Source organism: Cajanus cajan, chromosome 7 (assembly GCF_000230855.2).
Source record: "Cajanus cajan strain Asha chromosome 7, NIPB_CcT2T_4, whole genome shotgun sequence".
NCBI lineage: Eukaryota > Viridiplantae > Streptophyta > Magnoliopsida > Fabales > Fabaceae > Cajanus > Cajanus cajan.
The window spans coordinates 33,425,046-33,476,764 of record NC_138523.1 but is presented as its reverse complement, the minus strand read 5'-3'; the positions used below and the strand labels follow the sequence as shown (position 1 = coordinate 33,476,764).

Sequence of the window (51,719 nt, the reverse complement as noted above, 5' to 3'; positions counted from 1 at the left end):
CCCGTTGGATGCTTTCGGCTCAATGGGTCCAATAACATCCATGCCCCACATTGAGAATGGCCAAGGCGAAGCCAATACGTTGAGTGGGGTTGGTGGGATATGAATATTGTCGGCGTATGCTTGACATTTATGGCATTTTCGCACATATTGGTAACAATCCTTTTCCATGGTCGACCAATAATATCCCGCCCTGAGGATCTTTTTAGCCATTGCGGGCCCGGGAATGTGGGTACCGAAAACCCCCTCATGAACTTCTTTGATCATGTTTTGAGCTTCGACTTGGTCTACACATCTCAACAAGACCGAGTCATAATTTTTCTTGTAGAGGGTTTCGCCGACTAGCAAAAATCCCATGGCCCTTCTTCGGATATGCTTCTTGTCATTATCACTGGCCATATCAGGATATTCCCCTTTTGTCAAATATTGCTTGATGTCATGGAACCATGGATGATCATCAACCACTTCATCTATCAGAAGGCAAAACGCTTGCTTATCATGCCTCCGGATATTGATGATGGGCATTTCATGCTCAGTATCCAAGGCGAACATTGATGATAGTGTAGCAAGAGCGTCAGCAAACTGATTTTCCTCCCTTGGAATGTATTCAAAGATGACACTTTGGAAGAGTTGTGTCAAATCTTTGATGTGCTCAACATATGGTATCAATTTGGGATTTCGGACTTCCCATTCACCTCGTAATTGGTAGATGACTAGGGCCGAATCACCAAACACTTTGAGCTTTAGGATACCATTGTTGATGGCTGCTTGGATTCCCAACGCGCAAGCCTCGTATTCTGCCATATTGTTTGTACAATCGAAGTTGAGTCTTGCCGTTATGGGAATGTGTTTTCCTTGTGGAGAGATTAGCACTGTGCCAATCCCTCGTCCAAGCATGTTGGAGGCTCCATCAAAATACATGGTCCATGCATCATCTTTAAGCTCTTCATGTTGTAGATGCATTATATGCTCATCGGGGAAATCATCCTGAAGGGATTGGTAGTCGTTGGTCGGCCCGTGTGCTAGGTAATCAGCTAGGGTACTACCCTTGATGGCCTTTTGAGTGACATGTATGATGTCAAATTCTGATAATTGTACTTGCCATCGGGCGATCTTCCCAGTGATTATGGGTTTGTCGAACACGTACTTAATTGGATCCATTTTGGAAACCAACCAAGTAGTATGCCTAATCATGTACTGCCTGAGCCTTTGCGTTGCCCATGCTAACGCGCAGCACGTTTTTTCTAGCGGCGTATAGCGGGTTTCATAATCAAGAAATTTCTTGCTCAGGTAGTAGATGGCTTGTTCTTTCTTTCCTGTTTCATCTTGTTGTCCCAGCACAGCCCCCATAGACTCATCAAGCACCGTCAAGTAGAGGATTAATGGTCTTCCCTCACAGGTGGCACCAATACCGGTGGATTGGCCAAGCACTGTTTGATCTTATCAAAAGCTTGTTGACAATTTTCATCCCAAACTTCGGAATGATTCTTGCGCAACAGCTTGAATATTGGCTTGCACGTGTCAGTCAACTGTGCGATGAACCTTGCGACGTAGTTCACCCTGCCGAGGAATCCTCTAATTTCTTTCTCAGTTTTAGGAGTAGGCATTTCCATTATTGCCTTTACTTTATCGGGGTCCACCTCTATGCCTTTTTCACTGATGATGAACCCGAGAAGCTTACCCGACCGGACTCCGAAAGTACACTTAGCCGGATTTAGCTTAAGCTGATACTTGCGAAGCCGATTGAATAATTTTCTCAAATATTGGACATGGTCCATCTCATCTTTTGACTTTGCGATCATGTCATCCACATATACTTCAATTTCTTTGTGGATCATATCGTGGAATAACGTCACCATCGCTCGTTGATAGGTGGCACCCGCATTCTTGAGTCCAAAAGGCATTACCCTGTAGCAAAAAGTACCCCAGGGTGTAATGAAGGAAGTCTTCTCGCGGTCTTCCACATTCATCTTGATTTGGTTGTACCCAGAGTACCCATCCATGAAGGAATAGAGTGTGTTTGTGGCTGTATGATCCACCAATGTATCGATGTGTGGTAAGGGAAAATCGTCCTTTGGACTAGCACGATTAAGATCCCTATAGTCAACACAAACTCTAACCTTTCCATTCTTTTTAATGACCGGCACTATGTTAGCCAGCCATTCGGGATACTGGGATACAATCAGGAACCCCGCGTCTAATTGTTTTTCTACCTCCTCCTTGATCTTTAAAGACCATTCGGGCTTGACTCGTCGGAGCTTTTGTTTGACGGGTCGAAACCCTTCTTTCAGTGGTAATTTGTGCTCGACGATATTAGAGTCCAAACCGGGCATATCATGGTACGACCATGCAAATACATCTTTGTATTCCTTTAACAACTGGATCAATTGCTCCCTTATTTCATCACTGATATGGGTTCCAATATTGACCTCTTTTATTTCTTAGCCTTGCCCCAAATTCACGGTCTCCAATTTTTCTTGATGCGGTTGGAGTAGACGAGCCTCTTGATCTAGCAGTCTTTGCAAGTCCGGAGAAATGGTCTCCTCATCACTGTCCGACTCAACCCATTCATCCTCAACTTTCGGATCCCGGTCGGAGCGAACAATCACAGACATAATTGTTTTATTGGTTCTGTTTAGGTTTAGAATTTATTAATATTAATGAGAGAAAGAGAGAAAAGAACAAATGAGAGAATAATGTGTGGAAAATGCCTCTTTATTGATATGTATTAAAATTGTACAAAAACCCTTATTTACATGAAAAGGTTCTCATGATCTCGGGTACTGATCATGAGTCCCAAAAAGAAAAAGAAAATTAAGGAGGGGCCCTATCGTGGCTTGCCCTTCTTTCTACTCCTGCTTTGGCAGAGGGTTCTTGCTCACGTCGGGCGCTGTCGAATCGAAGGTGACCCACCCGGCATCAATAAGGTCTTGGACCTTGTATTTGAGAGCCTTACAGTTCTCCGTTGAATGTCCTGGTGCCCCCGAGTGGTATAGGCATTTATCTTGTGGTTTGTACCACTCGGGATAAGGTGGATCCATCTTCCTTGGTGGAATGTAAGCTAGAAGATGAGCTTCCACTAACTTCGGCAGGAGGTCGCTATATGTGGTCGGAAGTTTATCAAACTTCCTCACAGGCTTGTATTGCGACTTTCCCGACTTCGAAGTGGAAGAAGATGGAGAAATGGTTACAGCGTTGACTCCTCCTTCTTTCTTCTTCCCGAAGGCCTTCTTAGCTTCATATGATTGGGAAGGCTTAGCCAGCTTCCCACTTTTAAGTCCTTGTTCCACTCTCTCCCCAATGGTGATGATGTCCGAGAAGAGTGTTGTTGTGTTCCCTATCATCTTGTCATAATAGGGACCAGTCAACGAATTGATGAACAAGGACACCGTCTCCTTATCCGACAGCGGGGGCTCTATCTGTGCCGCCAACTCCCTCCAACGTTGGGCGTACGCCTTGAAGGATTCATCGTTCTTTTTACTCAAGGCTTGAAGATCTGACCTATCGGGTGTTAGGTCGATGTTGTATTTGTAGCGCTTGAGAAAGGCGTCGGCCAACTGCCTCCATGTGTGTACTAGATTTCCATCTAGCTGCATATACCAGTTGAGCGCGGTATCAGCCAAGCTCTCTTGGAAGCAGTGGATCAAGAGCTTTTCGTTTGTGGCATATGCAGCCATCTTTCGGCAGTACATGGTGAGATGACTCTTGGGGCAAGTCGATCCCACGTATTTCGGGAAATCTGGCACTTTAAATTTAGGAGGGAATTGAATGTCCCTCACTAAGCACATGCCGGTGGCATCTTTGATGTCAAAATCATGCCCCTCCATAGCCCTCAACCGATCCTCTAGGGCGTGGAATTGTTCTTTTGAAACCTCGGGCTCTTTGATTACAATTCCAGCCCCTATAGGTATAGCGTGTGGAGGCTCTTCCTCGTGCTCTTCCTCCTCTCCATGATGGGACTCATGGTCACTGTGGTGTGATCCATGCATATTGTGGTGACGCATGAGCTCCATCATTTGCGCCATCTGTTCTTTGAGCTGAGAGAGCTCGATTGTGAGCTTCTTATTTTGCTCTTCTAGCGCATCCATCTTCTTGATTTTCTGCGCGCGTGTGAGGACAGAGAGATGACCAACCACTTTCTAAAATGAATGCTTAATTAGTTTATTTTATGGAATGAATACGCTCTTGACATGAGCTTGATAACCCTCCATTTTTAAGGCGCTACCTTTTTAAAACAGAGTGTTACTACCCTCCTTGACTTATGATCTCTCCTCAACGGAGAAACTCGATAATTATGGGTCTCTTTTACTCATGTCAAGAGGTATTGGTGAACCTAAAATGCATGGTTTGTGAGGATGCATGATGTCTTATTGGTAATGATGCACATGCTCCTCACTTTTATTATATTTTCGCACATGGTCTTTCCTCTCATATCATGGTTTTTTTTTCATGCATGGGGATTTATTCTTAGACCTTATCACGAGGTTATTTATTAATGCACAAACAATTGCACATAAGCATTTACACAAACAATTCACTCATCCACGAACAGTCACGAGCGAATCACGAGGTAGGGGTTTCCTGCAGAAAGGTGCATATTCAAGGTGGTTCTAACTGTTCTCACCGGTCTGAGGCCCCCAAGGTGCCCCCATTATAGGGACCCAATTCCTCTCGTCGTAAGTCGATGGAAAGCTCCAACGCACTGTCGGACTCGAGTTCATGGTTATCACCTTGAGTGATGCTTTCCGACAACGGTCTACGGGCACCTATAGACCCATTCGACAACCAGCCGTACTAACATCCACTCCCTATGGCTTACCACTCATGCCCCCGGGTATAGAGGGAACTGTTGTGTGCAAAGGTTTGTGTGCAATTTATATTTCAAACAATTGCGAGAATTTAAACATACAACAGTTATTAAAGCCAAATAGATAAACATGTTATCATACAAGCAAGGGGTAATGAAGTAATTTTAACTATTATTTGTTAAAAATAATCTGTCACTAAATGGGACTGACTCTCGAAGCTTCCCCAGTGAAGTCGCCATCTGTCGCCACCAGCCCGAAACGGGCTTTCGGCATTCGCGAAGGATGGTTGGACTCTTTTATTTGTTTAAAAATATGGATTGCTAGAATGACTTATTCTCAAACTGAGACCTTGTCAAACGAGCAATTTTATTAAAAGGCTCACCAATCCATGTTAATCCCAAGCGGGACCCTCCATGGATTAGCGGTTTTCATGAAAAGGAAGGGTTCATGGAGTCGCCACCAATGTTTTACTCAAAACATTGGAAAAAGAAGTTTAAGGCAATCGATTCAAGAATCGACTTCGGCCATGACAACCAGAGTCGGGTAAAGGAGTCGGTTACGCGTGGGGAAGGTGTTAGCACCCCACAGCGCCCCTTTCGGGTTCCCTATGACAGATTATTTCTAAAAATAATAGTGCAAAATTACTAAATTACCCCTATTTATTCTAAGCAATTATAAATTAACTATCTACATGATGACAGTTTAAATATGTACACACAGAAAGCGATAAAAGAAGGGACTTTAAAGAGATAAACCTTTGAAGCGTGCTTTCTTATATATCTTGACAGAAATTGGGAAGCGTTTTGGCGTTCCCTCCCTCTACAAGACTGCTCGCTCCCTCCTATAAAATTTTAACTATGGAAATCCGGAGGATTTCCCTTCGACTAGTTTCGAGACTCAAGCAAATGGCTCGTGACTCAAGAACTTCGTCGGATCAACTCTCCGAGTGATTTCTAGGCAGAGCACTGCTCAAAAAAAACCCAGAATACTCAAGAAGAGGGTTAAAACTCAGTGTGAAAGTGTCGAATGACGTCCAATTGACGTCATATTTATAGGGATGAGGCGCAATACGGCCTCTGGGGGTCAATACGGTCCGTATTGAAGTTTTGAACTACAATACGGCCGTATTGAATTCAATACGGCCGTATTGAAGTTCAAAAAACCTCAATACGGACGTATTGAAGTTCAGTGCAGCCGTATTGAAGTTCAGTGCAGCCGTATTGAATTCAATGCAGCCGTATTGAAGTTCAGAAACTTCAATACGGCCGTATTGAGTTCAGTGCGGCCGTATTGTAGTTTAAAATGTTCAATACGGCCGTACTGAACTTTTGGGAGGCCGTATTGGGCTTCATTCCCTCCACTTTCTTATTTTTTGCTACTCTAAGACCTCTAAACCTACAGATTGTCGTCCCACGGTCTTCTAAGAGTCCCTTTGGCTGACTTTCCTTTGATCTTCGAGAGTCTTCGAGTCTTATTTCCGACCCGGACAATTTTAGGGGTCTACAATGAGAAGATAGAGAGTTTGTTTTGCTCCCAAATTTATGCCTTTTATCATTAACAAATTGGCATCAGAACTTGTGTGCGTGAGGTGAGAGTGAGCCGACCTGAGCTGACCTGAGCCGACTTGAGCCGACCTGGTGTACCCAGCCCGAGAGAAGAGAAAAAATTCTTGTGAGGTGTGTGAGTGGAGCGTATACACTCAAGAGAGATGGCAGGTTTAACTAATGGCATTCCATTACCCAAATTGACTAAAGATGTCAATTACGACAACTGGAAGTTGCAGATGAAGGCCCTTCTCGGCTCCCAAGACAACTGGGATGTGGTTGAGAATGGGTACGAGGAACCGGTGACCACTGAGGGGTATACAAATGTCCAGATGAATGCATTGAAGGTTGTTCGAGCAAAGGACAAGGCAGCACTGTATTTATTGTACCGAGCTGTTGACGAGTCGGGCTTTGAGAAGATAGCTAATGCTAAATCTTCAAAAGAAGCATGGGACATACTCGAGAAAGCAAAAAAGGGAGATGAACGCGTGAAGCAAGTTTGGCTTCAAACCCTTAGGGGCGAACTGGAAAACATGAGGATGAAGGAGTCAGAAGGTGTATCTGAGTTCATTACTCGGGTGGAGACTGTGGCGAACAAACTAAACAGGAATGGAGAGAATCTTCCCTCAAGCCGAGTTGTGGAGAAGATCTTAAGGTCATTGACAGATGACTTTGAGAATATAGTGTGTGCAATAGAAGAGTCCAAGGATTTGTCAACGCTTACTGTTGAAGAGCTTACTGGGTCCCTGGAGGCGTACCAGCAGAGGAAAAAGAATAAAAAGGAGAAGGGGGAGTCCCTTGAACAAGCTCTCCAGGCAAAGGCGACAATAAAGGAGGAGAAGGTGCTCTATGCTCAGAATAATAGAGGACGAGGAAGAGGTAGAGGCCTAGGTGGTCGAGGAAGAGGAGGACGAGGTAATGAGTATGTCGGCCAACAGAACTGGCGTGGCCGAGGTCAAACTCAGGGTGGCCGAGGTCAAACTCAGGGTGGCCGAGGTCAAGCGCGGGGAGGCCGAGGTCAGACCTGGGGTGGCCGATCAAACACAAATAACATTATTGAATGTTATAACTGTTGGAAGTATGGACATGTGGCCAAGGAGTGTTACTCGATAAAATGCTACAATTGTGGAAATCTGGGTCATATTTCCAAAGATTGTAGGTCCGAGAAGAAAAAGGAGGAACCAACCAACTTCCTTGTCGAGGAAGAAGATGAAGGATTGTTGCTGGTGACAACTATTCCAGAAACCGAGATCAAACCGAGCTGTTCTTCCGAGATCAAACCGAGTTGTACTAATAACTCTGTTTGGTACTTGGACACCGGCACAAGCAATCACATGTGTGGTGACGAGCACTTGTTCAAAATGCTTTCAAAGGAGGAGTTCGGATCTGTTTCTTTCGGAGATGCTTCAAAAGTAGCCGTCAAAGGCCGAGGAACGATCCGATATCAACAGAGAAATGGGAAAATCGGAGAGATCAGAGATGTATACTACGTACCTGATCTCAAAAGCAACATATTGAGCATGGGACAGTTAATGGAGAAAGGGTACTCGGTTCTGATGAAGGACCGAGAACTACAACTGAAGGATAAACTCGGGAGACTAGTTGCCCAAGTAGAAATGAAGAAAAATCGCATGTACAAACTTGAGCTGAAAATAGTTCGAGATGAATGCATGCAACTTGATTTGAAGGATGAGGCCATGAAGTGGCATCTGAGGTTAATTTGGTCATCTTCACTTTAGGGGTTTGACCGAGCTGGTGAAAAAGGAGATGGTATTTGGACTTCCCAAAATGGAATTTGAAAAGAAATTTTGTGAAGAATGTGTGATCGGGAAGCACGCGAGGACTTTTTTCCCAAGGAGTTCTGAGTACCGAGCAAAGGAGCAACTCGGACTGATCCATACCGATCTATGTGGGCCGATAACTCCAGAATCATTCAGTGGTAAGAAATATTTCGTCTCTTTCATTGATGATTTCTCAAGAAAGACATGGGTTTATTTTTTGAAGGAAAAGTTAGAAGTATTTGAAACCTTCAAGAAATTCAAAGTGATGGTGGAGAAAGAGATGAGTACATTTGTCAAAGTAGTCCGATCTGACCGAGGAGGCGAGTTCACTTCTGTTGAGTTCAACAAATACTGCGAGGAACATGGGATTAAGCATTTCTTGACTGCCCCATATTCTCCGCAGCAAAATGGTGTAGTAGAACGGAAGAACCGAACTATTCTTCATATGGTTCGATCTATGTTAAAAGGGAAGAATATGCCGAAGAAGTTTTGGGCAGAGGCAGTGCAGTGCGCAGTCTATGTGCAAAATAGATGTCCACATGCAAAGCTAGGAGAGAAGACGCCTCAGGAGATCTGGAGTGGCATGAAGCCAAGTGTTTCTCATCTTAGGGTGTTCGGTAGCTTGGCCTATGGGCAAGTACCAAGACAGCAGAGGACAAAGTTAGAAGATCGAAGCAAGAAGTATATATTTATTGGATATCATGAAAAATCCAAAGCATACAAGTTATTTGATCCTGATAACAAAAAGGTGGTGGTGAGCCGAGATGTTCACGTGGAGGAAACAAAGCAATGGTGTTGGAGTAACTCGGCCGAAGAAGAAACCAGCTCGGACATTGTTGTACCTTCAACAATAACTACGACCGAGCTCTCAGATGAAGAATCCGAGCTACAACAGCCAAGTATGAGAAGCCTGAGGGAAATTTACGACACTACAAGTGAAGTCCATGCTGTATTTCTTCTTGCCGACTCTGAAGACTTGAGTTTTGAGAAAGCTGTCCAAGATGAGAAGTGGAGAACAGCTATGGATGAGGAGTTTGAGGCGATTGAGCATAATAAAACTTGGGAATTGACCAACCTTCCTGAAGGAGCTCGGCCCATTGGAGTAAAATGGGTGTACAAAAAGAAGTTGAATGCTGAGGGAGAGGTTGAGCGTTATAAAGCTCGACTTGTTGTGAAGGGCTATAAACAAAAGGAAAGAGTTGACTATGATGAGGTTTTTGCTCCTGTCACGAGAATGGAGTCAATCCGACTTCTGATCTCGTTAGCTGCTCAGAGACAATGGAAAATTCTACAGATGGATGTGAAGTCAGCCTTTCTAAATGGAGTGCTGAAGGAGGAGGTGTATGATGGAATCATGCTTTGGAGTGCAAGAGGTGACATACTCAAAGAACCAAGAGGAGTTGGCTAGACATGAAGGTTTGGGCCAGTCAGGGCCCAATGGGCCTGATGGGCCTGGGAAGGCCCAAGTTGAACTTTTCATGGGCCATATTTTGTTATAGCTATTTTCATATGTTTTGTATACATCATGTTAGTATAGGTATCATATATTTTGGTCTTGTATTTTGGACCACATAGAGTAGCATTTTAGGTTTTAGGCTAGTTGGGCCTAGTTTTGGGCTTCATGAGCCTTTGGGCTTTTGGTACCCAATATTGGGCTCATTTTCATTCTTGTAATTTTTCCTTTCCATTGTAATTGTTGGACCAATGTAATTAGGTCATTAGAATAGGAAAATACAAGGAATACTAAAGTATGCTAATTAGGTTAAATTAGGTTTAATGTGGAAGTCATTTAAGTTACATTTGAGTCACATGTTTAGCACCTTGGGTGGCTGAACATGTGCCACTCCAATTAATCCTAAATGACTCTTAAATCACACCTAAATGCACCTTGGTACCTAAATTTTCGGACTTACACATGTGCACCAAAGTTTGAATTCAAATTTCAAATTTCAATTCAAACTTTAGGCGCCATTTTGTGAACCTTAAGCTTAGGCGCCTAAGTGTCATAATTTCGGTGCATACTTAAGCCAATTCCTTCTCACTTTGTATTCACTTTTGATCATAATAGAAATTTGTGAGTCATTGGCCGAGTTTCCTCTCTCAAAAGTCCCTTAGAGTTCATCTTCAAAACCTTAGGATTTCACCTTAGAATCCTTCTCTTTGAAGTGTGCTCTCCATTGATGCTTGAGCTTGGATGCTTCCATCCAAGTCTAGACCACATTCCACTCGTGTTCCTTCATCATTCCAGAGTTCTCCATCTTCGGATACAAGCTCCTTGAAGAAGATCCAAGCCTAGGTGAAGAATAGGAGAAGAACAACATTCACTCCTCCTATCTTCTCCATCATTTTTGGTATCAAGAGCAAGGTTCTTCAAGGAGATAAGTTTTCTTGTTTTTGTGTCCGTTTGTTTTGTTGTTTGTGTACTCTTGTTTGTCCTCTTGAGTTTTCAATTCGGATCTATTTGTTTTGAAGAAAATTGTTCCATAGATCCATTGTTTGATTGTTCTTGATTTCTTCCACAATCAACATGTTTAGGACCTATTAGCTTGTGCTTGTTTTGAGTTAATTTGAGTCTCTTCATTCCTTGTATGTGTCCGTGATTGGACCTCATGCATTTGCATTAGATTTTGGTTTCTAATCCATGTTTTGTCTTAGAAGTTTGTGTTTAGTCTTTATATGTTGCAAATTCCTTGAATAACATGTTTAACCTAGTTTTATTTTGAACTTTGTGTCTACATATTGCTCTCGGTTTTGCTTCTCTTTTGCCTACCTATATGTGCTTTTTCTTTTACCTTATTGTGTTCATAATTTGCTATTAGTCCTAGCAAGTTTCTTTAGAGTTAGGTTTCCATTGTGTTCTTAAGTTTTCAAATCACTTTCCATTGAAAATCTTATAAAAAAAATTTTGACTCAAAATTTCAAGTGCTTAATTCTACTTCTAGTGCACTCTTTCTTGTGGATTCAATTTTAAAAAAATTAAAGGCTGAAAACAGAGATAAAACAGAGCCTAAAACAAAAGAAAAGACCTAAAGTTCAAAAGAAAAAGAGTTCAAAAGGAATTCAAACCAAAACCTAAAGACTAGTGCACTAGTTTCTCAAATTTACTTGAATTTTGACCTAATTTTTGGCTAACTTGTAGTCTCGGTTTCTATAGCTTGGAATCATAGAAAATTTTGAAACAAAAGGCAAACACCTTCTCTGGAGTCTTAATTTGAGACTAGAAAAAGAAAGAATTAAAAAAAATTTTATAAGACATTTTAAATTGAAAAAGCCGTGAGGTGTCTATTGATAGAAAATCATTTGATTCCTTGTTATTGTTTTGACTACTACTTTTGCTATACTTATCCAATTGCTTTCAAATTTTTTTTGTTTTGTTCATCTACTCTAGTACCTATCTAGGAACATTCTTAACTGAGTGCTAGCTTTATTTGGAGTCTTATTTTCCAGTTTTACTTGTTGAACCTCTTTGAGTCTTGTCATATACACCTATTACTATCAATTTTGGTATAAGCTTTCCAAATTGTGCTTTATTGCTTGTCTAGTTTTCTTTCAATAATTTTCCTGTGCTGGAAGTGGCCTCAAATCCTTGCTCAAGGATCAAGCATTGCTCAACAAAGAGTAGGAAAAGTTTGGACACTAAGACCTAAAAAAAAATTTGACCTAAATTAGTGACCAAAACTTCTCCTAAACTTCCTTCACTTGAGTGACCATTCCTTTCACCTTGTGAGGCAGCCACCATTAACCTCTTTTGTTGTGATTCTTTGCAGGTCCAGGAGCATCAAATTTGAAGGATTAGTGGCGGATTAAGACACTTAAACAAGTGTTAGAAAAGTTGAACACAAAAACCGTCACTAATTGGTCACCAAAACCGCCATTTATTGCTTTCTAGGCTAGTTTAAATTTTGCAATCTCTCTTGTATTTTAAAATCAATTTGTAAAGCTTGGAGGGAGTATTAAGAAGCTGGTCAGGTATATCTAACTCCTTGTTAGCATCCTCACGTGTAGTGCTAGTGGAAGTGGCTTGGAAATTTCATATGTTTCAAGCTTCCACTTAGGATATCCGACTAGTTGCTTACATTGTTTCCTTTAAGTTCTTTGTCTTTTAATTGCTTTTTTTTGCTGCCTTGAAACGTCTAGACTTGTGTAGATTTACTTGCTCACGTTTAGTTTAGTCTCAAAAACAAACAAATTGTGAAAAAGCATTCAAAATTTTTGTGAAAAGTTTTGGGGAATTGGAAGTACCACAAAGGAGTTTAGTGATTTCCACTTGAAAAGGCTTGGTTATTAAGTGGCTCTTTGTAGCTCACCTCCCTTGATAGTGCAACTTGTACACTTAGACTTCCAAGTGTTATTTTCATTCCTAGAAAATACCAAAAATATTTTATAACTTTTTGCATAGCATATAAAATCTTATTGCTTAATCATGAGTCAACATTCTCAAAGTAGTAGTGACTTTGAATCTCCTAAAAGTTTTAAAAGAATTGTCAAGGAGGTTGAGGCACTAAAACTTTGGAAGCATGATGAAATACTTCAAAAACAAAAAGAAAAACTTGAAAAGGAAGTACAAATCATGGCTTTAGAACAAGAGATTCAAAAGATTAAGCAACGGGAAGAAAAACTTTTGAAAAGATTAAATAAAAATAAAAGTTCAAAAGGTTCTTCTAGGAGCTCAACCAAGAGCTCCAATGATTCTCAAAGTCAAAATAATGATGGTAGTATACAAATGGATGCTTACTATCAACCCCCACCTAGGAGAGTCATTAGAGAACACAAAGTGAGGGAATCAAGGGTTGATCTCCCTTACTTTCATGGAAAAGAAGATGTGGATGCCTACTTGGATTGGGAAATGAAAGTGGAGCAAATCTTCACTTGTCACCAAGTAGGTGAAGAAAGAAAAGTTCCCTTGGCCACCTTAGCTTTCCAAGGACAAGCTATGTATTGGTGGACATCCTTAGAGAGAGAGAGAAGACTTCACAATGACCCTCCAATCACTTATTGGAATGAGTTGAGGAGTGCTATGAGAAGAAGGCACATACCTTCTTATTATAGTAGGGAGCTTATGGATAAGCTCCAAAGACTCCAACAAAACAAGATGAGTGTTGAGGAGTATAGACAAAATATGGAGTTGTATCTCATGAGGGCTGGCATAAGGGAAGAGGAAAGATTGACCATTGCTAGGTTTTTGAATGGTCTAAATTTTGACATAAGAGATAGAGTTGAGTTACTCCCTTATAGGGACCTTGATGATTTGGTCCAACTTTGTATAAGGGTGGAACAACAAAATTTAAGGAAAAATTATTTAAAAGGAAAAACTCAAGCTAACTCTTATATCAAAAATGACTACAAGAGGGAGGGTCAATATGACTCTTCTAAAAGCTCTAGTAAAAGTCAAGAAAAAGAAAAAGAAAATGATAAAAATGTTGTCACTTCTAGTAGTAAAACTAGTGACATCAAATGCTTTAAATGTCTTGGGAGAGGCCATATAGCTTCTCAATGTCCAACTAAAAAGGTCATGATTTTGAGAGGACAAGACATTTATAGTAGTCTTGATGAATCTAGTTCTACCACTTCAAGTGGTAGTGAGACTAGTGAGGAAGATCCTAAAATTGAAAAGTTATATCCTGTGGATGGTGATCTTCTTATGATCAAAAGGCTTCTTGGAAGCCAACCTTGTCCCACTTCACTATCTCAAAGAGAGAACATCTTTCATACAAGATGTTTGGTTTCTAAAAGAACTTGTTCTCTCATTGTTGATAGTGGATCATGTTCTAATTGTTGTAGTACAAGGTTGGTTAACAAGTTAGCCCTTACCACCATTCCTCACCCTCACCCTTATAAACTTCATTGGCTCAATGAAGGTGAGGAATTGGAGGTGAATCAACAAGTGAAGGTCAAGTTTTCTATAGGGGATTATAAAGACAAAGTTTTATGTGATGTGATCCCTATGGAAGCTTGTCATATTTTGCTTGGTAGGCCATGGCAATTTGATAAACAAACTATACATGATGGCCTCACTAACAAAATATCCTTCACTCATAAAAATAAGGAAATTGTTTTTAATCCTTTAACACCATCCCAAGTGTTTGAGGATCAAAAGCAAATGAAAAAGAAAAGAAACAAAGAAAAGAAAGAAGGAAAGAGTGTGGATAAAGGGGACTCCACTAAGACCTTTATGACAAAAGAGAGTTATTTTATGACCAAACAAGACTTGAAAAGAACTCTCTATATTCACAAAAGTCTTGACTCTTATCCTAATGCTGCCACTTATCTTAAAGTTGAGAATGAGGAACAAAATGAATTTCAAGTAAAGAATTCTTCTCAACTTCGAGATATAGTGAAGAAGGAGTGGACTATACCTAGTGTTACTCCTTATACTACTTCCTTGAAGGTGCACAAGGAAGGAAGTATTTCTTTAGATTTCATAAAGCACCCAATTTTCGGTTTACATTGTTTAGTAGATATAACTTGTAATAATCTATATTCTATGTTTGATCATATGGGAAGTTCTTATTTTTTTGAACTTAATATGTTTCCTTCCCTACAAGACAAAAATAGATTATATGACTATGAGTATCTAATAAACAATCAAATCCAAAATTGTTTAGGACGTTTTTTAGTAGTATTTTCTTTATATTTTAGGAAAAGCCTAGGATACCATTTAGGGTACTTTAGGCAAGATATTGTAGTGTTTAAAAATCAGTCTTTTCATTGTCTTAGTCATAGTGTTCTTACATTTTTAGGTTTTACTTCTAGGTTATGCTTAGAAGAGGAGCCTATTTCTAGAGAGTCTAATATTTTATCTTTCTTTGTTAGGTTAGATACTAGGACTCCTCTTAGGATCCATGATCTTCTATCTTATCATGTTACTTCTTATTCCTTGCATGTTTTATATGTAGGTGTTAATTTTTCTTCTTCCATTCATCCTCGAGATTTGAGGACAAATCCTTTTCAAGAGGGAGGGGATGATGGAATCATGCTTTGGAGTGCAAGAGGTGACATACTCAAAGAACCAAGAGGAGTTGGCTAGACATGACGGTTTGGGCCAGTCAGGGCCCAATGGGCCTGATGGGCTTGGGAAGGCCCAAGTTGAACTTTTCATGGCCATATTTTGTTATAGCTATTTTCATATGTTTTGTATACATCATGTTAGTATAGGTATCATATATTTTGGTCTTGTATTTTGGACCACATAGAGTAGCATTTTAGGTTTTAGGCTAGTTGGGCCTAGTTTTGGGCTTCATGGGCCTTTGGGCTTTTGGTACCCAATATTGGGCTCATTTTCATTCTTGTAATTTTTCCTTTCCATTGTAATTGTTGGACCAATGTAATTAGGTCATTAGAATAGGAAAATACAAGGAATACTAAAGTATGCTAATTAGGTTAAATTAGGTTTAATTTGGAAGTCATTTAAGTTACATTTGAGTCATATGTTTAGCACCTTGGGTGGCTGAACATGTGCCACTCAAATTAACCCTAAATGACTCTCAAATCACACCTAAATGCACCTTGGTACCTAAATTTTCGGACTTACACATGTGCACCAAAGTTTGAATTCAAATTTCAAATTTCAATTCAAACTTTAGGCGCCATTTTGTGAACCTTAAGCTTAGGCGCCTAAGTGTCATAATTTCGGTGCATACTTAAGCCAATTCCTTCTCACTTTGTATTCACTTTTGATCATAATAGAAATTTGTGAGCCATTGGCCGAGTTTCCTCTCTCAAAAGTCCCTTAGAGTTCATCTTCAAAACCTTAGGATTTCACCTTAGAATCCTTCTCTTTGAAGTGTGCTCTCCATTGATGCTTAAGCTTGGATGCTTCCATCCAAGTCTAGACCACATTCCACTCGTGTTCCTTCATCATTCCAGAGTTCTCCATCTTCGGATACAAGCTCCTTGAAGAAGATCCAAGCCTAGGTGAAGAATAGGAGAAGAACAACATTCACTCCTCCTATCTTCTCCATCAGTGTATGTTGAGCAACCACTCGGGTACATGAAGAGAGGAGAAGAAAAGAAGGTGCTGAGATTGAGAAAAGCCCTCTACGGGTTGAAGCAAGCTCCTCGTGCTTGGAATGAAAGGATTGATGGGTATTTCAAGAAAAACGGGTATGAACAATGTCCGTACGAGCATGCCTTGTACATAAAGAAATCAGGAAAAGATATGATGGTAGTTGCTCTCTATGTCGACGACCTCATATTCACTGGAAGTAATGCTAAACTGATTAAGAAGTTCAAGGAGATAATGGAAAAGGAGTTCGAGATGACAGACTTAGGCCTGATGAAATATTTTCTTGGCCTAGAAGTGAAGCAATCGGATGAAGGGATTTTTATATCCCAAGAAAGGTATGCACTTGAAATCCTAAAGAAGTTTCAAATGGAGGATTGCAATCCGGTTTCTACTCCAATGGAACCAGGCACAAAACTTTCAAAGTTTGATGGAGGAGATCGAGCTGATTCTGGGAGATATCGGAGCTTAGTCGGAAGTCTGAGGTACCTTACAAGCACGAGACCCGACTTAATGTTGAGTGTTGGGATAACGAGCAGATTCATGGAGGATCCGAGCTACACACATTGGAAGGCCTTGAAGAGAATTTTGAGATATGTACGAGGAAGCCTATCACTTGGTCTTTTCTATTCAAAATCGGACGACTACCGATTAGTAGGTTACTCGGACAGTGATTGGTGTGGAGATGTTGATGATCGGAAGAGTACCTCGGGTTATGTATTTCTACTCGGGAATACAACTTTTACTTGGATGTCAAAGAAGCAGCCTATTGTAACTCTGTCGACTTGCGAGGCCGAGTACGTGGTGGCATCTTGGAGTGTATGTCATGCAGTTTGGCTTTCAAATTTACTGAGGCATATGGGAGTGATCCGAGATGAAGCAATTGTGATCCGAGTTGATAACAAGTCGGCAATCGAGTTGGCAAAGAACCCGGTTAATCATGGAAGGAGCAAGCACATCGACGTCCGATTTCATTTCATCCGAGAGCAGATCAGACAAGGAAAAGTCGAGTTGGAGCATGTCGGAAGCCGAGTTCAAGCAGCAGACATATTTACCAAGCCACTGCCGACTACACTGCTGGAGAATTGCAAAAAGCTGATTGGAATGAGAGATGGGAAAAGCATTTAAGTTTAAGGGGGAGATTTGTTATGAAACTTAAATTAGGAGTTTTATTTTTGTTTTAATAATATTAATGGTGTGAATTATGAGAGGCATTTAAAGATGTAAACGTTGTGTTTTTCTTTCAACTACAAATAAGTGTAATTTCATTTGCAATATGAATGAGAAGATAGAGAGTTTGTTTTGCTCCAAAATTTATGCCTTTTATCATTAACAAAGATATTGCCTTTGTTCAATAGTGTAATTTATAAACTATAAACCTCTTTAATATAATGATGCTGTACTTGAAAGCGAGAATTAAAGTGTATTAAATTTATTAGTATAGAATCTATAGGTTGATTAGGCCTGTGACCAAACCTAAACCAAATTAGCTTCAATCAAAACATTGGATTGTCATGACTGATTTGATGATTGTGATACTTGCACTCTATTCACATTGCACTTTCCTCCCCTTTCCATGATTTCTGCACCTCCTTCCAGCTCCCTTTGCTTGCCATCTGTACATTCAGTTACAACTCAGTCTTTCTCTTTTCCAAATTCCACCTCAGCTACCATAGTCAAGCCCACGTTGCCTTGGGCCCATTTTCCTCTCCCATTCTCCCTTCAGTATTTTTATTTCCTCTTCTCTAATATACTTGCAAAATGGGCCTATAAAATATTTGATTTTTATTTCTTCTATAAAATGTCTTACCTATTTCAAAATGACTTCTACCAAAGGATACATGTAATATAGAAAAAGTAAAATTATATATATATATATATATATATATATATATATATTAATTTAATTATCCAAATATCTCCAGCCAGCTAGCCATACGATTCCATGAGTCTTCCACGTGATGCAAAGCTCGACAGTCAAATAGGTGGACCATTCTATGTAATGGCCTAATCAGGCTAGCTAGCATCATTCTTTAGATTAGCATCCCCTTGTATTATGATGTTTATAGTGTGAAGTATTCAAAGAATCTTGACAAAAAGCCGTATTATGCAATTTTTTTTGTTACTAATTATATTAAAAACTAATAGATTAATTTGGTGAAATTATTTTAGGAAGGAATCTGAAGTTAAAACTTTTCTTCTAACTTGTACAACTTACTTTTACCTCATAACATCAGTAAATTGGTAGATTTTTCTTTTTTACCACATTTTGAAACATTAGTTGTAATTTTAGTGTTGTTTCATAAGTGTAGGAAGCTAAACTGCTGAAACCCCTCAGCAATAGAGAAGTTTGTTGATTCATGATCAATTGTAAAACACCATATCTTTTTTATTGGTTGAAAAATTGAATAATAAAAAGGAAAAAAAATTAAAGAGTTTAACCCATATTTTGTATGGTTAATTTACAATAACTCATATATAACACACAAATTGCTATTTTATGTGACAAAATTCGTAAAACCTTTTTAAAATTTATATTTAATTTAATTTTTATTTATTATAATTATTTATAAGTTAAATTTTAATATTCTTAAACTTGATTTTGATTTGGCAGGAAGTGTGTAGAGGGTGATACTTCTCTTCTTGACATGCATTAGTCAACAGATCTAGTTTGTCATATCTTCTTAGTAAGGTACCTTAAACTGAATTATATATATCTAATTTATTTATCTAGTTGAAGAAATGAGATGAATTATATTTATGTAGTTGATGAAATAAGATGACTTATATTTGGATCTTCTACCTACTTAGATAAATGAAATAATAGCTTCAAATAACATTGATTTAGTATATGATTTGCTATTGTACTATACAGAGGCACCATAAAAATTGAATTGTGTAAATAAATTTATGCCACAGAAGAAGAAAAATGGACCATAGTTGGATGAATGCAAGAAGAATCGGTGATGAGTATCAAAATGGGGTTGAACAATTTTTGGAATTTGCTCAATGAAATGGAACAAATTTAAATGGAAAATTTTATTGTCCTTGTGTTAATTGTTTAAATAGGAGACGACATGCAATTGATGAAATACGGGACCACCTTATTTGTGATGGGTTTTTAACGAGCTATACAACATGGATATGGCATGGTGAAGATCAAGAAACTCGAACAGTGTCTCATACTGAGGAAGGTGATGTAGAAATGGAATATCAAATAGAGGACATGATTCGTGATGTGGGACAAGAGTCTTTCCAACAAGCACATTCACATGTTTATGATACTTTAAAAAGTGACTCAGAGACACCCTTGTTTCCTGATTGTACAACCTTCACACGATTATCAGCGGTCTTAAGATTGATGAATTTGAAGGCAAAATATGGGTGGAGTGATAAAAGTTTCACAAAATTGCTTGAGTTGTTGAAGTTAATGCTTCCAAAAGATAACACGTTGCCAGACCGTCATTATGAGGCGAAAAAGGTTGTGTCCGATGGGTCTACAGTATAAGAAAATAAATGCATGCCCTAATGATTGCATATTGTATAGAAAAGAGTTTGAAACATTGCACAAATGTCCTCGTTGTGGACTATCATGGTACAAAGTGAAGGATGGTGGTGGTAGTAGTGATGAAGATGTATATGAAAAGGGGGGCCTAGCAAAGGTGTTATGGTATCTTCCAATCATTCCAAGGTTTAAGCGATTGTTTGCTAATGCAACTGATGCAATGAACCTTACATGACATGCAGACAATAGAAATTGTGATGGCATGCTTCAGCATCTGGCTGATTCTCCACAATGGAAAAAAATTGATGGGTTATTTCCAGATTTTGGTAGTGAGGCAAGAAACCTTAGGCTCGGACTTGCTTCAGATGGAATGAATCTGTTTGGTAACTTAAGCACCAGCCATAGTTCATGGCCTATTCTCCTTTCAATGTACAATTTGCCTCCTTGGTTGTGCATGAAGAGAAAATATGTGATATTGTGTATGATGATTGCAGGCCCAAGACAACCAGGAAATGACATAGATGTTTACCTAAGTCCCTTGATTGAGGACTTGAGAATTTTGTGGGAAGAAGGGGTTGATGTGTTTGATGGATCTCCTCAACAAAGTTTCAAGTTGCATGCAATGATATTTTGTACTATTAATGATTTTCCAGCATATGGGAACTTGAGTGGATATAGTGTTAAAGGACATCACGCATGCCCTATCTGTCAACAACAGACAAGCTACCTACAACTAAAGCATGGAAAGAAAACTGTTTACACTAGGCATCAAAAATTTCTCATACCTAATCACCCATATCGGAGATTGAAAAAAGCTTTTAATGGATGTCAAGAACATGAAATTGCACCGATACCCTTAACTGGTGAGCAAGTTTATGATCAGGTCAAGGACATAAATATTATCTTTGGAAAGATCCAAAAGAAGTTAATTGAGAAAAAATTGTGGAAGAAGAGGTCAATATTTTTTGATCTTCCATATTGGCGCCATCTAGATGTTAGACACTGCATAGATGTTATGCATGTGGAGAAAAATGTATGTGATAGTGTAATAGGCACACTTTTAAACATTAAAGGCAAGACAAAGAACGAATTTAATGCTCGTCAAGATTTATTAGAGATTGGTATACGTTCACAATTACATCCAAGGTTAGAAGGTAAGCATACATATTTGCCTCTAGCATGTCATACTTTGTCAAGAAAAGAGAAAACAAGTTTTTGTCAATGTCTACGAGGTGTGAAAGTTCCACAAGGATACTCTTCAAATGTTAAGAGCCTTGTATCATGGAACGATCTTAAATTGGTTGGCTTAAAGTCTCATGATTGTCACGTCTTGATGCAACAACTCTTACTTGTGGCTATACGTGGCATTTTGCCTAATAATGTCAGAAGTGTGTTAACTCGTTTGTGCTTCTTTTTTAATGCTATATGTGCTAAAGTCATTGACCCTAAGAAGTTGGATGAGTTGGAAAATGAGTCTGTTATTATCCTATTCCAATTGGAGATGTATTTTCCTCCGGCTTTTTTTGACATCATGATTCACTTGATTGTTCATCTAGTTAGGGAGATTAGACTATGTGGCCCTGTTTATTTACTATGGATGTTCCCAGTTGAGTGTTACATGAAGATTTTAAAAGGGTATAGCAAGAATCCATACCGTCCAGAAGCATCTATTGTTGAAAGGTACATTGCAGAAGAAGCTATTGAATTTTGTTTATATTACATGTCCAAAGCAAAACCTGTAGGGATTCCTAAGTCTCTTCATGAGGATAGATATGAAGGTAAGGGTAAAAAGGCCAAAAAGTTAAATTCATTCTTCGAAAGGAATTACTTCAAGCACATATGTATATATTGAACAACACCGAGGAGGTTCTTCCTTACATATCTGAGCATCAAGCCCTTTTGAAGAAAAAAAACCCTAGAATGAACGAAAAATCATTGGTCAATGAGCATAACAAGACATTGTTAAAATGGTTCAAAGAAAAAGTCTTTAGTGATGATAATGTTTCTAACACATTAAAATGTCTTGCAAATGAACCTAAATATAATGTTTTTACTTATACTGGCTATGATATCAATAACTTTTCCTTTTACACAAAGTCACAAGATGACAATAGTACCATGCAGAATAGTGGGGTTACTCTTCAGGCTCAATCCATGCATTTTTCTAGTAGAAATGATAAAAATCCCGTTGTGGCATCCACAAGTTACTATGAAGTCACTGAAGACATTTGGGAGAACAGTTATGGTATCTTTAAAGTTCCTGTTTTTAAGTGCAAATGGATTGATATTAACATTGGTGTGCGAACCGATGAAATGGGATTTACAATGGTAGACCTTAGCAAGGTGGGTCATAAGGATGAAGCTTTCATCATGGCAAACCAAGCAACACAAGTATTTTATGTCAAAGATCCTATTGATGAAAGATGGTCAGTGGTTCTACAAGGTAGAAGTGTACACAATGTTGATGATTCAACACTTGAATTTTGGGAGAGTCTTTCTTTCTCAACACGTATGTCTACTAACAACGAAGAAATTGAGCAAGACGACGTTCATGCCACTCGTAATGACCATGATGAAGGCATATGGGAAAAAAAACATTACTATTTAATTACCACATTAAGTTATGTTTATCTTGATGTATAATTTAATATTCTTTTCATTCATTTTTTCATGTTTTTAATTCATTTAATTACTTTTCCAATTGACCTTGGTTATTTTTTTGTCAAAACAGACACATGGATACTCAACCGAGCACTGCTTCTCAAGGCTCCCCTGCTGCTCAAGGCTCCCCTGCTCCTATAGTCCCTACTTCACAGGCTACATCTAAGAAAAAGAGGAAGTCGACACGAATGAAAAGTTTAGCCCGTAAACGCATGAAAGGGCCCAAATTTTCACTTGATGTGGATCCCACTACTGGGATAGTTTCAGGGCCAAACAAAGCTCAATTTTCAAGTTATTTGGGAACCCTTGCTAGAGACAACATTAGTATTTTAGTCCCTTTTTGGAAAGAAGTCCCACAAACTACTAAAAACATGATTTGGCAGGATATTTTGGTATTTCCACTATATTTACATAATTTGACAAAATGATAATCATTTTTAATGTTATTATTATTAACTCTTAAATCTAAAATTGTTTTGTAGGGAGTGTATGACATCAGTGATACTAATATATTGAAGAGTAAAATGCTTTCATCTGTTGCTACAAAATTTAGGCAACATAAGTCTTATCTTACAAAGGAGTGGGTACATGGGAAATACAAGGGTAAAAGTCGTTGTGATGAGTATAATATTGACCCTGAAGAATGGGAAAAATTTAAAGAAATTCGAAATGATCCTTCTTGGAAGGTAATTAATGATTATTGTTTTTAAAATTTATATTATATTTTTATTTATTTTTCACTTTTACTTGTGGGGTTATTAAATTATTGCAGCTTGTAAGAAAAAAGCACAAGATATCCAGAAATACTTTGGATTATATAGATTTTGAGTGAGCATTTTATGCCTCAACATCTCTTCCTTAGTCACTAGGTTTGATTCGTCTAACCTCCTCCTATCTCCACCCTTGGAGAGTAGGAAACCTAGAGTGGCCTCCACCTACACTTGGAGTGAGCCAACCTTGAGCAACCCTACACCATAACCCAAACACTTCTGCCACCCTACACCCATTCACGCCTAACACCCCTTTGTCCACCATAAACTTTCCTTTGCCTAACCTTTGGTGAGCCTAGATCACGGGCAAGGTGTCTTCCTTCAACACACCATTATCAATCATGGAAGGAGGGACTCCATCACTTAAGGAGGAAGCAATACAATCCGGTGCTAGTGAGGATGTAGTGATTGATCCTCCACCTCCTCCTCCACGCCATAGGTTGTGGAACATGGCTCGCACAAAAAGTTCGGGTGAGCTGACTTCTGAGTCTGCTAACCAAGTTGCAAAAAAAATTGTATTTTTTTTATAAAAAAATCTCATTACCTATCTTAAGATTTATTGTAGAATTTTTTATTGTAGGATATATTATAAACAAAGTTTATTTATTGTAGAATGAGTTGGAGGAGCAAACATCACAAGGTTCTTTTATTCCCGAAGGTCGTCAAGATATATTGACTACTGCCCTTGGGCGACCAGAGCACCCTGGTCGTGTTCGTATAGCTGGGGCTAGTGCTACTATTAGTAATTACTTTGGACCATTGTCAAAAGGCTCATCCTTATCTAAATTGAGCCCCCAATATTTTGAAGCCCTCACACAACAAATATATGTACGGGTCACACAAAGTTTAATGTCAAAGTACCCAAATATGAGTGCTCAACAGTCACAGGATGTTCCTCCAGTTGAGGTAGATCATGCTATGCTGGCTCGTGCTAGCACTAAAGGCAGTTGTCCAACTCCTTCAAGTGCTACTATTGTTGGTAATCCCTTTGGGGGTGAGCCTCATGATGATATCTCCAATCAATGAGATTCCTCCTCGTGTAGTGGCCATTGGTAGAGTTTATGAGGGGAGTTTAGTCATATACCATGTGCCTTTGACAAATGATTTGGTGAAGGTGGTTGTTGAGCAAGTTCGAGATTCTAATGCTCTAGTTCCCGTACCTACTTCAGAGGTTCAATTGGTTGGACAGGCCCTACAGACTTTCATTTCATGGCCGAGACATCTTGTGAGAGATATTTCAACCACGGTATATATTTTTAACCTATGGTTTTCATTATTAATATTTTTATTTACCAATACATATTTTTGCTTATTAATATCAATATTTGATTTTTGATCATTGTTTAGAGAATTGATGGAGAAAACATTCGAGTACCACCTCCTGATAGGTCAAAACCTAATAGTGACTTGTGTGAGGCGTCAAAGTCCTTACTTTATGGCCAACCATTTTAGGTGACTTGTCTAACTAATATGAAGAGTATTTAACAGGATTTTATTTTAGGTTTGTTACTTACCCAATCTAATCATTTCAGGTGATATGTCCTGCAAGTCTATTTGGTGTCAACAATCATGATTTTAAGTGTATATTTCATTTCAAGATATATATGAATTAATACAACATGAAATGCTCAACATCTCAATCATACAATTATGGATGTTGTAAGTACACAATTCTTAGTATCATTATCTTTTTAACTATGATGCATTCATAATTAATTCCTTCTTTTGCGTATATTTCAGATATTTGAATCAAAAAATTGAGGAGCTTGGCCATGGACTTGTATGGATTTTTTGAGCCCCAGATAATACAAAAATTAGGGAATAAAAAAGCTGAGTCTCAAAATTATATCAATGAAAGGATAAAAACTTCACCAAAGCAAATTTACTTGGCTCCTTATGTCGATCAGTAAGTGCATGTTTGTTAATTGCATTTATTTTATGTATATGTTGTGTAACTAATTGTGGCTCAATATAGAAATCATTGGCAGCTCTTGGTTCTTTGTCCTACAAACAATGTTGCAATCTGGTTTTGTTCTTTGCATCGTAAGCCCAATGTACAATTCAAAAATTTAATAAAAAGGTAAACTTTAATTTGTAAAATGTATTAACTTTATGCTCTCTATTGTAAATTTTAATCATGTAACTTATTTGGATTTATTTTCTTTAGTGTTATGGTTGTGTATAATGTTATGAGTGGTAGATCTACAGCACAACCAAAGAACCTAGATTGGATTTACCCCATGGTAAGTGGTTTGTTACCTCAATATACCTAAAAATTTCTTTTTATTGTCGCAAACCGAAAATTTTCGATCTTGCGACCTATGGTTTAGACATCTTTTTAAAAGTCTCATTAATTAAGGAATGCCCGGACACCAGACTAATCCTTAATTAATGGTTTTGAAAATAGGTTCATGGAGTCGCCACCAATATTTTACTCAAAATATTGGAAAAAGAAAAGGTTTTTTAAAGATCCAATAATGGCCTTGATAACCAGAATTGGGTTCGGAGGTCAGTTACGTGTAAGGAAGGTATTAAGCACCCCTACAACGCCCTCAATCAGTACCCTATGATGAAGTTAACGTGATAAGAATTAATAAATTAAATATTAAATCCCTTTTATTAATATTTATTTACATATTGAAAAATTAAATTATACGACTAACCCTAAAATATCTACATGATTGCGTTTGTTATGACAAAAAAATAAGAAGTAAAAGAAAGAGAAGAAGATTAAATGAAATACCTCGTAGCAAGCTTTGTTAGATCTTCAAATATGAAAAATATAGGTGCTTTGTGGCAACCTTTCACACTACAATGCCTCACAAAATCTCAAGAAATACAAGAGAGAGAAAAAGAGAGAAATTTCGAGCTCTAAGGAGCTTTGGACGAAATTTTTGGGGTCCCTCAAAAATGTGCCCAAGCTCTCTATTTATAGGCTTCAGACAGGGTCCAGAACAGCCCGTTCCAAAATTGGAACGACCCGTTCTGGATATGGCCGTTATGTAGTATTGTCGTACCCTAGAACGGCCCGTTCTGAAATCAGAACGGCCTGTTCTGTGGAACCAAAACCGCCCGTTCTGATTTCAGAACGACCCGTTCCGGGGTACAAATTTAGGCCCCTTTGAGTGGTTTGGAACGGCCCGTTCTGGCCTAGAACGGCCCGTTTCAACCTAACATTTTTAGGCCTTTTAGGAGTCTCGGAACGGCCCGTTCCAATTCCAGAACGGCCCATTCCGGACTTGGGAACGGCCCGTTCCGAGCCACTAAAAAAATTTGATTTGGGCCTTCTGATTTCCTATTTTGCTAATTGTATGCCCCCGGACGAAATTGGGTGTCTACATTTATTAGCTTAATTAAAAAATTATTTATACAACTCAAATTGATATTCATTTTAGAGTAATATGCAACAAGGACATTATGAATGTGGATACTACGTGATGAATTGGATGTTGGACATAATTGAAGGAGAAGTAACAACTGATTGGATCGAGGTAATATAATTGTTTTATTTTTAACAATATTGATTAATTTCTTTTAATGATTATGATGTAACTAATATCATCATGTATGTTATAGCTTTTTGACGATGTTGCACCATTGCCAGAAACAAAATTGGAAGACATTCGCAGTCAATGGGCAAAGTTCTTTTTAGAAAAATTTAGAAATAGATCATGATTTTTGACGATGTTGCATTTTGGTTTATGGTTACGTGGAGGGTTAGATCACATTTTAGTTTTTATTTCTAGTTGATTTGGTGTTGTATTGCTATACTTATTCGTTATTATGTTTGTATTATATCAAATTTTAGTTTCTATTTTTGATTTGGTATTCTACTAGATGTTCAATTTTATCAAGTTGTTCTACTAACTTGGCTGATTTTCTTGGTTACAATATACCTTTTTTTTATTGGCATTCTCCTTAGCATGATTTTGCTACAAGTTTAACTGGTTGATGTTGGATGATTGGAGAAATTGGCTACATTTAGGGTTGGAATTATTTTTGCTCTTATTTTCTTTAAAATTATAGTAGTATAAAAGAATGAGGGTGGTCACATAAAAGAATGACAGTGATCATATAAATTTTAGGACTAGAATTGTTGTTAGATATATTGTTGATTTAGGTGAAGACAAATAGCTTATAATAGCTTCCTGGGAACAAATACCATGCCATAGTCGGCTGTTTCATGCTTTAATATGGTTTGTTATTGTCATTTTGGTGGAAAAGTTTTATAACCTTGATTTTCAGGATTTTTCTTCATTAGTTGTAGATGAAAATTAAAATTAATACATATGCCATATAGTGTATTTTTTGTGTAAGTCAATTTGTTCTTTTTGTCTATTTTGATTTGTTTGTGGGTTTTGTTTAATCTTTTAATTTCACATTTTCAAAAATATGGCAGAGAATTATATATGTGTTAATTACAGGTTAAATTAGAAACAACCTAAAATCAAACAATTTTTTTTTAAAAAAATTAATAATCTACATTGGTTCAGACAGGAACAGATGTAAATGAGAGTATAATTTTACAACGGTTCTTTGTATAATCAATGTAAATTTGTACCCAAATTTACATAGGTTCTGTGTATAACCGATGTAAATTTGTAAATTTGTGTACAAATTTACATCAATTATACACAGAACCGATGTAAAATTATACACAAATTTACATCAGTTTTAAAAAATCGATGTAAAATGGTATACATTTATTACGTCACTCCATTCTACATCGGTTTTAGAACCGATGTAGATGGTGTTAAAGAACCGATGTAAATAACATGTCTTGTAGTAGTGAATATTTTTATTTTATTTTTAATTTTGTTAAACTACGCAATAATGTAGGTGTGGGGTTATGGAGTATAGTATGCCGCGTGAATCAAGTATTAATTTACATTTTTGCTTTACAGCTCTGTTTACTTTGCTATAAAGTTTAATGTTATTCACAAATAGGCTATTTGATTATGTTTGGTTGTCTGTATATTTTTCAAATGACCGTTTGTGAAGTATGGATATGCACTTCTACAAATTTATAAGCAAGAAGAAAGTTATACAGGAGGAGTCCAAGTATGTATATGCACATGAATATTTCAAACAAGAAGATATTTTAGCAAAGCGAATGCTAATTTTTAATAATGCATGTAGATTTTTTAAACCTTTATCACGACCCATGCATTATTAAAAATTAGCATTCGCTTTGCTAGAATATCTTCCTGTTTGAATCATTCATGTAAGCAAAAAGCCAAATTCTCGGAGTGTTTGAAACATATACAGTAGCATGAGAGAGACAGGAACAACAAATCATAGCTAGGTCTTCCCTCAGATAAGAGGACCCATCAAATAATGGCAAATTGGAAATAAATGCAATGCATGGAAACACGTTGTCTACATTTTGCTAATAAGCACCTAAAGTCAAGATTGGGTGAGTTCTCAGCATAAATAGCCAAATTCTGCATACGAGGACTCCAAGCTCTAAAACTTCTCAGTACACTCATTGATTCACTATCAATCTAATCAGAAATAAAACATAGTTCGATCAAGATGTTATTTAGGTCTTTTGTTGGGAGGATACAAAAGGGTCTCTCATTGTTTGGACCAAGAAAGCCTGCATTCAGCTACTTCAGTGAAGATTGTGCAACATCCACTTCACCAGATGATGTTATGGAAGGATATTTTGCTGTTCTTGCGATCAAGGGTGAGGAAACCAAAAGGTTCATTGTTGGTTTGGACTACTTGAATGATCCTGCATTCTTGGAACTTTTGGACCAAGCTCGTGAAGAGTATGGTTTCATACATCAAGGAGCACTTACACTACCTTGTCGGCCTCAAGAATTATAGAAGATTCTAGATGCTCCCAAAGCACAGACCATGGAATATCATTGATGAAGGAAGGGAGTAAGCCACCCTTTCATTGTAGAGACCAACTACTGGGAAGTAGGATTAAATCACTTGTGTAACTTTTTCTAACTATGTTATTAGTGTTAAGTATTTATCAATTTTAGCAATGATTAATTTTTTTTGAAGAACTTGATTGATTATCTTTTAATAAAGTCATTCTTTTGTACCGTTAATTTACTCAGTGATGGGGCCTATGGGCCAAGGGCCTAGTTACTAGGGCTATGGCCAAGAGGTTGGAGGAGGAATGGTTAAATTCTCAAGAAAAGCCCATAGTGCTCTTCAGTCGGGCTATACATTGAAAGCCCATGTAGATTAGGGTTTGGCCAAGAAGGCTTGTTGATATTTTGGGCTTTGTATTTTGGGCCATGTAGTGTAGGATTTTGTTTGTCTATGTATTTCCAGACTTGAGATGCATAGGATAAGGTAATTACATGTGCATCTACATTTGTATGTAATTTAGTCTTACATTTAGGGTGAATTTGGACCCATATGTGTCACTCACATGGTGTGACCGAAATTCACTCCTAAATGAAAACTAAATCACATGCAAATGTCATTAGCACATGGGGTTTCCGGGTTTCTAGGAAGGTAAGCACCAAATTTGAATTTGAAAATTTAAATTTGGCGGCTAAGGTTTAAATTAAACCATATGGTTAGTTTAAACCTTAGGTTAACTTAGCTTCCCTAGCACTCTACCTTAGCCTATAAATCTCACATTGTCGTGTAAGTTGAATCACTTTGGATATTGAATGATAATTTCATCTTCACTAAGATCTAAATTCTCTCTAGCTGGAGTCACTAGGGAGAATAGCTTCTCCACCTCCCCTTGAGCTTTCCTCTTTGTAGTTCTAGGCACAAGCTTTTTGTACTTGAGATGCTTGGTTCACCTTGTTCATCATTGCATTCCTTTTTGACCGAAATAACTCCTTGAAGATCCTCAAGGAAGCACAAGAAGAAATGATTGGATTATCCATGGAGGCTCAGCTCATCAAGGCTTTATCAAGTGGTATCGTGAGCTCTCTTCAAAGATAAGTTCACCATTTCTTTTTGGTTAATCTATCTTCTTTATCTAATCAATTGCTTCACATGCCTTGAGTAATTTGCTTCCTAGATCTAATTTTTGCTTCATCAATTGATAGATCTAGTTTTTCTGGAAAATTCAATTTGATTCATATTTTGCTTCATATGAATCATGATTTGAAAGTGCCTTAGGTTTCATTTGCTTGTGTGTTTTATATTTGTTAAGTCTTCTTGATTTTGAATTTTATTTGGTCATATGCTATATTTGATTCTTTATTTTTTTGAATCCATCTGGTTTTGTTTTTAGAGTCATGTGTAGTCTTTTACATGTCAAATAATTCCTAGCTATGCTTGTTGATCCGAAAATTGCATGATAAATGATATGTACTCTATTTTTACCGATTGAGTTTGAGCTTTGGTGCTTTTGTTTTTGAACAATTTGAGTTCATGAATTACTATTAGATCATTAGTAATTCTCTTGTAGAGTTAGGTTTCCATTATATCTTTAAGTCTTCATAATTTTTCTTAAAATGCCAAAACTCTTGTTGCTTTCATGTGGTGTTGCTAGTTGCAGAAAAAATTGATTCAAATTTGAACCACAAATCTGAAAATTAATGAACTAGACCATGGAACATTGTTTGCAATTAATGAAACAAGAAAAGCATGAAAAATGTTATGTCATTTTGAGAAAATTTGCATTACATTTAGAATTCAAATTTTGAAATGCGATTCGATGTGCCTAGTCTTATTCACATGGCCGAGATGCTACTTGAAATTCAAAATAAGAGAAAAAGGCAACTCCTATTAATTTGCAAAAGTGTTTAAAAAAAAGGAGAAAACAAAAGAAAAATTCAATGAGCAATTTATATAATCATTTTATTCATTGTTTTATTCTTTTTGTTAGTACATCACGACTAGATAGTACATATACCTCTCACTCATGAACAAAAAAAATCATTTTCATAAAAATTTTTTTTGGAAAAGACTAATTGTAAAGGGGATTAATAATTTTTATCTGAAGAGACTTGGTTATTAAGTGGCTCTTAGTAGCTCACCTCCCTCTTAGGTTCAATTTGTATACTTAGTCCTCTAAGTACTTAATTATTGCTCTACAAAATTAGTTATTTTAAAAAATCTTTCATAAAACAAATTTTGCCTATAATAGATAATCTTTCACCTCCTAAAGTGATAGTGATGTAAGTGCATGTAAAGATGTTTCAAAGATTGCACTTGAACTTAAATCACTAAAATTTAGAGAGAGTAGGAAGCATTACAAAAATTTAAAGAAACAATTGAAAGAGAGGCTCAAATTGTTATTCTTGAGGAGGAGATTAGACTATTAAAGCAAAAGGAAGAAAAATTGAATAATCGAAATCAATCTAGAAGTCAAAGTTCTCACTCTCATAATTCTACCTTAGAGGTCACTATACATGAGGATAGCCTAAATTTAGGTGAACATTATCAACCCCCTCCTAGGAGAACTCATAGAGCACAAAAGCCTAGGGAATCCAAGGTGGATCACCCATACTTTCATGATAAAGATGATGTCAAAGCTTATCTTGATTGGGAGATAAAGGTAGAACAATTATTCCCTTGTCATCAAGTGAGTGAAGAAATGAGAGTTCCATTGACAACTATAAGTTTCCGAGGGTATGCCATGTATTGGTGGACCTCTCTAGAAAGAGAAAGACGTCTTCACAATGATCCTCTAATTCAATATTGGAATGAATTAATGAGTGCATTAAGAAGAAGACACATTCCCTCCTATTATGGAAGAGAGCTTATGAATAAGTTTCAAAGACTCCAACAAAGGACTATGTCTCTAAAAGAGTGCATACAACATATGGAGTTGTATATGATGAGGGCAGGTATTAGAGAGGAAAAGAACATTACCATCTCTAGGTTCCTTAGTGGTCTTAATGTTGACATAAGAGATAAAGTGGAACTTCTACCTTATAGGGACCTAAATGATTTGGTCCAACTTTGTATAAAGGTAGAACAACAAAATTTGAGAAAATCTTCTTTCAAGAAAGAAAGTTCCTACTCTAACTCTTATGCCAAGAAAGATTACAAGAGGGAGGGCAAAATTTTTGAAAAAAGAAATAATTTGAATCCTTCCAAAGGACTAAAGAAAGGTAAAGAAAAAGAAAAAGGAAAATACACCTCACACACTAGCACTAAGTCTAGTGAAATCAAATGTTTTAAATGTCTTGGGAGTGACCACATTGCTTCTCAATGCCACAACAAGAAAGTCATGACTTTGAGGGGTCAAGACATTTGTAGTAGTCAAGATAAGGCTACTACTTTTTCATCTTCAAGTGAGGATGAAGGAAAAAAAATTTAGGAAGAAAAATATGAGTATACTTGATGGAAACCTTGTGGAGAATCCAGATTGATGTGGAACTCCCTTCAATTTCCTCCCTAGATCTTCGGCTCCTTGATTCTTCTTAAGCTTTCCTAAGGTCTCCAATGGAGAAAGAGACCTTAGAACCACCACAGTTTGGTGGAGAACTCTCTCAAGAGAAGTCACTCCTTGGTGAAGAGATAAGTCTCTTCAATTCTCACCACACTCTTCTAGGGAAGGGATAAGAGAATTGGATGAATATCAAAGAGGTTTGGGGCTTTTAGAAGAGAGAAATCTGAACAATCTTCAGAAACAATTCTCAATATATGCCAAAAGTGTTTTATAATGAAGGAAAAACAAATATATAGGAGTAGGAAGCTTGGAGAGCAAGCTAGCCTTAACCATGGTTCACTAGGAACCATGGTAAGGTCTAGTTAACCGTCCATGGTCTAGAAGCTTGGCGAGCAAGCTAATCACTTAGCTTACTTGGTAAGCAAGCTAAGGGGAAGCTTGAGCTTCAAGCTTCTAAGCTTGAGAAAGAACAAGCAATCCGGCCAAGTGACACCTAGGAAAGGTGAGCAGCTCATAGACATAATTTTGCTCCAACTAGTTTTGAAAAAATGTTGATTTGGTTTAGTTATGTTCATCCAATGTGAATGAAACCTAGCTAAATCAAATCTATGAAAAATTAGGAGCAAAATGAGTTTAATATGTAAAATTTTGCCTAGACCCATCTCTTGGTCCAATTACTAGTAACACTCTCTAGCTTGCTAGTCACACTCTCTAGCTTGCTAATGCCACTCCCAATCCTACTACTAGAAAAAAAAAAAAAAAAGATTATATTTCTAGATTAGGTTAAATGGAGTTAAAGTGCCCAAGTAACCTACCCTAGAAACAATATACAATAGCTAATAAAACAAAATAAAGTGCCTCTCAAATACAAAGGAAAAAATACACCTATCAAGTATCTACTATATACAAGGTACAAGAAATCAAACTATACAATGTATATACAATGGAAACTCAAGAGAATAATAAGAGGAATCATACTCAATACTCATATTGAGAATAGTTCTAAGAAGCACCTCCTTTGTAGAAGCCTCTTCTAGCCTCCTAACCATGGACCTAGTTAAAGGCCCAATGATCTTCATGGGTGAGCCTCCTTGGATCAACCTTCACCCTTCTTGGTCTTACCTCTTCCAAAGGGATCCTTGGAGATTAGATTTCCATCAATACTTATCCTTATGATGGAGAGCTTTTTATGATAAGAAGGCTTCTCAATAACCAACCTAGTGACACTAGCTCACAAAGAGAGAACATTTTTCATACAAGATGTAATATTTCAAATAAAGCTTGTTCTCTCATTATGGATAATGGTTCTTGGTGCAACTATTGTAGCACTAGGATGGTTGATAAGTTGGGATTAACTACCATACCAAATCCCAAACCTTACCAACTTCATCAGCTTAATGATGATGATGATATGGTAGTTAATCAACAAGTGGAGGTAGAGTTTTCCATTGGTAACTCTAAGGATAAAGTTACATGTGATGTAGTACCAATGAAAGCTTTCCATATTTTATTAGGAAGGTCATGGAAATTTAACAAGAAAACTATACATGATGGTCTTACTAATAAAATAACCTTCATACATAAGGGTAAGAAATTTGTGCTTCATCCCCTTTCGCCATCACAAGTGGTTGAGGATCAAGCACAAATGAAAATTAAAAGATAACAAGAAAAAGAAAATGAAAAAAATTCAAAAAAAAAGTCCATAAAAATTAAGAATAGTGAGGACTTTAGAGAGATTAGTGTTCCTTCTTTAGAGATAGTTAGCAAGAGAGAAACCTTGAAAAACAACCCTTAAAACAATCTCTCTCAGTTGAACCATCTTTTTATGTACTCATTTGTAGAGGAACACTCACATGCACTACTACAACTTCTTTAACCACTTCTCTACCACTTGAAATTCAAAATCTTATAAAAGAATTTGATGTATTCCCTAGGGAAGGACCTCATGGTCTTCCACCTTTTAAGGGGATAAAACTTCAAATAGATCTTGTTCCAAGAGCTAGTCTACCAAATACGCTAGCTTATAGAACAAATCCTTAAGAAAAAAAAGAGATAAAAAGCAAGTCCAAGAGTTGCTAGATAAGGGATAGGTTCAAAAGAGCTTAAGCCCTTGTCCTGTGCTTGTTTTATTGGTGCCAAAAAAAGATGAAAAATGGAGGATGTGTTGTGATTGTAGAGCCATCAACAACATCACCATAAAATATAGGCACCCAATTCTTAGACTTGATGACATGCTTGATGAATTGCATGGGTCATCCATATTTTCCAAGATTTACCTTAAAAGTGGGTATCACCAAATAAGGATTAAAGAGGGCGATGAATGGAAGACTGCTTTTAAGACCAAATTTGGATTGTATGAGTGCTTAATATGTTAAGTCAGATGAAGCACGTTTGCAATTCCCACCAAGGTTTTGAATATGACAAATATAATACACATTGTTATTACTAACATGTGCATTAGTGTTTCAGTCAGATAACAATAAGTTCAAGCAAAGAAGTATGATCAAGCATAATCTAGCTAGACAAAACATCAGACGATAGAAAAGCTAGTATCAAGACTAAGGTTGATTTAGGTACAAATCAAAATACAAGACAAATCTGAAAGCTTAAGGCATCAGACGCAACTTGGTCAGACATCAACATGAAGTGACCGTCAAAAAGAAAAAATAAACTAGAAGGCGAAATGATCACTCCTATACCCAGACGAAAAGGGTAGTCGAGATCAGATGAAGTATCTTGTATCCAGACGATGTCGAAAATATTGAAGAGCATCTGAAGTCCACTAATCACATTGAAAGGAATCATACAAGAAACACAAGAGGACATCAACGTGAATACAGAAAGGAGAAAAATAGGCAAGTATGGATTTACAAGTCAAAGCTCAGCGTGTCAGAGAAAGGACGCCTACTTTTCAGAAAAAGACAGTACCGTAGCAGCTAAATTGATGAGGAAAGTACAAATATACCTAGATCATGATTGAAATCAGATATCAAAGTAATCAACTTCACAGAGAGACTCCACAAATACAAGAAAACATTTAATGCAAGATCAAATGCATTAAATGATAAGATTTGCATGAACATGAACGAAGCCTCCATCTGCAACGACACGAAACTACGCTCCAACGGGAAAATTTGAATTCAAACAACGGCCAAATTCATCAAATGGCTATAAGTATCAAGGAAAATGATGGAACCAACTTCTCCATGAGGGCTAGTGGTTGATTCCTTCTTTTCTCCAAGGATGAGATGATGCAAATGATGATCTCCTCAAGGGTAGAAAATGACACACAAGACATTTAGGAGAGGGTAAGTTGACACCCAAAAAAAAAATGGAAGGAGATGAAGGGGTGGTGTTTGGTGGTGTAGCTCCTTTAGGCTAGCTCACTTCACTTAGGATGATGAAGGCCAACCAAGGAATACCCAAGCTCACTCAAGGAAGAAAGGAGAGGATAGGGGGCCATGAAGTTCCTAGGGGACTAAGGAAAGAATGAAGAGGCACTAGGCTCACTCAATAGCCTTAATTTCCAAAATGGCTACAAGGTGGGTTACCTAGAGTACTTACAGGGAGAGAAAGGCATCTAGGGTTTCTTGGGAGCATTTGGCCAAAATTTTGGAGTACAAATGCACCCTAAATAAACCCTAAATGAATCCCAAATGAAATAGCTCTCATTCCTCCTAAAAGACTAAATTACCCTTAGGTCTAAAAAAACAAAGAAATGGACTTTTGACCTTAAAAATAAGGCTTAAGTCCTAAAATAAATCCTAAGACTAATTTTGCCCCATAATACAAAGGCTAAATATAAATACAAAATAAAATCCTAATATTTAATGTATCCCAAAATACAAGGGCAAAATAGGAAAATAAAACAACAAACTAAGGATAGGGCTCAAAATCCACACATATGATGATCATGACTTTTGGTGTGGTGCGTTCTTCATCTTCCTCTACTCTCCTAGCCATGGACCTTGTGATAGGCTCTATATGATGCTTCAAGGATGGTCCTCCATCATCCCCTCCTTCTTGAGAAGGATTTGACCTCAAATCTTTAAGCTCATCCTTGCCATTGGTCCCTTCAAAGATGTGATACCATAATTAGGGAAATAAACTACTAAAATTTTCCTACTCATTGAGGAGGCCCAAAAGGCATCACCAACCGTGCATATAAGAAAATTTTTAAAAATTGAACGACCCCATTCAAGACATCCATCAAATCTTCTAGCTTAGGGATTGGGTGCCTATATTTTATTTATTGATGGCTTTCTAAAATTTGTGCACATCCTCCATTGGCATCTTTCTTTGGCACTAAAAGGATGAGGATGGCACAAGGGTTAAGGTTCTCTTGAACCTAGCCCTTCCTTCTCTCCAAAGGAAAACCTATTTTCTTTTTCTTTTCTTTTCTTTTTGTTTTTGTTTTTGCTTTTCCCCTCTTCGTCTTTCTTGGCTTTCAATTTGAGTTGGTCCTCATTCACTTGAGAGGGTGATAGAGGAAACCACACAAATTTCTTATCTAAGTATTGGAAACTTATTTTACTTGTGAGGCCATCAGGGATTGTTTTCTTGTCAAATTGCCATGGCCTCCCAAGCAAGACATGACTAGCCTCTAATGGCACTATGTCACACAAAACTTATTCTTTATATTTTCCAATGGAGATTGATATGCTTGCATTTTGGCTAACTATAATACGTCTTTCCTCATTGATCCATTGCATTTTATAAGGTTTAGGATGAGGTTTTGTAGTTAAGGCTAGCTTATCAACCAATCTAGTATTGCAACAATTGGAAGTAGACCCACTATCTACAATGAGAGAACAAGTGTTTTCTAGAACCTTGTATCTTGTATGAAATAAGTTCTCTCTTTGAGATTGGTCTATTTCACTAGATTGATTGCTAAGAAGCCTTCTAACCAATAATAAGTCTCCTTCACAAGGTAAGATTTCTTCATTGGAATTTATGGCTTCATCTTCACTACTAGAGAAAGATAAAGTAGCTTCATCAGGGCTACTATAGTGATCTTGGGCTTTTAAAATTATGGTTTTCTTTGTAGGACATTGAGAAGCAATATGTCCTCTTCCAAGACACTTAAAGCACTTAATTTCACTTGACTTAGATTCTTTGGAAGGTACTTTGAGAGACAATTTTTCTTTTTCTTTTTCTTTTTCTTTTTCTTCCTTAGAATAAGGTTGGGAAGAGTGACCCTCCTTCTTAAAACTCTTGGAATAAGACGAAGTGGAGTCTTTTTGAAAATTTTTTCTTTTAAGTTGATGCTCCACTCTTGAACAAAGTTGAACAAGTTCATTTAAATCTCTATAAGGCAAAAGTTCAACTTTGTCTCTTATTTCAAGATTAAGACCACTTTGAAATCTAGAAATGGTGGTCCTCTCTTCTTCCCTTATTCCAGCCCTTATCATAAGTAACTCCATTTGTTTTCTATATTCCTCCACACTTGATGACCCTTGTTTCAACCTTTGAAGCTTATCCATAAGCTCACAGTCATAGTATGGGGGAATGTGCCTCCTTCTTAAGGCACTACGGAGTTCATTCCAATATTGTATTAGGGGCTCATGATGTAATCTTCTTCCTTTTTCCAAGGAGGTGCACCAATACATAGCATACCCTTGGAAGCTAAGGGTTTCCAAAGAAATCTTTTTCTCTTCACTTATTCCATGGCAAGAAAAAAGTTGTTCAACTTTCATTTCCCAATCTAAATATGTTTCAACATTGTCTTTGCCATGAAATGAGGGAAGAGTAATATTGGGTTCCTTATTGGAAGACTCCCTTTGTCTTTTTGTTCTTGGTGGCCTTTGATAGTAGTCATCACTGTGATGACTACTATAATGACTATCACTTGGGGGGTTTGTAGGGTGTTGACTACCCTTACTTTCACTTCTAGGGGGTCTCCCCCCATTGCCTCCTTGGGGCCTTGGGTTGGAGTCCCCAACTCCCCCCATGACTAGTTTTGCAAGCATCTCTTTTATTTCTTTATTGTTTTCTCATTTTCTCTCTCTTTTCTCTTATGTTCTTCCTCTCTTTTTTCATTTTCTTCTTCTTTTCTTTTTATGTATTCCCTAATTTCTCTAAGTTCATCCCTAAGACTATGTCTACTACTATGGGTGATTTATGTTACACCCTTACTACCTCAACACATATATAAATAAATCTAGTAAATAAACTAAAGAATAAAATATTCAACATTGGTAAAAGGGTTCACATAAAACCTTCATAAGTAACCAAAATAATTAAAAATAAAATTTAGAAAGTAAAACTTGAGAGTTTACAAATTGCTTTCAAAAAAGAAGGTATAACTCTAGATATATATAAAAATTTATCCTAGAATTCTCTGCCCCGATGTCACTATATCAGAGCACACCCACAACTCAACGGTTGACATTCTATATGCTACTCAAAGCCGGATCTTCCTCACCTAAAACATCCATAAATTGTACGGTGAGAAAAGAAAACATTTATATATAAAGCACACAAGGAAATCCACAACATCATCTCATCATAACTTGAAATGTTATTTACAAGCATTTCTATAGATATATCATCATTCTATCGATCATTCATCATCTTCACATCACAATTCATAATCAAACAAATCCATTTCCATCCACACAAATCTTACAATTAACACTATGCCAAGGCCACACCACATCTGACACAAGTGATACGGGTTAATTGCCTCACTCATCCCACACCATACCAGGGGCACGCTCGTCCTTGTAGCATCACTTACTCAAGGTTCGTCTCATCCCTGGTCATTAGTGTGAGGAACCAAAATCACATTACAATCCACACAATCTCTTGCAATTAACCTTATGCCAGGGCTTCCATATGTGACATAAGTGATGCATGTTAATTGCCTCACTCATCCCACACCATGCCAGGGGCACCCTCGTCCTTGAAACATCACTTACTCAAGGTTCGTCTCATCTCTGGTCATTAGTGTGAGGAACCACAATCACAATCACATTCACATCCGTACAACATCTCATCTCATAGCTCAATTTAATATCACATACACATTTCTATGTACACAACAGATAAGTCCAACAAAATAAGGGTTTACACACCCCTCAAGCAATTCACATCTAGTGATGAAGTCTTTATTAGAGAAAACTTCATAATGCTTCAAAAACTCTCCTCGGATCCTTGGATTGATGCAAGGATTGGAACTCAAGAAGGAGAAGCAAATGCAGCCAAGGTTAGCCTTCTAATTCCGGTTAGAAGGTAAGGTTCCTAACTCTACAAGGAGAAGAGCTCAAGTAGAGAGAAGGAAGAGAAACTAGGAGTGACTTTCGGTGGGAGAATTTATGTAAGAAGAAATTCTCAATTATCATCCAAAAGTGTGTACAATGGCCGACCAAAGTGAATTTATAGAGTGAGAGGTGTGATGAGCACGTTTAGCTTGACCTAAGGTTAAGTTAAACCATACTTAACCTTAGGCGCCAAAATTTGAATGTTCAAATTCAAATTTTGGTGCCAACCGGTCACCACCCATGTGCACTCTCATTTGGATGTAATTTGGTATCCATTTGACTATCATTTCGGTCACACCATGTGCATGTGTGCACATGGCCGAAATGCATACTAAATGCCATACTAATTACATGCAAATGAACATGCACATGCTAACCTAAATTAACCCTGAATTCACATTGCCATGAAATGGAAATCCTAATCTAGGTGGCCGAAATACAAGGCCCAAAATGAAATACAAGCCCAAAGGCCCAAACCTATTCTACAACCTAATCTACTTGGACGGGAGTCAAAGCCCAACTGAAGAGTACTATGGGCTTCTCTTGAGCATGGGCCCATTCTTCATGTATCCTCTTGGCCATAGCCCTAGTAGTTGGGCCCTTGGCCTATGGGCCTCCTCCATCATCCCCTCCCTCTTGAAAAGGATTTGTCCTCAAATCCAGAGAGTCCTCCTCTTGGTCGGCAAGTCCTGTAAAAAGAGATAAATTAGGTATGTTGAAACTAGGACTAACCTCATACTTAGTGTGTAGATCTAAGACATAGGCATTATTGTTTATTCTTTTGAGGACTTGAAAGGGTCCATCCCCTCTAGGACTAAGTTTAGACTTTCTTTTGGAAGGAAATCTATCCTTTCTAAGGTGGAGCCAAACCCAGTCACCTTCATTGAAGACAACTTCCTTTCTACCCTTATTATTGTATTTAGTGTATTTTTCAGTTTGGGATTGTATATGATTTCTAACCCTCTCATGAAAGTTCTTAACAAATTCAACCCTAGATGTTCCTTCTTTATGGATAAAAGAAGCAACATCCGGTAGAGGTAATAAGTCTAAAGGCTTTAGAGGATTGAAACCATAAACAATCTCAAAAGGAGACATCTTGGTGGTTTTATGAACCACCCTATTGTAGGAAAATTCCACATGAGGGAGATAGTCATCCCAAGACTTTTTATTGCCCTTGAAGATTGCCCTCAACATAGCTCCAAGAGACCTATTGACTACCTCAGTTTTCCCATCAGTTTGTGGGTGACATGTGGTAGAAAATCGAAGTTTAGTTCCTAGCCTTGCCCACAAAATTTTCCAAAAGTGGCTAAGGAACTTAACATCTCTATCCGAAACTACAGTCTTAGGTAACCCATGGAGTCTCACTACTTCTTGAAAGAATAATTTAGCAATGTTGCTTGCATCATCCACTTTGTGGCACGGAATAAAGTGTGTCATTTTACTAAAACGGTCCACTACCACAAAGATGGAATCCTTTCCTCTTTGGGTTCTAGGCAAACCAAGGATAGAATTCATGGAAATGTCTACCCAAGGAGCATTGGATATTGGCAAAGGGGTGTATAGTCCATGAGGTTTTGTGGTAGATTTAGCTTGAAGACAAGCTATACATCTACTACAAAATCTTTGAACATATATTTTCATATGAGGCCAAAAGAATTTCTCTTTTAAAAGTAAAAGAGTCTTCTCAATCCCAAAATGCCCCATGAGCCCACCCTCATGGCTCTCATTTACCAAGAGTTTCCTAATAGATCCTTGAGGAATACAAAGTTTATTTTCTTTAAAAAGAAACCCCTCAGAAATATAGTAACCTTAATAAGGCTTTTGAATACATAATGTATAAAAGTTAGCAAAATCAGGATCTTTCTCATACAATTCCTTTATGTCATCAAACCCTAGTATTTGAGAACCTAGGATGTTTAACAACACATGTCTTCTTGATAAAGCATCAGCTACTACATTTGTAGAGCCTTTCTTGTACTTGATGACATAAGGAAATTGCTCAAGGTACTCAACGCATTTTACATGCCTCTTATTTAATTTACCTTGACCCTTCAAGTATTTAAGTGATTCATGATCACTATGAATGAAAAATTCCTTGGTCACAAGATAATGTTCCCAAGTTTGAAGGGCTCGAACTGAAGCATACAACTCCTTGTCATAGGTAGGGTAGTTCAAGGCTGCCTCATGAAGTTTTTCACTAAAATAAGCTATGGGGTAGCCACCTTGTAACAACACACTCCTATGCCAAGACCTGAAGCATCACATTCTAGCTCAAAGGTTTTGCTAAAATTAGGGAGAGTTAGAACAGGTGCTTGAGTGAGTTTTTGCTTAAGTTCTTGGAATGCTAAATTATGTTTTTCTTGCCAAAGAAAGACCACATCCTTCTTCACCAACTCATTGAGAGGTGAAGCTAATGTAGAGAAGTTAGGAACAAAACGTCTATAAAAGCTTGCCAATCCATGGAAGCTCCTAACTTCACTCACATTAGTAGGAATAGGCCATTCTTGAATAGCTTTGATTTTCTCGGGGTCCACATGAACCCCTTGTTTACTCACCACAAATCCTAAAAATATAACATTATCCACACAAAAAGTTCACTTGTCTACGTTGGAAAAAAAAGTGATTGTCTCTAAGCACAAGTAAGACTTGTCTTAGGTGATCCACATGATCACTTAGACTTTTGATATAAATTAAGATGTCATCAAAATAAACAACTACAAATCTACCAATGCAATCCCTAAGGACATGATTCATCAGCCTCATGAATGTGCTAGGTGCATTAGTAAGCCCAAATGGCATTACTAACCATTCATATAATCCAAACTTAGTCTTAAAAGCAGTTTTCCACTCATCACCTTCCTTAATTCGAATTTGGTGATATCCACTTTTAAGATCTATTTTGGAGAATATGGATGACCCATGCAACTCATCGAGCATGTCATCAAGCCTAGGAATTTGGTGCCTATATTTTATGGTGATGTTGTTGATGGCCCTATGATAAATGTCTAATTAGTTTGGTGAAATTTAAATTTGAGACACTTATCTAGCACATTTTTTGTATATATTGATATAATTTTGGCAAATACATTAAGAATCAAATAGGGGCTCTTAATTTACAATATTACATGGAGTTATGAGTTTTTGATCAGATTTTTCTCTTATTTTGTAGTTTTTGAAATTTGGAGGCAAACAGCTCAGCGCCTTGAAACGGCTGAGCGCCTTGGAACGGCTGAGCGCCTTCAAGCCAGAGAGCTCAACAAATGCAGAAAAGGAGAGGCGCTCAGCCACTCTAAGGCACTGAGCAGATTTGGCCCTGAAAGAAGGAGTGCTCTCTGCCTCCTAGGCGCTCAGCAGATATTAAGCACCCAGCCCCTGGTACATGCTTAACAGTGAAGAATCTCCAAGGCGCTCAGCGGATTTGAACGGCTCAGCCCTTTAGATTACTTCATGGTGAAGAATTCTTCAAACCGCTCAGCCGTTTCAAGGCGCTGAGCGGATTCTTCTCTTTCCTGCCTACTCTGTTTTAATTCTAGCACTTATAAAAGGGTAGAGGAGAGAGAAACGGGGATCACAATCGGTACGAAGTGAAGAACAGAGAGGAACGAGGAAACAAAGCACTTTGGAGCTCGTGGGGACGCAATTCTTCAGAGGATCTCTTTCTTCTACCTTTCATCTTGTTGTTTTGTGATTCCTTGTACCATGGAGAGCTAAAGCTCTAGGTTTGGGATTAATGTAGTCATCAAACTTCTGTGTATTCCTCTTTGATTTATATATATACATCTCATTTATTACTCAATGTCAGTGATTTGTATTCTGTTCTTAATGCTTTGATAAACTGATCATTTATCTTTGATCTTGGATTTAGAATTTGGTTGGAAAACGTTTTATAAATCTAGACTTGAAACAAATCACCTCTTAGTTTTGAGAGCTAGGGATGGTCTTGAAATTAATAGTTGCAACAAGTTCTGATTCTTAATGCAGGATATTTAACTAAATGAAGTGAGGAATCATTCATTGAGTTAAATATCTCAGAATTTCTTATGCCAAGGGATTGGGTTTGAATGAAAATAGAGAACTCAATGGCAAAGAGTAATGAAATCATTTGATAGAATCATTAGGAATACATAGGAGGGAGATTGATGAATTTAATTTCAAACTGCTTCTCATATCTGTTTTATTAAATCTAATCTGACTTTTGCTTACTTAAGTTTGATTAATTATTCACAACAAATTTGACCATGTGTAATTACTCAAATTTTCAATTCACAAGTATCAATTAGTATAATAGAAATCATAGCTTACTTCACAAGTCCCTGAGGTTCGACAACCTTTTAATTATGCTACAGAGACTTGGGTGCGCTTACCTATAAAACCAACACCCTACAGTCACAACACATCCTTCATTTTCCATCTTTTTTTGGCACCAATAAAACAGGCACAGCACACGGGCTTAGACTCTTTTTAATCCAACCCTTATCCAATAAATCTTGTACTTGTTTCTCTATCCCTTTTTTTTTCTTGAGGATTTGTCCTATAGGCTGGCCTATTAGGTAGGCTAGCCCCAGGCACAAAATCTATTTGATGTTCTATTCCCCTAAAAGGTGGAAGTCCCATAGGGCCTTCACTAGGAAATACATCATCAAATTCAATCAAAAGATTTTGGATCTCAAGAGGTAGAGAATTTTCCAAAGATTTTGTGGCAGTGCATGTGAGTGTTCCTCGACACATGAGAATATAAGAAGATGGTTCAAGTAAGAGAGATGTTTTTTGTAAAGATTTTGTTTCAAGTTTCTCTCCTTGAACTATCTCTAGAGAGGGAACACTAGTCTCTCTAGAATCCTCTTGATTCCTAATTTTTAGAAGTTTTTTTTCTTTTTTTTTTATATATTTTCCTCTCCTTTTTCTTGATCACGTTTGGTCTTCATTTGAACTTGATCTTCTACCACTTGTGAAGGTGTTAGAGGATGAAGCACAAATTTCTTACCCTTATGAGTGAAAGTTATTTTGTTAGTTAGGCCATCATGATGTGTTTGTTTATCAAATTGCCATGCCCTCCCCAACAAAATATGACAAGCTTCCATGGGAACTACATCACATTTAACTTTATCTTGATAGTTCCCAATGGAAAACTCTACTTCCACTTGTTGGATAACCACCATATCCCCATCATTATTGAGCCAATGAAGTTGATAAGGTTTTGGATGGGGTGTGGTAGTTAATCCCAACTTTTCAACCATCCTAGTGCTACAATAATTGCACCAAGATCCACTATCCATAATTAGAGAACAAGCTTTATTGGAAATGTTACACCATGTGTGAAAAATGTTCTCTCTTTGGGATTGTGTATCACTAGGTTGGTTATTGAGGACCCTTCTCATCATAAGAAGTTCCCCATTGTAAGGGTAAGTGACCTCACATGATTCTTCCTCACTTGCTTCTTCTTCATCTTCACTTGAAGATGAGGAAGTAGTAGCTTCATCTTGACTACTATAAATGTCTTGGCCCCTCAATATCATGACCTTCTTGTTAGGGCATTGAGAAGCAATGTGGCCTCTCCCAAGACATTTAAAGCACTTTATCTCACTAGACTTGGTGTTAGTGTGTGAGGTGTTTTTCTTGTCTTTTTCTTTTTCTTTTTCTTTATCCTTGTCTAGATTTTTGGAGGATTCAAAAGTATTTTTCTTTTCAAAAGTTTTACCCTCCCTCTTGTAGTCTTTCTTGGAATAAGAAGATGAGTATGAGCTTGTTTTGAAATTTTTCCTCAAAACTTGTTGTTCAACCTTGATGCAAAGTTGAACCAAATCATTCAAATCTCTGTAAGGTAAAAGCTCAACCTTATCTCTTATTTCAAAAGTAAGACCACTCAAAAATCTAGCAATGGTAATGTTCTTTTCTTCTCTAATTCCAACCCTCATCAAATATAACTCCATTTTTTGTCTATATTCCTCAACATTCATGTTTTTTTTATGGAGTCTTTGGAGCTTATTGATAAGCTCCCTAGTGTGATGGAATCATGCTTTGGAGTGCAAGAGGTGACATACTCAAAGAACCAAGAGGAGTTGGCTAGACATGAAGGTTTGGGCCAGTCAGGGCCCAATGGGCCTGATGGGCCTGGGAAGGCCCAAGTTGAACTTTTCATGGGCCATATTTTGTTATAGCTATTTTCATATGTTTTGTATACATCATGTTAGTATAGGTATCATATATTTTGGTCTTGTATTTTGGACCACATAGAATAGCATTTTAGGTTTTAGGCTAGTTGGGCCTAGTTTTGGGCTTCATGGGCCTTTGGGCTTTTGATACCCAATATTGGGCTCATTTTCATTCTTGTAATTTTTCCTTTCCAATGTAATTGTTTGATCAATGTAATTAGGTCATTAGAATAGGAAAATACAAGGAATACTAAAGTATGCTAATTAGGTTAAATTAGGTTTAATTTGGAAGTCATTTAAGTTACATTTGAGTCACATGTTTAGCACCATGGGTGGTTGAACATGTGCCACTCAAATTAACCCTAAATGACTCTCAAATCACACCTAAATGTACCTTGGTACCTAAATTTTCGGACTTACACATGTGCACCAAAGTTTGAATTCAAAATTCAAATTTGAATTCAAACTTTAGGCGCCATTTTGTGAGGCTTTAGTTTAGGCACCTATGGGTCACAATTCCGTGCATACTTAAGCCATTCTTTCACCTTTTGTATTCACTTTGAATGATTAATGAAATTTGTGAGCCATAGTGTCGAGTTTCCCTCTCAAAGTCTCCTTAGAGTTCATCTTCAAAACCTTAGGATTTCACCTTAGAATCCTTCTCTTTGAAGTGTCCTCTCCATTGATGCTTGAGCTTGGATGCTTCCATCCAAGTCTAGACCTCATTCCACTCATGTTTCTTCATCATTCCAGAGTTCTCCATCTTCGGATTCAAGCTCCTTGAAGAAGATCCAAGCCTAGGTGAAGAATAGGAGAAGAACAACATTCACTCCTCCTATCTTCTCCATCATTTTTGGTATCAAGAGCCTGGTTCTTCAAGGAGATAAGTGCTTCATCTTTTTGTGTCTGAATTTGTGTGGTTCATTGTGTTCTTCTTGTCTTCTTTGAGTTTCTATTCGGATCTAAGTGTTTTGAATCAAATTTGTTCCATAGATCCATTGTTGATTGTTCTTGATTTTCTTCCACAATCAATGTTTTAGGAACTATTTGCTTGTGCTTATTTTGAGTTTATTTTGAGTCTCTCCATTCCTTGTATGTGTCCGTGATTGGACCTCATGCATTGCATTTAGATTTTGGTTTTGAATCTATGTTTTGTCTTAGAAGTTTGTGTTTAGTCTTTATATGTTGCAAATTCCTTGAATAGCATGTTTAACCTAGTTTTGTTTTGAATTTGTGTCTACATATTGCTCTCGGTTTTACTTCATTTGTGCCTACCTAAATGTGCTTTTTCTTTTACCTTATTGTGTTCATGATTTGCTATTAGTCCTAGCAAGTTTCCTTAGAGTTAGGTTTCCATTGTGTTCTTAAAGTTTTCAAATCACTTTCCATTGAAAAAATCTTATAAAAACATTTATGATTCAAAATTTCAAGTACTTCTAGTGCATTATCTTTGGATTCAAATTTTAAAAAAAAAATATATATATATACATTAAGGCTGGAAAAACAGAGTTAAAACAGAGCCTAAAGTGTTCAAAAGATCAAAAGAAAAGAGTTCATAAGGAATCCAAATCAAAACCTAAAGATTAGTGCACTAGTTTCTCAAGTTTACTTGAATTTTGACCTAATTTTTGGCTAACTTGTAGTCTCGGTTTCTATAGCTTGGAATCTTAGAAAAAATTTGAAACAAAAGGCAAATATACTCTCTGGACTCTTAACTTGATACTGAATAAAGAAAGAATTAAAAAAAAATATAGAGAAAGCATTTTAAGTAGAAAAAGCCGAGAGGTGTACATTGGTGAAAAATCACTTGATTCCTTGTTATTGTTTTGACTACTACTTGTGCTATACTTATCCAATTGCTTTCAATATTTTTTTGTTTTGTTCATCTACTCTAGTACCTATCTAGGAACATTCCTAACTGAGTGCTAGCTTTATTTGGAGTCTTATTTTCCAGTTTTACTTGTTGAACCTCTTTGAGTCTTGTCATATATACATATTACTCTTAACTTTTGGTATAAGCTTTCCAAATTGTGCTTTATTGCTTGTCTAGTTTTCTTTCAATAATTTCCCTGTGCTGGAAGTGGCCTCAAATCCTTGCTCAAGGATCAAGCATTGCTCAACAAAGAGTAGGAAAAGTTTGGACACTAAGACCTAAAAATTTGACCTAATTTAGTGACCAAAACTTCTCCTAAACTTCCTTCACTTGAGTGACCATTCCTTTAACCTTGTGAGGCAGCCACCATTAACCTCTTTGTTGTGTTTCTTTTGCAGGTCCAGTAGCATCATATTGAAGGATTAGTGGCGGATTAAACACTTGACTAAGTGTTGGAAAATTTGCACAACAATCCGTCACTAGTTGGTCACCAAAACCGCCATTTATTGCTTTCTAGGCTAGTTTAAATTTTGCAATCTCTCTTGTATTTTAAAATCAATTTGTAAAGCTTGGAGGGAGTATTAAGAAGCTGGTCAGGTATATCTAAATCCTTGTTAGCATCCTCACGTGTAGTGCTAGTGGAAGTGACTTGGAAATTTCATATGTTTCAAGCTTCCACTTAGGGAACCCGACTAGTTACTTATCTTGATTCCTTTAAGTTCTTTGTCTTTTAATTGCTTTATTTTGCTGCCTTGAAACGTCTAGACTTGTGTAGATTTACTTGCTCACGTTTAGTTTAGTCTCAAAAACAAACAAATTGTGAAAAAGCATTCAAAATTTTTGTGAAAAGTTTTGGGGAATTGGAAGTACCACAAAGGAGTTTAGTGATTTCCACTTGAAAAGGCTTGGTTATTAAGTGGCTCTTTGTAGCTCACCTCCCTTGATAGTGAAACTTGTACACTTAGACTTCCAAGTGTTATTTTCATTCCTAGAAAATACCAAAAATATTTTATAACTTTTTGCATAGCATATAAAATCTTATTGCTTAATCATGAGTCAACATTCTCAAAGTAGTAGTGACTTTGAATCTCCTAAAAGTTTTAAAAGAATTGTCAAGGAGGTTGAGGCACTAAAACTTTGGAAGCATGATGAAATACTTCAAAAACAAAAAGAAAAACTTGAAAAGGAAGTACAAATCATGGCTTTAGAACAAGAGATTCAAAAGATTAAGCAACGGGAAGAAAAACTTTTGAAAAGATTAAATAAAAATAAAAGTCCAAAAGGTTCTTCTAGGAGCTCAACCAAGAGCTCCAATGATTCTCAAAGTCAAAATAATGATGGTAGTATACAAATGGATGCTTACTATCAACCCTCACCTAGGAGAGTCATTAGAGAACACAAAGTGAGGGAATCAAGGGTTGATCTCCCTTACTTTCATGGAAAAGAAGATGTGGATGCCTACTTGGATTGGGAAATGAAAGTGGAGAAAATCTTCACTTGTCACCAAGTAGGTGAAGAAAGAAAAGTTCCCTTGGCCACCTTAGCTTTCCAAGGACAAGCTATGTATTGGTGGACATCCTTAGAGAGAGAGAGAAGACTTCACAATGACCCTCCAATCACTTATTGGAATGAGTTGAGGAGTGCTATAAGAAGAAGGCACATACCTTCTTATTATAGTAGGGAGCTTATGGATAAGCTCCAAAGACTCCAACAAAAGAATATGAGTGTTGAGGAGTATAGACAAAAGATGGAGTTGTATCTCATGAGGGCTGGCATAAGGGAAGAGGAAAGATTGACCATTGCTAGGTTTTTGAGTGGTCTAAATTTTGACATAAGAGATAGAGTTGAGTTACTCCCTTATAGGGACCTTGATGATTTGGTCCAACTTTGTATAAGGGTGGAACAACAAAATTTAAGGAAAAATTCTTTAAAAGGAAAAACTCAAGCTAACTCTTATATCAAGAATGACTACAAGAGGGAGGGTCAATATGACTCTTCTAAAAGCTCTAGTAAAAGTCAAGAAAAAGAAAAAGAAAATGATAAAAATGTTGTCACTTCTAGTAGTAAAACTAGTGACATCAAATGCTATAAATGTCTTGGGAGAGGCCATATAGCTTCTCAATGTCCAACAAAAAAGGTCATGATTCTGAGAGGACAAGACATTTATAGTAGTCTTGATGAATCTAGTTCTACCACTTCAAGTGGTAGTGAGACTAGTGAGGAAGATCCTAAAATTGAAAAGTTATATCCTGTGGATGGTGATCTTCTTATGATCAAAAGGCTTCTTGGAAGCCAACCTTGTCCCACTTCACTATCTCAAAGAGAGAACATCTTTCATACAAGATGTTTGGTTTCTAAAAGAACTTGTTCTCTCATTGTTGATAGTGGATCATGTTCTAATTGTTGTAGTACAAGGTTGGTTAACAAGTTAGCCCTTACCACCATTCCTCACCCTCACCCTTATAAACTTCATTGGCTCAATGAAGGTGAGGAATTGGAGGTGAATCAACAAGTGAAGGTCAAGTTTTCTATAGGCGATTATAAAGACAAAGTTTTATGTGATGTGATCCCTATGGAAGCTTGTCATATTTTGCTTGGTAGGCCATGGCAATTTGATAAACAAACTATACATGATGGCCTCACTAACAAAATATCCTTCACTCATAAAAATAAGGAAATTGTTTTTAATCCTTTAACACCATCCCAAGTGTTTGAGGATCAAAAGCAAATGAAAAAGAAAAGAAACAAAGAAAAGAAAGAAGGAAAGAGTGTGGATAAAGGGGACTCCACTAAGACCTTTATGACAAAAGAGAGTTATTTTATGACCAAACAAGACTTGAAAAGAACTCTCTTTATTCACAAAAGTCTTGACTCTTATCCTAATGCTGCCACTTATCTTAAAGTTGAGAATGAGGAACAAAATGAATTTCAAGTAAAGAATTCTTCTCAACTTCGAGATATAGTGAAGAAGGAGTGAACTATACCTAGTGTTACTCCTTATACTACTTCTGATATGAACCCAGAGGGATGGATTCGTTTTACGGATCTATCTAGGTTGGAAAGCTCATAATTAAGAAATTAAAAGAAAAAAATATGGATTGAGGTAAGAAATGGAAGAACAACGCCACAATCCCTAAAGATTGATAAGTTGAGGAAGATTCGCCACTTTGAATTAGGAAATTCAAGGATAAGAATCAAAAGTAGTTCCTAAGAACCTAGAGAGAGAAAATCCTCTCAATTGGAAAAATATCCAAATTCTGAATAATTCATTTTCTCCCCAAACTTTTACAAATGGTTCCTATTTATAAGCTTAGATGGGCAAGATGACATAAATTCCCACTAACACTTAATATTGACTCTTCACTAGCCCACTAACTAAGCAATAAATTCCCACTAGCATTTATTTCCCCTTAGCAACCTAAAAGGCAAGGCAACCTATCATATTTATTTAATAAAATAAAATAAAACGAAAATTACATTAAAAATAAGATAATGAACTTATTAATTATTCAGTCCCAAACTACTTAAATTCCTAGTCCATTATTGCTTCTTCTTGATTCACATCATTTGACCTTAAAAATAAGGCTTAAGTCCTAAAATAAATCCAAAGACTAATTTTGCCCCATAATATAAAGGCTAAATATAAATACAAAATAAAATCCTAATATTTAATGTACCCCAAAATACAAGGGCAAAATAGGACAAAAAACAACAAACTAAGGAAAGGGCTCAAAATCCACACATATGATGATCATTACTTTTGGTGTGGTGTGTTATTCATCTTCCTCTACTCTCCTAGCCATGGACCTTATGATAGGCCCTATATGATGCTTCAAGGATGGTCCTCCATCAGAAAAGAAGGAGAGGGAAGAAGAACTGAGAAGTAGAGAAAACAAGCAACAAGAAAGAGAAAGTGAAAGAATATAAGCTATTTTTTTCTCAAAGTATTTCCTGTATATCTGTGTAAAAACTAAGATAGCTTATCTTAGTAAGTGTTGCTAATAGTCCATCCTCTCTACGAGAGTAAGCAAACACT

At 37.2% G+C, this 51,719-nt stretch overlaps 3 protein-coding genes and 1 pseudogene across 3 annotated transcripts; all 4 read left to right on the top strand.

The window, feature by feature from the left end:
* The first annotated feature begins 6,513 nt into the window (after nt 1-6,513).
* Nucleotides 6,514-8,088, top strand: LOC145949959 (uncharacterized). The gene has a single exon (XM_083060866.1). The coding sequence runs from the start codon at nt 6,514-6,516 to the stop codon at nt 8,086-8,088; it is 1,575 nt and encodes a 524-aa protein (XP_082916992.1).
* Nucleotides 8,089-18,513: 10,425 nt separating this feature from the next.
* On the top strand, nt 18,514-22,621 carry LOC145949958 (uncharacterized; annotated as a pseudogene).
* Nucleotides 22,622-24,664: 2,043 nt separating this feature from the next.
* LOC109818225 (uncharacterized) lies at nt 24,665-28,045 on the top strand. Its single transcript, XM_020383656.2, has 5 exons — nt 24,665-24,974; nt 25,044-25,148; nt 25,236-25,311; nt 26,464-26,559; nt 26,645-28,045. Exons 1-5 carry the CDS (start codon nt 24,841-24,843, stop codon nt 26,741-26,743), a joined length of 510 nt encoding a protein of 169 aa, XP_020239245.1. The 5' UTR covers nt 24,665-24,840; the 3' UTR covers nt 26,744-28,045.
* Nucleotides 28,046-28,603: 558 nt separating this feature from the next.
* On the top strand, nt 28,604-28,900 carry LOC145949957 (auxin-induced protein 15A-like). Its single transcript, XM_083060865.1, has one exon. It carries the CDS (start codon nt 28,604-28,606, stop codon nt 28,898-28,900), a length of 297 nt encoding a protein of 98 aa, XP_082916991.1.
* Nucleotides 28,901-51,719: the final 22,819 nt, after the last annotated feature.

Bases quoted from the DNA above. Each gene is read 5' to 3' on its own strand.
- LOC145949959 (XM_083060866.1), top strand. From the start codon at position 6,514: ATGGCAGGTTTAACTAATGGCATTCCATTACCCAAATTGACTAAAGAT.
- LOC109818225 (XM_020383656.2), top strand. From the start codon at position 24,841: ATGGACTTGTATGGATTTTTTGAGCCCCAGATAATACAAAAATTAGGG. The intron at 25,149-25,235 runs GTAAACTTTAAT...TATTTTCTTTAG, and splicing joins TTCAAAAATTTAATAAAAAG to TGTTATGGTTGTGTATAATG. The intron at 25,312-26,463 runs GTAAGTGGTTTG...TATTCATTTTAG, and splicing joins TAGATTGGATTTACCCCATG to AGTAATATGCAACAAGGACA.
- LOC145949957 (XM_083060865.1), top strand. From the start codon at position 28,604: ATGTTATTTAGGTCTTTTGTTGGGAGGATACAAAAGGGTCTCTCATTG.